The sequence below is a fragment of the Euprymna scolopes genome, chromosome 18 (assembly GCF_053919585.1).
Source record: "Euprymna scolopes isolate OS-2025 chromosome 18, ASM5391958v1, whole genome shotgun sequence".
In the NCBI taxonomy this organism is placed as follows: Eukaryota; Metazoa; Mollusca; class Cephalopoda; order Sepiida; family Sepiolidae; genus Euprymna; species Euprymna scolopes.
The window spans coordinates 31,402,508-31,474,596 of NC_136499.1; the positions used below are offsets into that span (position 1 = coordinate 31,402,508).

The 72,089-nt window shown below is 34.8% G+C and overlaps 1 protein-coding gene across 1 annotated transcript; it reads left to right on the plus strand.

Moving 5' to 3' along the window:
• Window positions 1-18,804: 18,804 nt before the first annotated feature.
• Window positions 18,805-36,586, plus strand: LOC145297562 (NADH dehydrogenase [ubiquinone] 1 beta subcomplex subunit 9-like). The gene is made up of 4 exons (XM_080143569.1): window positions 18,805-18,962; window positions 23,136-23,278; window positions 34,377-34,432; window positions 36,094-36,586. Exons 1-4 carry the CDS (start codon window positions 18,862-18,864, stop codon window positions 36,220-36,222), a joined length of 429 nt encoding a protein of 142 aa, XP_079999695.1. The 5' UTR covers window positions 18,805-18,861; the 3' UTR covers window positions 36,223-36,586.
• The last annotated feature ends 35,503 nt before the right edge of the window (window positions 36,587-72,089 follow it).

The window sequence follows — 72,089 nt, forward strand, 5'->3', positions numbered from 1 at the left end:
AAGTCTCCTGTGCATCATGAGTAACTTGTTGGAATCTGTGTTAAATACAGAAGTAATCAACCATCTCAACAAAAATAACCTTCTTAGTGACACTCAATATGGTTTCCGTTCTGCTAGATCTACAGCAGATGTGCTTACAGTTATATCTCATAGGATTAGCAAATCTCTCGACGGAAGGCAACCTTTCTAGGGCGGTTGCTCTTGACATATCTAAGGCCTTTGATAGGGTATGGCATAAAGGTTTACTTCACAAGATCTCTAGCTATGGTATAGCTGGAAATGTCTTCTCAATTATGAAATCATTTCTTTCTGATAGGTTCATAAGAATAGTAGTTGAGGGGCAAAAATCAGAAGCTCACAGTATTAATGCTGGTGTCCCTCAGGGGTCCATTCTGGGCTCAACTCTTTTCCTGATCTACATTAATGATCTTCCAGATCACATCCTTACATCATTTGTAGACATTTATGCTGACGACACTACCATTTATGGTAGCACATCTAAGACAGTAAACGACCAAGTTCTCTCCGATTCTCTCTCCTCTGATCTTGAGCACGTAGTACAATGGGGAAAGGAGTGGCTGGTTACTTTTGGTGCATCTGGGGCCGGGCTTCTCTCTTTACATCATAAACATTCTGATTCACATCTGGCATCAATTGAAATGAATGGCCCTCGTCTTCAGGAGGCCTCAAGTTTTGACAAGCTTCTGGGCTTGACCATTACTCCTGATCTTAAATGGAACACGTACATCAAATCTATTGCCAAGGCCACTGGAAAAATGGTGGGATCTTTCTATCGATCCGGTAGATATCTCACTGCTGATGCAATTCTCTATCTATATAAGAGCCAGGTACGTCCAAGGATGGAATACTGTTGCCACATCTGGGCAGAAGCTGCTAGAAAGGACTTGTCCTGCCTTGATAGAGTTCAAAATAGACTTCGTAGCCTCGTAGGAAATGTCCTTTTCTCTTTCCTGCAACCTCTATCTCACAGAAGAGATGTTGTGAGTTTTCTCTATGTATCGTTATTTTCATGGAAAGTGTTCGACTGAGCTTCAATCTATGGTCCCTCCTCGCCAAACTTTCACAAGAAACACCCGTCTAGCTGAAAACACTATCAATAATTCCCCCACTCTTTATCTGTGCCTAAACCTAAACGTAGATTCCATGAACAAAGCTTCTTTCTTAGAACTGCACGCCTGTGGAATTGTCTTCCGTTTTCCTGCTTTCCGGCTGACTACAATATGGTTGTGTTCAAGTCTAACGTAAATAAGTTCTTGATTAGCCATTCCATATAAGTTATCAAATTTACCGAATTTTCATTACTAATGATTACTATATTGTCCAATTTCTACTGTACACTCTTTAACCCTTATCCTTGAGTGGCCTCTTGGCCTTGATAATGTGGTGATGCCTGTGTAAAAAAAAAAAAAGAAAAGTTAGACCAGAAAAAACAAAAAATCTCAGAATCCACAGGAATGCTACTAAAAGCAATAAATATGTTTATGAATATTTTTATAGTTATATATTGAATATTTATATTTAAATTAGTTGTTTTTAACTCAACGGGGTTAAATTACATTTATTTGTAAGGAAAACACGTTAAAATAAGTTAAAACAAAAAAAATATTGTTGACGTTGTGTATACTTTGAATAGCAGCAGTGGCTTTTAATATCAGGCTTAAGACAGGACGGCCATGAAATAGGAAAGCAGACAAATTTTTTGAAACCGGAAGTCACAAACCAGATAGGCAAGCTGATTTGAGTTTTATAATTATATAGATTTAATTTATTCAAATTTGTCACTTAATTAATGGTATAAGTTCATAGAATTTCTGTTATATAGAAAACTGCTGGGGGATGCCAAGTAACCTAAACGATTATTATGTGGATTGTTGTTGATGTTAAGAAAATAGAATTTTAGAAAATACGTATTGGGAATGCTGACGGAGAATGTTAAAACAAACAAGAATGTTAGAAAATAAACAATGGAGATGATTTTAGTAATGGCATCAGGTGATCGTGATGAGATAGTTTAAAAGAAACATGTGCAGTTGAGTTTAGAGTTGGAAGTCAAACTGGGGAAGTCGGATGAGTTAACATGAAGGATATCGTCTTTGCGTTTCAGAAACTTTTTTTTAATTCAATTTTCATCCTAAACAAGGCACAATGCCACTTTGAAGTAGAGAGCTACTATCGGGGGACATAAGTTGCGAGTAATTTATATCGTAAAAGTTAGCAGGGAATATTATGAAGGGAGATGAGCAGCAACATTACACTTGAACTTCTGCATGTCAGTACAATTGGGGAAGCAGGAGCTGCTAGAAAGGACTTATCCTGCCTTGATAGAGTTCAAAATAGACTTTGTAGCCTTGTAGGGGATGTCCTTTTCTCTTCCCTGCAACCTCTTTCTCACAGAAGAGATGTTGCGAGTTTGTCTCTGCTTTATCGTTATTTTCATGGCAAGTGCTCGGCTGAGCTCCAATTTATGGTCCCCCCTCGCCAAACTTTCACAAGAAACACCAGTCTAGCAGAAAACACTATCACTAATTTCCCCCAACCTTTATCTGTGCCTAAACCTAAATGAAGATTCCATGAGCAAAGCTTCTTTCTTAGAACTGCACGCCTATGGAATTGTCTTCTGTTTTCCTGCTTTCCAGCTGACTACAATATGGTTGTCTTCAAGTCTAATGTAAACAAGTTTTTAATGAGCCATTCCATATAAGTTTACAAATTTACCGAATTTCCATTACTGACAATTACTATAGTGTCCAATTTCTACTGTACACTCTTTAACTCTTATCCTCGAGTGGCCTCTTGGCCTTGATAAGTGATGATGCCTATGTAAAAAAAAAAAAAACAGAAAAAAAAAGGGAACCCGGAAGGGAATTCCAAAGTCTAGCAGTTCTAGGGAAGAAACTATTAGGGTAGAAGGCTTTCTTACACCTGGGGATCTCAACTGTATAGGGGTGTGATTTTGCTGCTTGTCGGGTTTGTCAGGGGTATTTATGTCACGGGGGTACAAGTGCTTGAAGTTCGTCAGAGCTTTACCATTAAAATACTTATAGAACAGGCAGAGGGATGCAACATTTCGTCGATGGGAGAAACACAATTTTAGCATAATGTAGAAATTACTATGTCTCCCAGCTCCAATGGAAAATAATGACCCGTAAATAAAGTTATATAAAAATATAACTTGGATTTGGTGTTTTCTTCTAGGAAAAAAAAAACCCTTCAATTACAGACCAACCGAGAAGAAGGAGATATGTGTCCCAGTGTATGTTATGTATTTCCACATAGGAAATGAACGGTCTTTATATGTGTAACCAATTTCCTGCAGCCAGCCACTTAATCAAAAAGAACATTACAATAATATTAACTGAATGTATATACACTAGAAAATAACAAAGACATTTATAAATATGTAAGCGCATACATTGTATACGTAAATATATATACTCACATAAACGGCAAGACAACACTTCTGCTATTATTAACCACCAGAGCAAGACCATTTTTTCTTATATATCTATCTATTGTTCTAACATACTCCTCTGCCAATTTTGGGTCTAAACACTTGAAATTTTAGATATAGGTTACTTGTACATGGATCAAACTTTTTAATTTCATTTGAGCCCAAAACAATAGATGTTAGGGGGTTAAAATTTGGGTAAAGGTTTTAAAAATTTGACCTCTGCGGTCTCTACCAAATTACTCAGCCAATTTTCGGTTTAAACATTTGAAATTTTACATAAAGTGTATTCAGACATAGGGCAAGCTTTTTAATTGGTTTTTGGCCGAAAATTTGGCTGCCAAGGGGGTCAAAGATTTTACCTTTGCGGTCTCTAGCAAAATATTCAGCAAATTTTGGGTCTAAACATTTGAAATTTGACATAAAGGGTATTCAGACATGCGTCAAGATTTTTAATCAGTTTTTGGGCGAAAACTTGGCTGCCAAGAGGTCAAAGTTGAAAGAGTCTACCTTTGCAGATTCTACCAAACTCCTCCACCAATTTTTGGTCTAAACACTTGAAATTTTAGATGTAGGTTACCTGAACATGAGTCAAACCTTTTTATATATATATATGCACATAAAGTTATGAACAGTACATAGGGCTGAACTGCTAGTAATCTATGTTTCTGTAACATGTTTATTTATTTTTTTTATTATTGATGGATTAAATTCAGGGAACTTCTGCCATCACTAACCAGTAGAGTGTTACCCTTGTTGACAAAGGGAAGGGCTTATTGGGCATACATTTAAAGTGTGATGATGTATGAAAGTGAAACCTGATCATTGAGGGTTGAAGACATGCATTGCATGAATAGAAATGATATGAGAATGATATAATGGATGTGTAATGTGAGTCTTAAAGATAAGCTTAGTTCTGATGATTTCAAGGGAAGATTTGATTTGGACAGTATAGGAAAATGTGTGCAGAACAGGAGACTTCGATTATATGACCACATTGAAAGAATGGATGAGAGTTCTTGGGTTAGTAGATGAAGAACAATTGGGGTAGCAAGTTCAAATCACAGAGTAAGGTCAAGAAAAATTTTGGGGGAAAAAATTAGAAAGAAGGAAGGATAAATAAAAACTTGGCCAGAGATAGGTTAGTTTGGAAGTCAACTTCTAAAAACCGCCCAACACATGCCAGCATGTAAAATAAATATCTAAACCGAATATGATGATGAAAGAATGGATGAGAATTGTTGGTTTAGTAAATTTAGAACAGTTGAAGTAGCAAGGACAGTCAGCAGAAGAATGTCAAAGAAAAAATGAGAGAAAATTTAAGAAAAAGAGGGATAAATAAAGACATGGCCAGAAATAGGTTAGTTTAGGAGTCAATTTCTAAAAGTTGTCAAACACATGCCAGCATGAGTATAAAACAGATGTTAAATCGATGATGATGAAGAAGAAGAAGAAGAAGAAGAAGAAGAAGAAGAAGAAGAAGAAGAAATTATTGTATTTTTTCCTAATTAAAATCCTAGTGCCTTTTTCTTTTATCGAGACGCAAGTGAAAAATGGCAGTTAACAATAAAATAACGGGAAAACTTATGGATGTACTTATCGCTGAAAAATATTTGTGCCCATCAAAAATTATGGAACATTAGCAAGTAGAATTTGAATGAAAAATTAAATTAATTTACTATTCAGAACCAACAAATTACGAAAGACAAGCCAGTGTGTCGTCTCCATAAGGGAGATAATCTTTTATCTTGACGACGCAAATGTCGTTTGGAGTTTGTGAACTCCGAATAATTAATTTACTTTATTTTTTTATGAAAATTCTGCTCGCTAATTTTCCATAATTTTTGGTGTACGCTTATATTTTTCACTGATAAGTAAGTATAGTTTGAAGTTTTCCTGTTATTTTATTTTCAACTGCTTTATTAAAAATAAAAATAAAGCACTAAAATTCCCATTTCTAGATGCTAAGGAGACTTTTCAAGTATGATCAAAAGCTCAACAATTTTGAACTTCAAACAGAATTATCTCCCTTGCATTGGCAGCAGTAACGTTTAATTAAATTTTACAATTCTTAATGATTCACTAACCAAATAAAAATAATAATTGCCTATTATTATTATTATTATTATTATTATTATTCACTCGGAGTTTTCGCACAAATCAACATAAGAGATTACTCCCTGATAATAACTGATGATATCCCCAGATTTCCAGTACTTTCTACCGCTTTTAATAACCTTTACAAATGACTTGTGTTATCATTTACCACCAGCAAGACCATTGGTTTTCTCTGGAATTTTGGTAGCAATAAGCCTCCATAAGATCCCTGTACTCTTTGCACTCATCCAATGGAAGTTTGCTTAATGTTCTCACTCCTTGATCCTTCCATACTCCCTAACCCTTCACAACTATGTTGTGTGATATTAGCTGAGGTCAATGCCCCTTTTTTAAAGGAGTGCATAATTTATAAGATTTTTTGTAATTTCGGTTCCCTTGGGCTCATTTCTATCTTTTTTTGTTTTACTTCTATTAGTTTCTATATGGCTGTAGTTTATGTGGATTGATTTCTGTATTCAAGGATTTTCCTTAAAATTTCAGCTGTTTTCATCATTGCTCAGTTTTCCTCTTGATTCCAATTTCTCCTTGCTGTTTTTATAATGTTTTGGGGACTGTTCCTAGTACTCCTACAATTATTGGTATTATATTGACTGCCTTCATTTTCCAGTTTCCTTTCAGTTTTCTATCAAGCTCTGTGTATTTTTCTGTCTCTTTGATCTTCATCCTATGTTCTGCTGAAATGGGAAAGTCTTCAATTTGGCAGTTTCTTACCTTCTTGTGAATTATTATGACATTCGGTCTCCTTGCTTAGATAAGTTTATGTTTGTATTTCCATGTCCCAAAGGATTTTTTCATTTTCATTTTCCTGTACTGTCTCCAATTTGTATGCGTACTACTTGTCTGCATGCAGTCCTTTGTATAACTCTCTTCTCATTTTTCTTTTCCTTTTTTTTTTCTTTTGTAGTTTTGCTGCCTCCTGTATTCTTCATTTTTAAACTGTCTCTTCCTGCAGTGGTCAGTCCTTCTGTGTTTCAAGTTATGTATTTTTCAAGTCTTTCTTTTTGTGTCTTTCACACAGGTTTCTATTCTTACAAGTCCTCTACCACCTTCATTCCATTTTTTGTAGACTTGGTCAGTATCATCTTTTGGATGTCGTGCATTGTGCATGGTCATCAGTTTCCTCATATTCTGATCAAGATACCTTTTTCGGTTCAGCCTACAAATGGTCCAGAACATCTTATTTGTGATACTACTCAGATGTTTATTCCTTTAACTAGATTTCTACTATATAGTTTTGTTTCTAAGAGTTTCCTTGTTCTTCTCAGGTATTCTTTTCCAATCTTTTCTTTCATTTCTGTATATTTGACGGTGTCTGCTTCAAAAATTCTAAATATTTGTGGGTACTATATTTGCTGAGTGTCTTAATCTCTTCTTGGTCAAGCAGTATTATGCCCTTTCATGTCTCTAATTTTCCTCTTTTTATTTTTAGCAGGGCACACTTTTTCATTCTGAATTCCATTTAAATATCCTGGCTGGTTGTGTTTATTATCTTTTCCATTCCATTTTGATTTTTACTAAGAGCTTCATATCATCCATATACATGAGGTTACTACTACTACTACTACTACTACTACTACTACTACTACTATAGTTATTAAACTGAATATGATCATGATGATTAACTTAAGAAAAAGATGTGTGATCTATAAATCCAAAATTAATGTTTTAATTTTGTTTACATGGTCTGTATTACTTAGGTTCAATTTCTTAGAATAGTTTGATCCTAAGCAGCAGCAGCAGCAGCAGCAGCACCCCCTTCAAATTAACATCATGGTAGCATCAGAGCTATGCCATTTGGACATCCAGTTCCTGGCAGGGCCATCCACGCTGGACAAATTTGGCATGGAGTGGTGTTAGGGTTACAACTCAGTTAGCAGGATTCTAATATCCAGAAGTCAACACACGGATCCATCATTCTCTTATTATTTCTACTTCTACATGCGACAAACAATGCAATGACATGTCACATGCAGGACTGCAAAATCAATGGATTGAGGGTGGCAATTTTGCTTTCGAATATGAGCAACCTATATCCATTTGTGCTTTAACCCAAAAGTTCTTCTTCTTCTTCTTCTTCTTCTTCTTCTTCTTCTTCTTCTTCTTCTTCTTCTTCTTATGTTCAATGCCTGTTTTACATGTGTTAAGCTAACGAATTCTTATATCATCGTGTTTACTTTTATATCAACCACATGTTCAGAGGTATCTGTTTCTTCAATACAAGACCACTATTTTGTGCATCGAAAGAAAGAGAAAAAGGACTAAAGTGAAGAAACAGTTGGATTTACATACATGAGCATTTCTTCTCATATAAACAACTTGTCGAACAAAAACATCAAATATATAAGTTGGTGCTTAATATAATGTAATATGATATACAAAGGAAGAACAACAGATAATAATACCAAGGAAAGAATACATTACTGTCCCAGTACTAAGGAAAGACGCATGTGTTGCCAGGGTTGTAGAGAATATATGTCAACAATGTATAAGTAAATATGATTTAGATTTATGTTTTGGGAGTCTAGGCTGCTGCTACTCAGAAAGACACCTGCAAGATGCAACAATAGGGTTCATAAAAACCACACAAAGACGGCAGCTGATCAAACCACATCTGTCTTGAAAGACCACCCAGAAGAGAGAGAGAGAGAGAGAGAGAGAGAGAGAGAGAGAGAGAGAGAGAGAGAGAGAGAGAGAGAGAGAGACTCATTCTGAATTCTGCACATGTATGCAATGTGTTTTCTTAACTTCTGTTTAGAAAATGCATTTCTCGAGCAAAATAATTCAAGGGAGATCACTCGGATATCAGTCCAAGGGAGATGACTCAAATAATTCTATGGCAACAATCTTAAAATGCATCTGGTATTGAGGCCCTAATTTGACAACTTTGAAGTCACTTCTAAACTAGCATTGCTCCTAAGTCCAATCTGATTAGGCATGGAAGTATCTACTAGGGCTCTATCTATATTATTGAATAGAATTTGTCTTGAGTACAACATTAAATAGCATCTGACATCCTGAGGTAAGTTGTTTGACTATATGTACAAGTTCTGAACTTTATAATTTTAGCAGGCAAAGAGCAAAAGATTCAATATTTTTATGGAGCTATTCAGGCTTCTGAATATTGGTTGCTAGCAAAACGTGGCTTCATTTGATTCATAAGTTCCTATCACCAGTGTCTATAAGTAGGACGTTCCAACTTTTGGTGATTATACTCTCCTCATTATATCAAAAATATTGCAACAATCTGTCAAAAGAGACAAGTAAAAATAAAGTTGAAATCAAAGGTGAACATATTCTGTAAATCTTTGTCTATTGATCATGTAAAAATGCCAGTATATCGTCCAAGATTGAATGGACAGGCGGGAAAATTTGGGGGCACATTTAAATGAGCCTAGAAGAAAAATCAAAGCATGGACACAAATGAAAGAAATATTCAGAAATTTTTGGCAGTATATATAATCACGGCAAACCTGAATATGACGTATTGCTCACAGAATTAATGTTTGCAAGAAAAATATGCTGTTTGTTTGATAAGCTGTTGCCTTTCCTAGCAAAGAAACCTAAAAAAAAAACAAAAAAAAAAAACAGAAAAAGAAAAAGAGATGGCTAAAGTGTATAAGTCAAAGGACAAAACTTTTTATCAAAAATTTTACGGTTAGAAAAATGTATTGGAAAGAACGAATAATAACCAAAAGAATTGGACAGGTCATATCTCTACAATTATATAAATGCAACTTTGTCTATGTGTGTGTGTGTGTGTGTGTGTGTGTGTGTGTGTGTGTGTGTGTGTGTGTGTGTGTGTGTGTGTGTGTGTGTGTTCCTTATAGACTCTGAAACGCCTAACAGATTTTCTTTAAAATTTACAGAACTTTAGTGCATAAATCTGGGAGTGATCTTAGTTAAGTTTTGTCTCAGAATACCCCGCTAATTACCAATAATTGATAATCGAAACTGTTATTTTAATTTATCTATCATCAGTAAAGCCAGTTTTTCCATGTCATTGCTTAGCAACAATGATAGAACAATGGGCCATGAAAATTTTACTGTGGGTAAGTTGATAGCATGTTTTTTATTTATTTTTTTATTTTTTTGCATGACGTGGTCTGTAGTTTCAAACTCTGCACGTAAATTTCTTAATTTTATTTTTATTAACTGCAAAGAATTTTATAAGACTTGAAAATTTATGTGTGTGTTTTTTTTTTAATTTTTGCCTGACGGGGTCTGTAGGTTCAATACCCACACATAAATTTCTTAATGTTTTTTTTTTTTTAACTGGAAAGAAATTTATATAAAATAATTTTATAAAAGAAACAGTAGGTTCTCTAGAGTGCAATGTAGAATAACATATATTTTGGACTAAGTTATTTTATGGAGGCATGTGAAGCTTCTTCTTAAGCGATTTCATGGATTTTGATGAGAATAAAAATATAAAAGTGTGAAATATTCGTTAATCATCATTCAATCCTGGGTAACATCGAATCTCCCTGCTAGTATAACATAAAAAGGAAAAAAAATTCTATGCAAAAGACATTGGACTCAGACAGGAAATACCGAAGAAATTCCAATGGTAGTCCTGTATGATGCATTTGAAATTTCCATGTCTGTAATTCAACTTTTGCCAATAGAGATATCCCAAAACTCTAGTGTTATCAGTAAGTCAAACGACACCACTGTAAGGCGGATTGAGAAAAAAAAGAATTAGAAAAAAAATTAATCGATTATGTCCAGATCCTAAAAAGAGAAAATACTGAAGTTAAATTTCACAGAAAAATTTTACTCCAGGAATGGTGATATAATCAATATGTGTACATCTGGTACAGCTAGTTAAGACTAATAGAGCCACTTAGGAGAGACATTGAAAATTATGCCGAAGGGCTCATGTTAGGAATATACCAGCTTTGACCATGAACACTAGTTCATTAAGGTGAATTACTTGATTATTACTCTAATAATGTAACCAAGACCAATCAGGTACTTCAAACGAATATATTCCTTTTGCAGGGCATATCACGCATAACAGTAGGTTGGATGCAATTCATCTGAAAGACATTGAAAGAAGTAGAAAGTGGATCTTGGGTTTACTTTTGGTAACCACATGACTCTTACTTCCCTTATTGTATTCTTTAGTCCTCACATGCATGCGCAATGTTTCTGACAAAAAGGTCAGAATCTATTCTGTCTACCAATTACTGTGAACAAATTTTTGACCTTAGTGTTTTTTTAACTCCTTACATCAAGTGGCTTCATGCCTTGTCTGGAGCGATTTCCATAAAAAATATAGATGAATCTTTCTTCTTTAGACTTTGGTTTAGAGACGGAGTTTGAATGTTGAGAGCTGTGAAAAAATAAAACCACAATAGAGCAGAGAGATCCTGAAACATTGTTCCTGACGATTTGCTCCTGGATTTTTGTTTGAAAGAGAAATAATATATTATGGATGGGCTGTATAAAATGTCTGAGACAATTTAAAAATAGCAGATGTGAACATGTCAGTCTAAATCACAAGCAAAACTTTGTTAACCTGGATGACAACAGCATCCGCATGCAATTGATTGAAGATTTATTTAATAATTTACTGAATGTTTTTACATTTTCGATTATTATATTACTGCGATAGAATATATATAAATAAGAGGAGAAGGTAGGTTGTTTGAAGCCTGGCAGGTAAATAAATGTGGAGATGTATAAGAAAGCTATATCAATGCATCGAACCGAGTGTAAAAATGATGTAACGTATGGACAAAAATGGACAAATGGAAGAGGGTAGAGTTTGTTGTAGAGTTTGTTTTTTTACATCATCATATATCCATTTATTTTCCAGATTAATCACAAATGCAAATCAGTAAAATTAACTTACTGTTAAAGATAACCGGGGAGGTGGAAGTATTTGATATTTTGAGAACATAATCTCTTTTTCAAAAAAAAAATGGGAACAAAAAACGTGTTTAAAAAAAATGGAAAATGTCATAAAAACGGAACCAGAAATAGGTAGGTAGTTGAGCTGTCAAGTAGAAATAGGACTTATTCGAATTGCAATTGATCTGGAAATAAAATGGATATATGATGATATATAAAAAAGAAGACTCTCTCGTTTGTTTGGCCATTTTTGCCCATACATCACATCATTTCAACACCCGATTCCCTGTATTGCTATAGTCTTCTTTTACTCCTCCACATTTATTATATATAAAAATAATTAACATTGAAATTCATATGTTTTTAATTCTTAAAGAGTAATTATGAAAAATAGAAATTTAGGTTTATAGGAGACAGAACGATGCAAGGGTTTAATGGTAGACAGAAACTGAAGCAACTTAAGATGTAATGGCAAAAACTCTTTTGTTCCACCATTATATCTTAAGTTACTTCAATTTGTGTCTATCCATTAAATCCCTGCATTGTTCTGCTCCTATAAACCTAAATTTCTTTTATATACACATTAAACAATGCTTCAAGCAAACTACACTAACCTCTTATGACAAATAGATTTATGATTACATCAAATGAAGGAAAACAGTTTTTTTCATTTTTAAATGGAGGTCTGCAGTCATATGCGAAATGAAAGTTGAGGAAATTGTTGTGGACGAAATATGCTGATTTCCACCTGAAGCTAATGAATTTTTTGTGACATTATGGTTAACGGGGAGAAAGTATTCTCTCGCATAATTATATACATAAGAGAACAGCATGTTATTTGAATTATTTTGTTAAAGTTTTTTGTTAATCATTAACGATTGTTTACGATCTAATCTCCGACAACTTTATGCTGGCATCTTCCAGAAGGTTACGTAAGCATCCAGAAGATGCTGAAACAAAGACTGCCAAATGAGTAATTCAAAATGCAGCATTCTCCCATTCCCCATGTAAAGAATGGCTTTCTACATAGAAAGCCATTCTTTACATTGGGGAAGGAGGGAATTTCATGTTGACATATTGTCTTGAAAGCTATTTTTGGTTTAAAAAACCTTTTCTGGATTTAAAGAATTTCATACTTTCATCGAAACTTAGCTTTTGATAGCTGATTGGATAACCACTTTGGGACCTTTCAGCTGTTTATGTAACCTACTGGGAGATGCTGACACAAAGTTGCCAGAAATTAGGCCATAAACTGGATAAGTATCATTAATGATGCTGACCTGGATTTTTATTAGAGTGCTGCTGAGTTGTGTCCCTAATAGTGTTGGGACGATTATGTGGAATCGGAATTGGGAATCAGAGAAATCAGAACTTTTTGGGGGTATTGGAATTAGTATTTGAATTGGAAAATTGGTGCCTATTTCCCAATGCCGAACGATTCTTTTTTATTTGATTTGAATTGGAATCAGAATAAGTAATTGTATTGGAATTGGAAATTTAGTATAGAATCAGTAATCGTATCAGAATCATGAAAAGTATTGGCATCGACCCATTAGTAGTCCTTAACACTACTTTGTGGCAAACCTATCCCTCATAGGTAATTGTGCCAGAAACTAGAGTTCCAGACAGTATAACTCTGAAACTATCATGTTACAACTGCCCCTACCACGGTAAGAAAGTGTTGAATTTTAGGAGAAGGGTGCTGGTCAAGATCAAGTGTTTTCTTTTTTGTTAATTTTTGTTAGCATAACATTTCACACATTGTCGCAACATTCTGCATGCAATAGTCCAGTTGCCATTATAATGGTGAACATTAAAGCTCACTCCAGACAGACAAAATTTCTTGGCAAAAATCAAGGAATGAAAAACAAAACAAGCAGAAATGAGAAAAAGCTTACTTTTCCTCTTGTAGCACAGCGTAGTCGTCCCTCAGTGAGGACAAATTGGTTTGGTTGAGTGCTTAGTCCTAATAGATCGCAATTTGGTGGATACTGTACTAAATATGACACCCTGAACCTGATGCCAAGTGATCTATGAGCGATTCCTGGTTTCGTGCTCCACAGGGGCTTTAAAGCAGAATGGCAATAGCAAAATCATGCTGATCATACATGTCAAGTCAGTGAGCCTGTTCACATACACTGCCATGTAAACAGCAAAGACAGCAGCAGCATGCTGGATTCTGTTTTGCAATGATAGGAAGAATCGACATCAAAGGATCAAAATGCAATGATGCTATGAATGCTTGGCTTCACAAGTCAGTTATCCCTGTGGTAACTTTTCTGAAACCTTTCAGTGTAACAGAGTTCTCCACTCAGAAAGGATCAATGTGATCACTTTTTTGCCTTTTACTATACATAAAGTTTCCATCTTTGCTAAGGTCGAGCACAGAATCTGAAAATCTGAGAACTTGACCTTGTAGTGCTACCAAGAGGGCCACTGAGTAACCTATCCCCCTTTTCACTGGGTGAACAAGAAAACGATGTAAGTGATAGTATTTCAGGTTTGATGTTGCTGAACGATGCTGGTACAACAACGACCTATACTTCACCTCCCATATCTTCTCACAGAGTCAGACTTAAGTCATGCTCAACAGGATCTTCTTTTTCCACCAATCGTTCCAAGCATCTTTCTTTGATTATGGTCCTGTTAGATATTAGGTATTAACAGTGAGAATCTTATTGATCCGTTCATGCATGCCATTAATTAAATCACAAAGCATTTGGCTACTTTAAAAACAATCGTTATTCTGGGATGAATCGCAGCAGTAACTTCCAAAGCATAAGCATAGTTACACACCACTTAAAACATATAGTACTCCAGATGCTTGGCTGTTCAGTCAGGAATTTACTTATCTCCTTACCTGTGTAGACTGCTTTACATGCAGTCCCTAAATGACATTTTGGCTGAATCTGTAGTGCGAAACCTAATAGATATTTCATTTGCATAACTATTACCACTGACTGTGGTGAACAGTTCGCATCTCACCTTTTTCAGGAACTTTCCAAGATATAAAGATTAAAGGTATTTATTCCAAGGCGATAGCATGTCTCATTTATCAGCTATAACTGGGTAGAAGCTCTAAGTAATTTGCATTTCAGATCCATGATGCAGTGGATAGAGTACTTGGTAAAATTTAGTTGTAAAAGTTACTCTTTTGGAGGTTGAAGGTTCAATCCTTGGTATGGACGACACCCAAAATACAATTGTGAGTTCTACTCAGTCATGGCTGATGAAACAAGAACATGCTACCCCTATGGATTAAATAAATTTCAAAATTCAAAATTCCATGCTAATTCTCAATTTTAAAATTCTGTGCAAATTCTTAGTTCAGCAGAAAGATTCCCGAGTTTGACAAAATACACTTGAAGAAGGTCAGAGGTTACAGTGACCAAAACATTGCGTGAATAAAACTCAAGATGAGAGCAATAGTCCAAAGAATCCAAATAATATGATTAAATAAATAGCTTTTGTTGTTCTTTATAAAAAGATTTTTCCTTTTGTTTGACACCCATGTTGCTGCAAAACTATTACAGGAGTTTATTTTACTATGAATGTGAAGACAAACTTTAAAACAAAAATGAATACAAAAAATTTAAGTATAAAAAAAAAATTACTTGCACACTAAATGTGATGAAGATAAACTATTCCTACCCCTCCCCTCCAAAAAATAAACTGATGTTCACTTGCACACTATGCATGTGATCATTTTATACTCTGTAGTAGTGTAGTTTCAAAATATAATTTGCATATGAGAGGAATGGTTGTGATAAGAAGAATGGATTGTGGAGCAGAAGGCGCCAAATGTTTAGCAACAAAGAGAACACATGAAAGTGATGGAGTCATGCTAATAAATCAAATGCTGTGGGAATGTTGCCAATTTCTCTTCTTTTTTTTCAATTTAGATTAAAAGCTATTTTCAGCAAGAAAAGTAAAGATGATGCAACTATGTTGAGAATCGGACTAGTTGAGAGAATCAACATGTTATGGAGAAGTTTTAATTTCAAAACAAGAATCAGATTTTTTACAGTTGGCGTCAGCATGTTTTGGAGAATTGTTTATACACTTGAAGAGTCAAACTTTTTGAAAGTTATCATTGTGTTATGGAAAATTTTAAATAAGGATTTGAGAATCAGAGTTTTTGAAAATTGTAGATATGGAGAATTTTAAATTATAATTTGTGTCATATTTTTTTATGTGTCTGAAAATCGTATATGGAGGGTTAGCTGTGTACGATGAGCTAGTTGTGTCTAGTCATGTACTGAGGGCTAGTTGTGTCTAGTCATGTACTGAGGGCTAGTTGTGTCTAGTCATGTACTGAGAGCTAGTTGTGTCTAGTCATGTACTGAGGGCTAGTTGTGTCTAGTCATGTACTGAGGGCTAGTTGTGTCTAGCTGTGTATTGAGAACTAGCTGTATCTGACCATAGCCAGCCTTCGATACACAGCCAGACACTAGCGTGTCTCGAAGACTGGCTATGTCTCGTTATATATTAAGGGCTAGTGTTTTATCATGTATCGAGGTCTGTGTGTCTGGCTGTGTATTGAGAGCTATCTGTATTTGTCCAGGTATTGAGGGTAAGCTGTCTGACCATGTAGTGAGAGCTAGTTTAGTTTGGCCGTGCAGTGAGGGTTAGTTTAGTTTGGTTGTATAGTGAGGGTTACTTTAATCTTGCCATGTAGCGAGGACTAGTTTAGTCTAGCCGTGTACTGAGGGCTAGTTTAGTTTGGTCGTGTATGAAGCACTGGAGATCTAAAGTTTGTATGGAGTGAAATGATCTTTAAAGATCATGTGATCTCAAAATATAATTTGCATATGAGAGGAGTGGCTATGATAAGGACAAATTGTGAAGAAGAATGTATCAAGTGAAGACCGAAGAAGAAGAATGTATCAAGTGAAGACCGAAGAAGTCGTACTATTAAACATGAATGTCATGGGAATGCTGTTAATTTTTTTTTTTCAATTTAGATTACAGAAATTGATCCTCTATTCTAAAATATTGGTTACAAACAAAAGAAAATCGAATTCTAAAGCAACATATTCGATAAGTGTTGTTATATTACAAAACTGAGTGTATGGAAACAAGAAAGTGACAAATGAAAAGGTTGAGTTTGAACGTTTTGTTTAAAGTTTAAACGATCGTGAAACAAACTGTTTGGTGTGTCCAGATAATTTGGCAGTGGCAGCGGGGTGTCGGTAGGAATGCTGGTCGGGTGTTGATATGAACTTGGCGACAATCTAAGTTATTGTCAGGCTGAAGTGGGGGAGGCAATGGCAGGAACGTGGCTTGCGTGTTCTAGCATCTGGAATACGTGTGTGGTGGCAGCAATGACAGGAATGCGGCTTAGCGTTCTGGTGTCTGGGATACAGGTGCGGTGATGGCTGGGTAGGAGTAATTTTGATAGCATGTGTCACTGTGGAGAGTTGGTGACAGTGGCCCCTGCTATTGATGGGCAAACCTCACTGGCTAGTGAGCTGTGGTGACCTAACGGTGACGTGGCAGAGGAGTGGTGATCTTCAAGGCTTGCTGTTCAGTATCATGAGTGAGATGGCAGTGGTGGTGCGGTGGCTGTGGCGCAGTAATCTCAGTAGCTAGTGTTGCTGGCAGAGGGTTAACTGTTGCTGGCTGCTGATGGAGCGAGATTCATGGCTGACACGCAGGGGCCGATCTGCTTGCTTATCGAAAAGGCTGTTATTTTTATACTCGTGATGTGGATGTAGTAGTAGACAAAAGGTGGCTTTAATCATTTGGTCATCGTTTTCGCTTTTTATTTGTGTTAATTTTTTGTGTTTTAATGTGTTGTAGGGAGTCGTCTGTTTGGTGTTTGTATAAATGTGTTATATCGATTTAAAGCTAAGAAAGTTGTGAATGTGTTCTAGTAGGTGTTGTTACAAGATGAGATCTTGCCCTGATGCGAGAAACGGAAGTTTTTGTCATATCGAGTGCGGAGAAAAGGGGATTTTGAACATCTGCGGGGTAGTCCGGGCAGCACATCTGGGAAAAAGAAAAAAGGAAAGGGATTAGAAAAAAAGGCAACACGTGGCCGGACAGAAAAAATATCACAGCCACTGCGGGATCTTCTATTCACAAGTGAAAGGTATTTTATTGTGTGCTTTTGTGTTTATTCGATAGTTGCCGTATCACGCGTCATCTCCACGTCACAATCAGACAAGCCGTGCCTATACCCCACGTCACGGAACAGCCACATTATAACAGACGAGCCGTCTCTAAACTCTCCGCTCGCCTCTAGATGACCCTTACAACTTAACAAGACTTTACTGTGGCTATTATAGGTGCCGGGAAGGATTCAACAATACCACATCTGATTTGTGGTAAATAAATATATTTCAATCTACTCAGTTATCGTATTCTCATTTTTGCAACTATCGTATTCTTGTTTTGCAACCATACGCATTTCCTGCCCACAATACATAGAATATAACACTGGTGTCAGAAGTGGGATGCTTAGTGGAGTCAAGGACCTGGGGACGAGTCATCACAGTGTTGTAATGTTGCGGTGTTTTGTGAAATAATTATTCGTGTTTATATGGTTCCGGAGTTGCGTCTGCTGTGATATTTGTGTCTTGTATTTTGATTTTTCTTTTGATGTGTGGCTTCCTCTGGCGGTTTTCTTTGTTGAAGTGAGTTCAGAGTTATTCCGTTGATGTGTGTACATATAAAAAAATGGGCTTTGATGTTGTCGTGTGTGTTTAGTGTGTTCGTTTGTGTTATATCGGCGAACAGGTTTTGTCTTAGCGTCGCCATTATTGTCACTGTCGCTGCTCCTGCTAGTTTCTGGTTTATTCATGTAAATATGGAAGGATATGCGATATAACAGTGTACAATATACAAAGAAAAAAAAAAATTGGCCAATTAATGATGTTTAGTTATAATGTGGGTGATTATTTTACGTTATAGGAAAAATGATTTCCAATCTAAAATCTCAAATATTTTATAGAATAAAAATTAAAAAGATTAATTCTAATTACCTGATCGATAATGACAAAAAAAAAAAAAGAAGAATTTGTCGATAAAAAATATTCAAAAAGCGCCAAAAATTTGGCTAAGTGCTCTTAAAATTAGAATAGCTCGAAAAGCGGGATCATTTTACGTTAAATTTATATACGAAATTGATCCCCTACTCTAAATTCTATAGGCATTGCTTTCGTTTTTTTTTTTTTCATGGTGTTCACACGTAATCACCTAAAAAAGAAGGAATTTTTCAAGTGGGGGTGGGGGGGGGAGAGATGATTCAGCCAAAAGAGTTAATCTAGAAATTAGAAAAAAAAAACAAAAAAAAACTGAAGAATAAATACTCATAAGTAAATCTTACCCCCCCCCCCAAAAAAAACAATATAGAACGGAGGTAATCGACGGGAAGTGACGTAACGGAAGTTAGGCTATCAGACTGATCAACAATCATGGCGTATCTGCAAACCAGCGCCTTGTCTCACGCTCAAAAAGTAAGAAAGCTCTACAAAGATGGCCTTCGGTTAATTCAGTCGTACTACGGTCTCAATAGGTAAATTCTTGAAAATAATATCTTTGTATTTCAGTTCGTTTTAGCGCACAATATACTCAAATTGTTTCGGATCTTCGACATTTACTTACTATCACAAGCCGGACAAGGTCACTCTTTAATAACCTTGTTTACTTTTTGTCTGAATGAAGTGATATAGCTTAAGATTTCTCATAAATATATTTCCAATGTGTAGCTATTTCTCCACTTTGGCCAGAGTGCGATCCAAATTTAAATTTAATAATATGCGTACAAATTCATTTTTACAACTTTTATACGTCAATGTATACTGTATATTAACGCGTTGTTATTGTTTTGTGTGACTTGTGTGTTTTTGGTACCTCTGCGGCTGCGTCTGCGTGCTATTTTATCATTTTTTTAAAATAGTATTTTCAATTTAAATTCAAGTTTCATAACAATTACAATACACAAAGGTACAAAACGTTGTCAAAAAACAACAAAAAAAACAAAAAACAACAACAAATATATAACAAATAAATGTTACCAAAGGCAAGGTAAGTTACTTTTCTACCTAACTGGATAATGTTTTGTTTTTATTTAATATAAAATGTTTATTCGGTTCGAAAAACGAGTAATGTTGAACGCTGTAGGGGAACAAGAAAAGATTGACCACGATGTCTGTGAAGACTCGATAATCACTTCAAAATAAGAAATAAAACAAAACGGTGGTAAACCCACCCAATAAATGTTACGAAAACATTTATTGGGTTGGTTTCTACCACTATTTTGTTTCATTTCTTATTTTGAAGTGATTATCAAGTCTTCAAAGACATTGCGATCATCTTTTCTTGTTCTTCGACAGGTTCAACATTACTCGTTTTTTCAAACCGAATAAACATTTTACATCAAATAAAAACACAATTATCTGTTGTATATTTGTTTTTTGACAATTTTTTTCGTACCTCTGTGTATAGTAATACAAACCTCGCGGCGGAGCTATCATCTGCAAAGTGAAACGAGTTTATTTTTTTTTTTTTTTTATAATAAGCAAACGAACAAAAAGGTGTGTACAATGCACACGCACACCTTCCTTATATATTTTTTCTTTTCGTTTTCTTTTTGCAATTTTTTCAGCGGATTATTATCGATTGGATACTAATCTACCAGATTATCAAAAACAAAAAAGTCAATATTTAGTCATTTGAAAGGGGTGCTCGGTTTTTAATTACAACGTTTTAGTAAATCGATCCCCCATATTGGAAACGTGTGTGTGTGTGTGGAGAATGGGAGTACAGGCAGCCGTCATTCCCGCGTGCCCCACAAATTAAATTATAAATGAGAGCAAAAGAAGGCAGATATGCCTCCCCTCCCCCTTAAAAAAAAAAAAAAGCAAGAAATAAAAAATAACCCCCCCCCATCTAGTATGGTACAATCTCTTCATATGTACCCCATTTCTTCTTTTTTTTATTTGCTCTTTATGAAAGTAGGTTGCAGTTACATATACATTAATACTTGTTTTTAAATTCATATTCTAATTTTTATCATTTATCTTTTTTAAAGAGAGCGTATTGAATTATATCCAAATCTAAAAAAATGTGTGGAATCTGGGTTTAATCTTCTATGGTTTCCTTTCGCCTGTTGTACCTCATTGCCAAATTTAACCCATAACGGAAAATCTGTAAGAAATTCTGCAGAAATAAGCAGGCTCTTTAATGGATAGTTTGTCCGCCCACAGATTTGTTTGAACCAATCAGATTACATGTTATTACTAACAGCTGAGGATGTCTTTGCCGCCAAAATTATCCTTTCAAATCGCCAGAATTCAAAAAGATGCAGGCTGAAATGGACATCGAATTCTCACTCAAAGCTCAAAATATTGAAATTACTTTGTTACTTTGAGACGTTTTAATGCCCTTATGTTGGGTGAATTATTTTTACATGCTTTGTGCTCTGTGAATCTATTGACTTTCTTCATTATAAATTAATGTCTGCCAAAGACAAAATTAAGCTCTACTATTTGACCTGCCTTGTCCACCATTGGACTGTATCAACAGAGGACTCCTCGAGGCACCACCCGACTTGCAGTATCCATCTTGGAAGATATTTCAACTCTTCAACCTGTGCGCAGTTCTTCGTCGGCAGAAGTGTTCTATCCAGCTTTTATCGAAGATGAACTATTATCCCTTTGGGGATGTTACTGGCCCATTGTAGCAGATAGCTGAAGATGACAAATCTTTTGCAACATGGATCTTTTTGCTTTAATAAAATTTACGTTGAAGTTTAAAAGGTGAGCCTGTTGTAATTTCTGATTGGTTTTCTTCCATTCTGCCAAGGGCAAAACCTATGTGAGGATTTTTTTCACAAATCTTGGGTATGTGCAATTTAAGGGCAGAAACTGATAGAGGAACATTGTTTTGAAAGCCGGCTTATAATTTTTTTTGTAGGTTTCCAATTACTTTGTGTTTGAAAGATTAAAGCCTAAATGTAATCTCTAAAAGGAAAAAATATATTCTTACACGTAAAAACAAAAGTTATAGTGAAAAATGTTTTCACGGCGATGGCAGAAACTGACAAGTTCAGCTAAATAAATTCATTGTAAAAATCTCTTGAAAGATAAATATTAGTTTAGTAGAGACCATTCTGGAGTAAATCCTTCTTAAGAGAAAAATCCAAGTTGTCCCCGATAGTAGCCTCCTACTTCAAAGTGGGACTGTGCCTTGTTTGGGGTGAAAATTGAATAATAAAAAAAAAAAAGACAGATTTACTCTAAATTATGCACAATGTAGAAAATACGCATAAATAGAACTATGCGTCGTAGTGAAATAAAACTAATCATTCAATAAGAAAACGGGGAGAAAAAAAGCAAATAATGAATTAATAAAAGTTCGTTTTTAAAAGAATATGCAAATTAGTTATCCTTTTTGAAGTTGCTGGTATATTCATGACTAAGTTAAAGTTGTATTCATTTCAAAATAGAAAAGAGTTTTAATATCAATGTCAGTATGATAAATAACTCAACAGTTTATATATATTATTTAATTGGAATTCATTATGGAGATGAGTATTATTTATTAATTTATTTATTGCGGACTATTATCCTCATCTTTATTAGTTGTTGTTTCACAGCGTTTCGACCAACTATTCCTCTGGCCTTCGTCAGGTGGTAACTGCGACAGGATAGGAACTCTGAATCTCTCTATATTCTCAGCAATTACTGCCATCCATAGTTGTCGTCTCACCATGTTTTTGGCCAAGTAAGTCTTTGGCCGGCTTTGGGTAGGATTGAAACCGCTTTCTTCAGACAATTCTCACCTGGAACCGTAGAGATTCAACGTCTCTATCCACTACTGCGCCCTGAAGGAGTCCGTGGTACAGTAGATAGAGATGTTGAATCTCTACGGTTCCAGGTGAGAATTGTCTGAAGATAGCGGTTTCAATCCTACCCAAAGCCGGCCAGAGGTTTAGTTGGTCAAAAACGTGGTGAGACAACAACTATGGAAGGCAGTAATTGCTGAGAATGCAGTTGGGAAATTCGAAGTTTCTATCCCGTCGCGGTTACCACCTGACGAAGGCCAGAGGAATAGTTGTCCAAAACATCGTGAAACAACAACTAAGAAAGATGATAATAGTCCGCAATAAATAAATCAACAATTCATGTATAAAATATATATAAATGATCTTGCATTTGTGTGCGGTATAGTCTCTACCAAACTACGGTCAATTTTTGGTCTACAGACTTGAAACTTGATATAAAGAGGATTTGGACTTGTGGAATAAATTTGATTTGGTTTATAGCTGGTAAAAGTAGCTGCTAAGGGGTTAAAACTAAAAATTGGAACTTGGTAGGCGTAAATTGACTTAATGTGTATCCTCCATGCATGCACAAATATACATTTATGTTTAAGTTAGTTAATTAATTAAGCTTTCATATGCATCTTGTTTTAGCTCAGAGGGTAGGGAATAACATTGGAGACCGAGCTGATGGCACCTAAGTTATATATATTTTTTCTTTTCAACTTTTTAAATTGCTAATATATATTGAGTACAATATAATCAATATAGAATTGGCTCTATAATATTAAATATGAAATATGCATAAAAAATATCATATTTAAGCATATTTTATGACCAGGTAAACACTGGGTAGTGTGATTTCATTGTTTCTTATATTTTATTGTTTTCGTTAAATTGCGTTTTCCTGTATTTATTTTCCAGAATTACTCTGAGATATGAAAGTGTATTACTCAGAGCCAAGTTTGATGCAAACAAAGATGAGATTGATATGACAAAAGCTAAAAAACTTCTTAATGATGGAAACCACCTCCTCTGGAAATACCAGCATCCTCAACCATTCAAATGTAAGAAATTTCACTTTACTGTATTTTTGTCTTTAGTTTATGCATATTTGATCAAACACTTTAAACATTGAACCCTTTTAAATTGTACCAATTGTACTGGGGCTGCTGTATTGCCATTTGGTGAATGGATTCTGGACCATGCAGTAGTCTCTGGTGGGGCCTCTCGATGCTATACTAGTGGGTAATTGTTACGGTTTTACCTTATGTGCTACAAAAAAAATTTCCTGTCTTTTTTTCTTACTTTCCCTTTCTAACTTGCTCTAACCAAGTCTGTCGACCTGTTCCACAAATCCCAAAACCTCAACATGAATTATCTCCAGAAAAAAAAAAAACACGAAAAAATCTAGAATCCCATCCTCCAACGTAGACCCTTACTACCATGTCTCCTTTGCTAACATAAGGGGTCTACGTTCCAACCTTCCAGAGGTTGAAACACAATTACAGGAGATGAAACCGGACATATTTTTCCTAAGCGAAACTGGCATAGGGCTGACCACTTCCTTAGATGAGTTCATAATTAATGGATACTCTAACTTAACATCTAAATCTGACTCCCAAGATCGCCTTGGGCATGGAATATGTGCCTACATTAAAGATGGCTTTCCGTGTGGTAGGGATATCTCCAGAGAAGACCCTAATTTACCTTATATGTGCGTCCGGGTTGCACTTGCTTACACCACTGCATTTATATTTGCCCTCTATCACCCCCACAACAGTGGAGTTACTATCTTTAAGCGCATATCTGAGAAAATTGACCATACCCTGTCTGCTCATCCTTCGACTAACATTCACATCTGTGGTGACTTCGATGTCCACAATGTGGAATGGCTGACCCATTCAAACAAGACAGATGATGAGGGGAGGTTCTGTCCTGGTTTCTCCATTGCCTATGACCTCACTCAGATTGTTCATGAACTCACCCGTGTGCCCGATACTACCGATCAGTATGCAAGCCTTCTAGATCTTTTTCTCACAACTTCCCCTGAGCTATGTTCATGTTCAGTTCTATCTCCTTTGGGATCTTCCGACCACTCGGTCGTATCAGTTAAGATAAAAATGAAATGCAACAAGTCTTCAGGCGTACCTCTCCAACGTACAGTATATCAATACTATATGGCTGACTGGGATAGCTTCCATACATTTACATCTGATCTACCTCTGCATTCCATGTTTAAAAAGGATGTGTCCTCTATAGTATCAGACCTTACTGAATGGTTAATTGTAGGTATAAACCGATTGATACCATCTAAAAAATTCCAACAAAAACTTAACAGCCAGCCATGATTCTCCCCAGAATGTGCTGCTGTCATCGCACACAGAAATCACTTTTTCCGTAGCTACCAATATAATAGATGTACTGAGACTAAAGCTGCTTTCAGGACTGCCAGCACCCACTGTAAAAGAGTAATAAAAAATGCAAGAGAGCTATATGCTCAGTCTGTTAAATCCAAAGTAGCTGAGCAGCGGCTTGGTTCTCACCAGTTGTAGCAAATAACAAACAGGATCCTGAACAGAAAGAAGCATGTGTTCTATCCCAACCATCATCAATGGACCTGAGATCATTTCGTCAGCATCAGACAAAGCCAAACTATTTGCCATGAACTTTGCAGCTAATTATACCCTACATGATGAAGGCCATCAACTCCCAGTATTTCCTCCTATAACAGACAACACGCTATGCAACATACAAATATCTGTGCGATTCCAGTAAAGCAACTGGCCCTGACGGCATTCCAATTATAGTGTTGAAAAAGCTTCAACCAGAACTTGCCCCCATACTTACAAAACTGTTTAAGCGTTGTCTTAAGGAGAAGTGCTTTCCAACACCCTGGAAAACCTCATCAGTATGCCCTGTATTTAAGAATTCAGGTGACAGGTTATCTCCTCTCAGTACAGACCAATAAGTCTCCTGTGTGTCATAAGTAAATTGCTGGAATCCATATTAAATAAAGAAGTAGTAAACCACCTTAGCAGAAATAACCTTCTTAGTGACATGCAATATGGTTTCCGTTCTGCTAGATCTACAGCAGATATGCTAACGGTTATATCTCATTGGATTAGTGAATCTCTCGACAAAGGCTTCCTTTCTAGGGCAATTGCTCTTGACATATCAAAGGTATGGCATAAAGGCCTACTTCACAAGATTTCCAGCTACAGTATAACTGGAAATGTTTTCTCAATTATTAAATCATTTCTCTCTGATAGGCTCATAAGAGTAGTGGTTGATAGGCAGAAATCAGAAGCCCACAGTATTAATGCTGGTGCTCTTCAAGAGTCCATCCTGGGCCCAACTCTCTTCCTGATCTACATCAATGATCTCCCAAAACACATACTCAAATCATTTGTTGACATCTATGCTGATGACACGGCCATCTATGGTAACACATCAAAGGGCGTAAATGACAAATTTCTCTCTCCTCTGATCTTGAGCACGTGGTACAATGGGGGAAGAGGTAGCTGGTTACTTTTAATGTATCCAAAACCAAGCTTCTATCTTTGCATCATTAACACCCAGATCCCCATCTGGCATCAATTGAAATGGATGGCTCTCGTCTTTGGGAGGCTCCATGTTTTGATAAGCTTCTGGGATTGACCTTTACTCCTGATCTGAAATGGAACATGTACATCAAATCTGTTGCCAAGGTCGCTGGAAAATGGTGAGATCCTTCTACCGCTCCAGTAGATATCTCACTGCTGATGCAATTCTTTATCTATATAAAAGTACGTCCAAGGATGGAGTACTGCTACCATATCTGGGCAGGAGCTGCTAAAAACAGCCTATCCTGCCTTGACAGAGTACAAAATAGACTTTGTAGCCTAGTGGAGGATGCTCTTTGCTCTTCCCTGTAACCTCTCTCCCACAGAGACGTTGCAAGCCTGTGGTTGTTTTATCGTTATTTCCATGGTAAGTGCTCGTCTGAGCTCCAATCTCTGGTCCTCCTTCGCCAATCTTTCACGAAAAACTCCCTTCTAGCTGAAGCCGCTGTCAGTAATTTTCCCCACTCTTTTTCTGTGCCTAAATCAAAACGTAAATTCCATGAACAAAGCTTCTTTCTTAGAAGTGCACGCCTGTGGAACTCTGTTGCATCTCCCTGTTTCCCACTTGACTATAACTTGGATGTTTTCAAGTCCAACATAAACAAGTTCCTGATGAACGGTCCTCTTAAGTAAGACACTTTATCAGATCTCCATTACTAGCGATTACTACGATATTATCCCATTGATCACTAGACATGCAATAACCCTTATCCCCGAGTGGCCTCCAGGCCTTGATAAGTGGTGACTTGTAAAAAAAAAAAAAAAATTATATTGCAGTTTCCATTTTCCAAGTATTAACTATTAGATAAAATATGCTTCGCAAGTGTTCACACTGATATTCATATAAAGTAACGTTTGAATCAGTAAAATTAAATGAAAAAAATAAAGAAAAGTGTTATGAACACTGGCAAAGCATAATTATTTTTTATGAAGTGTGTAAGCTCATAAAATATATTGCATATATTTTTAGTATTTATTCTAACCGTACTTAAGTGATTATAACTTTGAGCAATTAGACTGATTTTCCCCAGACTGAAACATAAATAATTCTGTGTAGCTAATGATTCCTTATGGGAATGAAATGTGGAACTCTCTGAGTAACTTAATTGTGATATTTATATTTTCATAACTTATATATGTATTGCTGCCAAAAAGAAAGTTCGTACTTGTAATTTTTCAAAACCACAAATTTATGCTAAATTGAATGCAACTTTTTAAACGACCTATACCTCATTTGATTCGTTTTTTATTCCTCTATAATTTTCCCTGTTCGTATTTGACTTTTAATTGAAGTATTCTAGTGTTAAGGTCAGTTTAAAAAAATAACTTCAAATCGAGAAGGCAAAAAGAAACTCTGCACAATAGAAAATTGTTATTTAAATGTAACTTTAGAACATCAATGCAACAGGAACACAATGAACTAATTATTTAGTAGCATAACCCTTCTGCAATTTGACAGTATGCAAATTTTGGGGCATTCTTTTGAATTAGCCTGCGGCAGTACTTCAGTGAAAGGACATCCCACTTCTCTTTTATTTTTGTCCAAATTTCCTCCAAATTTGAAATTTTATCATTGTGTAGCTGTTTCTTGATGTAATGCTATATCTTTTCGATAGGATTGATGTCTGGAGATTGTGCAGGCCAACTCAAACACGGAATATCATGCTCTTCAAGAAACCTCTTGATATTGCTAGCTATGTAAATGGGAGCATTATCCTGCATGAAGATGGGATTATCATCCAAATTTCGGCCAAAGTAGGGTAGAAAATGCTCAGTCAACATATTAATGTACTTGGTCAAATTAATTTGACCTTGCAAGCGACCTATAGGCATTGGTACTAATAATGCCCCATGCCAAAATTGAACCTCTACTACCTTGCAGCATTGAAACTGTACACCTAGGATTAAATTCCTTCCTTCAACAGACATACTGCCTACCATCACTGCCTAGCCTATTGAACTTTCTTTCATTGCTAAAAATCACTTTTGACCAATATGAAGAGTCATGATCTTCATTGCATCTGACGAAGTCCAGACAGTGCTTTCTGTTCTTTACGGAAATCATTGGCTTGCGTCTTGGAACACAACCACACAAATTGACTTCCTTAAATCTGTTCTTAACTGTAGAAACAGAGCACCTTTTGACAAGATTACACTGTTGGATTTGGGGAGCTGTTTCAAAACTGTTTCTGAGACTGCAGATCTTGATGGCATTGTCTTCCCTATAAGAAGTAACTCTAGAACGACCAGATTTAGGAGCATCATGAACACTGCTGGTGTTTAGGTCCTATTGCACATTCATTTGTACTGTTTTCTCATCACATTTTCATCTGCGACCAATTTCTTGATTGGATAAACCAGAAAAGGGGAGATTTATGAGCTCCTGACGATCACTAAGAGAGACTCTGGGTATATGGACTAAATGTTACGTTGGATAACCTAGAACAACAACAAATACGATTAGAGATGCTAAAAGGTGGATATTTTAAGCTAGTTTTAAGCTCATCTGTTGCTACGGAGTTTCTTTTTGTCTTCTTGATTTGAAACTAATTTTTTAAATTGACGTGGACACTAGGATACTTCAATTAAAGTCAAATATGTACAAGTAAAATTATAAAGGAATAAAAGGCGAATCAAATGAGGTATAGGTTGTTTCAAAAGTTATTCAATTTAGCTTAAATTTGCGGTTTTTGAAAAAATTACAAGTGCAGACTTTCTTTTTGGCGGCACTAATATATATATATCCAGGCTTGAGATGTTCAAAAGTAGGGACTAATGAACACGAGATTGTTAGATAGTGCTCAATAACAAGAGCCAAATATTTTATTATTTATTCGAAGGTAAACAGTTACATTTGGTTGCTAAAAACAGCCATCTGTTTCAGTCAATGAGTTAGTTCAGATGACCCTGAACCATTCGATGCTATAGAAAAAAGGCCTTTTTTTCTATAGCATCGAATGGTTCAGGGTCGCCTGACAGTCTCATTGATAGAAACAGATAACTGTTTACCGTCAAATAAATAATTAAAAAAAACTGAATCGGAAAAGTCTGAGTCGCACGATGATGTTTGCTCTACACAGGTCTGAGCGCTTCTTTCTTAGAATTGCCTGCCTATGGAACACTGTTCTGCTGGCTTGCTACAATATCGTTGCCTTCAAGTCCAATGTAAACAAGTTCAGAAAAGTATGACGATGTTCACCCTACACAAGTCTGAACGCTTATGCCCACTCCCCCCAGCGACCTGCTTTTATGGTGCCCAGGCGCACCTCAAAATCATGACGCGATTTTTCAAGAACTGTTTGAGACCATGGGCATTAAAAGACCACGATCGCCATCTTGGATCTTTTCGTTTTTCCTTCTCAGCCCACACGACAGACAGACACGAGCACGTTTTTGTGGTAAGCCTTCTCTATTTTATTCACAAAAACACATATATATATATATATATATATATATATATATATATATATATATAATGAAAATATATCGCAAGTCATGCAAAGGTTTCCACACATACACATACACATATATATATATATATAATGAAAAAGGAAAAATAATAAAAAATAAAATTGAATACATTGCAATATTTTTTAATTCATCTAAAATTCAAAGAATTATAATAAAGAAATTGTTTATAAATTTCCCTATAATTTTGGATATTATGATACTTTGTGGACCATCGTTTTATTTGAGTTGGCTTTTTGGATTTCATCATATCTCAATCACTCCTCAAATTACAGAATTGATAATTTTAGAACCTTATAGAGTATAATTTCTTCAGACTTGTTAACTTTTTGGATTTTATGATAATTGCTTCACATTGCAGATATTATTGAATATTGCAAAATACATTTGAATGTAGTTGGGTGGTCCTCGATGATGATTGCTGTCTTCATTGTCGATTTTGGGGTTCTTGCTCATCAGATGAGCTCATACAGCCACCCCCGACCTGTTATCTGATCCTACTTGTAAAGATTTGTGCTATTGTTCTCTTTGCAGATTTTATAATTCCCCCTCTTCTTCCCATTTGCGAGTCGGCCAATGAAAAGGAAGCATGTCCCCCCCCCCCCAAAAAAAAAATTAAATCTAATAAATTACTATGTTCTTATCAAGTTGATTCATTTATTGGGTCGTTTAATCTAACCAAATTAATTTAAAAAAAAATTATTAACACTATTGTATGGGCTGACGGATTTTAACTTGGTTAAACTATAACAATACTATCATAAATAATGGATGGAGTTTCAAATTACTAAAGTTAAAATACATAACCAAAACTTTCGGATGCCATGCTGGTTATAAATGTGGTCATATATTACAACTGTACTTGAATTATTCACACTTGGATTCCAAATTCTTTCTTTGGCTTCAGATTACTATTTCATTACAGTTATATAATTCAATACCGATTGTAGGAAAACTTGAAACGTATATGAATATTAAAAATATTTATTAAATAATAATTGTGTGTGTGTGTGTGTGCGCGTAAGAGAGAAATTTGAATTTGTGACTAGACATTAAATAAATGTTGCTGATAATCATTAATTTTGTATGAATCAGCTGATTATTGTTGACATCCATTTCTCTGATATCTTTCTAGTTAGAATTCTTTTCTAGAAAGACATTGTGTAAGATCACGTAAAGGTTTGGCAATATCCCAAATGAAAATGTTTCTTTGGAATGAACTGGGGTTGAATCTGGCATATCCAGGTTGTCAGTCTGCATTGTTAACCACTGTCACCTCCCTGATGCTGAATGTTAAAAACATCCAAAATGTTTGAAGATAGAAAAAAACCTATAAATCTATATAGAATGCAGAAAAGGAAAAGAAATATCTCCTGGAAATAGTAAAGATGCAGTTATGTCTGACTTCCCTCCCCTTTTTTACTTGCTAACTTTCGTGTGATGGAACAGATGATGTGAAGTCCGAGCAGGAAATCTAACCCCAGCAGATCTTCATTCATGACCAGTATCTCTACTACTATGGAAATCCTCTTATCCACCTGTAGATCGACCTTAGCTGCGCTCCTGCTGGTTATGCTCTTTCCGTCAATGATTATCACCTCTGCCTTGCATCCATTTGGTGGACCACAAACCGAACGCTTCATAAGAGACTGTTCAAACTGAGTCAATCAATGCAACACGCATCACTCCATTGACACACACACAGCACTGGCAGGTTGGTTTTCATTTTACCTGGAACGAGAGTGGCACTTGCATCTCACTTCTGTCTCTGTTTATTGGATATTTTTATGTGATTTGGTTCTCCTTTTGGCATTTGTAACATTGGAGTGTTGGCTTACAATGTTGTGTCAGTCATTCAAATTGGCAATGCTTAGCCAGATGTTTGAGCCTGAAGCAAGTAAAACAATGCAGCGAGTTCTCTGTGGGCTTGGGTAGAGGGACTTTTTCTGTGACTGATTGGTTGATAGTGGCAGCAGCTCTTTCATTGTTGTGACAACCCTTGTTCGGCTGAGCAAGCTTTCTGTGTGGATGTGGTCTATATCAGCAGAAGTCCGTAACAACTCCTGAGTATGGGCAAAGAATTAGGGCATAAAAGCATACTTCAGTGTCTAGCTGGGGACTCCTCCGAACAGGTTGGAGAATTTCGTCAGTAGCTCGTAAAACTCATCTACATTCATCCGAACGTAAGATGTTTCTCTAAAACTGCTTGTACGCCTAGCAGGAGTCAAAAGCAAATGTTCTGCACAGCACATCTTTTCCCCGAGTCACGTTGATCTTATCTAAATCTGACAGTTGCTGGTAGGTGTTGAAGGTCCCTCCGGTGAGTTGTATGGACTTTTTTTCCCCCCAAAGAGTTTGCAAATCGAGTCCACATTTTCCAATCAGTCTACAATAGATGTTGCTCTGTTATGTTCTAGTACAAATTTTAGGTTGAACCTTCCCTCAGTCATAATACTGGAGCATCTTTTGTTGGGTTTTTTGTTTCGTCTTCTACTTCTTCATCCTCTAATTTTTCTACATTGGCTGTCGGCACTAAAATGGACATGTGGGGATCTGCTGACTCAGAAACGAAAACTCTTCACACTCAGAAATTCTGAGATCCATGCTTATGCAAATGATCCATGCTTATGCAAATGAGTATGCCTCGTCACACATTGTCTACAAATATATAAGAAAAAAGATGTAGAGAAACAAACATTAACTCTGTGTAATATCAGAAAAAAATGATTATTCCAATACATTTCTGTAAATTTAGTTATATATATATATATATATATATATACACACACACACACGGGAGACAATTCTAATATACAAATTACCTCCCTTTTTTTTATTTATAGTTTACAATATACTTTAAAATAAAAAATAACTTGTTCTTGAAAAGAATATACTTAGAATTAAATGTAAGGAAAGGATAACTATTTTCTGTGAATTTCTTTGATACCCACTGTTAATTGCAGGTTAATATAAAATGTTAAAATAAATCAAATGAGACCTTCATTATCACATCAAGTTAAATAAGAGAATACCGAATGAAGATATTTAGGGAATTATCAAGCAATTTACAAATTTCTGGGTCCTGGATATGACCTTAAACTATCTGATGGTGAGGCCCTAGCTTGCAAGCTTTGGGGAGTGTGGAGCCACCCTTTAATTGCCATTGCTTCCCAGGTCCACTCTGACCCAGAGTGGTGGTACCTGTTAGGGTCCCAACTATGGGTTAAATAGAAACCGACTTGAAAACAAATAACAATTAGTTATAAGTAGATTAGTGAATCTAAAATTTTGGAAATTTTGAAGATCAAATATATCTTCTCTGTTCATTATTTTATTCAACTCATTTATTGCAAATATCTGCATTTTATCATGAAAAGATAATTCTCAAAAGGTATCTAAAATGAAAAACAGACTGAAACCTGAACATTTAAAATTTTTAAATTTAAATGAAAAATTGGTAATTTTACATTTTATCATAAAAAACACTGATTTATTCAGTACTAAATTAGTTTTTTAAATTTTAAAGATAAAGCGAGTTCTTTAATTTATACATATCTTTAAACATTTTGTAAGTAAACCAGTTTTAATTGTAAAATGTAATTTAAGTTCAGCTATATTTACAAAAACTTTTACAATTTAACAATTAGTTATCTCCCTTGAACAAATGTAAACGTAGCCACGACCGACATATGAATGTATATTTTTGTCAATCATGACTTATCTCGATATTATGCTTGTATTTTTTAGCAAGACATTTGTTAACATTAAACACTAGAAGGATTGACTTAGAAATTACAAGCATTAGCCAATAAGAATGTAAGCAGACGTGTATATTTTTTTTTTGAATATAAATTGGAAGAAAATTAAACTATTTAGAAAGCCCCCCCCCCCCCCAAGAAAGAAATAGAGGAAGACAATGTTACTAATTTATTGTTGTTGGAAAGAAAGGAAATATTTCCTGGCTTGTAAAGATTCCTTCCTTAACCATTAAACAGTAACACAAAAAAAAAGCTTTCTTTACAACTTTTCTTCCATTTTTTAAAAAAATCTTTTCATAAACACACAAAAAAATTACAGAAAAACTTTCTTAAGTTTTATTAAAAAACTTTTAGTCCAAACTAAACAAAAAAAAACATTGAAATAAAACAATATTTATCCAAAAAAAATTTATTCTTACAAGCAGAAAATAAATATTTCTTCATTAGACTTATAGTAGGTTCATGTTATCTTTTTTTGTATTTATTGTATTTCCATGTTTTTCTGTTTACCATTTTATCATTTGCTTGTAGTGGTTTAACAGTTAAGGAAAGCTTGACCGGCTGTTTCTGGTTTTTTCCATCATCTGCCAAGCACACCAAAAAAAAAAGAAAAAAAGAAACTGTTTTCTTAAGTTTCATAAAAGTTAAATATATTCTCAACTATGATTTCGCTCGTATGAAATATGAGTCTATGGTCTCCTGTATATTTTTCAATAAGATTTTTGGTGCAGTTGATTAATCAATTGCAGTAATAGTGTTGCAGAGTTTGAGGTTTTTGAAAGAATCAGTCTGACCTGTATGAATGCTAAGAATCGGTCAGATATTTTAATCTTTGAAGAGTCAACAAACTTTCTGAATATTGAAAGACTTTAAAGAGTTTGAAGTATGAATTGGTTTTAATGGCAACATGTTTTGTTTGCTAATAATTAAAACAAACAAATAAATAGCATGTTTTAAGTAGAAATCAAATAAATGTTTTGGAAGTTAGGCAAAAGAGAAACTATGGAAAATGGTGGAATGCCTAAAAGTTTTCTGATAATCAGAATCAAGAGATAAACTGATGTTGCATAATTTGTGCTGTCTGTTTTCTCTTTCACAAAAAAAAGGTAATTGCTTGTTGAGTCAGTGTTTATGAGCAAGTGATCTCAACTTTCGATAAAATTTGAAGTTCATGCTTCCGAGAAAAGAAAAGGCAAATGATTGAATAACAATTGAATAAATCCATTACATTACATCGTCTTTATTGGTTCTTGTGCTTTTATACTTTTTTACATTTTTTTCATTCATGTATTGATATAAAGTTGCAAAAAAATAAATTTTCTTTGCTTTTTTAGATGCTCATTCTCCTGGTGGAATCTGTTACGGTCGAGAACCTCATATGCCTGATTGGGTGAGATACTTTTTCCTTAGTGTTTTATTTCTCATACCTCTTATTTTCTACATATTTCTCATTCATTCTATGCCTCATTAAAGTGCATTAACAAAGTAAAGTTAAATAGTGAAATAGTTTCTGAACATTTCTGATTTTCAATTAGTTACAGTGAAATTGTTTGTGGCAGTGTTTCTGCTTCTGAACAACTTAGTTTTACCTATGTTTTAGTCACAAAATAAAAATATTAAATTAAAACAAACAAAAAAATAACATGAAATACGATAATTATACCCACAAAACGAGACAACTGGAAAGAAAACTTGGCCAATGTATGAATAAGGAAGATAACTCCAACTTCTATCCTCTTTTTTGATTACTTTCAAATTATTGCAACTTGGTCTTTAATATAAAAATGTGGTAAAACTTGAAGTTACCGCCCTTGAATTATTTATGTACCCTGCCACGTTTCCTTGCTCAATCGTTTTGTTTTGTCTGTGTTTTGTTTGGACCATTAACTACCTGCTATAACACTTTTTTTTTTTTTTTTTTTTTTAGCAGCCAAAGCACGATCTGTAACTCTGTAATTGAATTATAGAGGTCCCTAAATAGTGGAAGGCCTTCTTTTCTAATAGTTTCTTCCCATGGACAGCTAGATGTTGGAATTTGGAATTCCCTCCCAGTTTCTTGCTTCCCTGACTTTACTGACATGCAGAAGTTTAAATGTAATATAAACTGAAATCTTGCTCATCTCCTCTAGACATGATCCCAATTAGTAGCCCGTTGCATTGTTTGGAGTGAATGTGAGTAAAAAAAAAAAGAAAAAAGTTTATAAAGAAGAGATTAAATTTTGTTTACATTCAAATTTTATCAAAACCCTCCAAAAAAAGTTATCACAAGTTGAAATTTTTATCCATTTTCACACAAACTGATGTGTGATTAATTGTAATCGATTCACATCCGATTTTTTAAAGTTTAATAAAACCACACCTTATAGAGATTGGAAAGAAAGCTAGACAACGCATACACCCATATGCTACAAACAGTGTTAAATATATCTTGGCAAGATCATCCCACGAAGCAACAACTTTATGGCAACCTACCTGCCATATCTACTACCATCAGGGAACGAGTGATTTGCCGGTCACTTTCAGAGAAGCAAGCAAGAACTGGTGAGAAATGTATTGCTGTGGTCTTCATGGCACAGATGCACGAACTTAGGTTGATCTAGATCCACATACATCCAGCAAATTGCACATAATGCCAACTGTGATGCTGAAGATTTGAGACAGCTGGTGGAAGACAGAGAAATCTGGAGAGAGAGAGAGGGAGAGTTACATTGGTCCAGGCAAGGAGCCCGACCAGAAAACCACACAATAGCAAGTTATACATGCTAAGTTATACTATAAAACGATTAAGAATACTGCGTCTTTAATTTCGTTTAAAAGATCTTGAAAGAAAGGCATCATAAAAACTCCAGGACAATGTTTTAATAGGGTACAGCCACTTGGCATACACTTTCTTTTTGTTTTTTCTATTTGCTATTCTTGATACTGCAGTTTTTCATTCATGACTTCTTTCCATAAGTGGCTATAGAAGTAGAACAAAGCTTCTTATTTGCTTTCAAAATATGATTCTCCTTTTTTGTTCATATTCTAATTCTTCAATATGTTTATTTTCAGATATTGGACACGTGGTCACCTGAAGAAAAAGCCCGCTATCCCGAATATTTTGCCCGTCGAGATATTCGTAAAGAAGAATATATACAAACATGGGAAAAGAAGTACGGCAAACCAGAACTAGAGCATTGATTGTTTAAAAACTTTAGAAAATGGACATTTGCATTGGTGATTGGTTTCGTTGAATTTAGTGACAGTTATCAAATTTGAAATGATGCTGAAAATAAAACAAAAAAAAAAAAATTTATATTCTTTTGTTCTTTTTCTTGAGATTGTTGTTTTTATACTTGTTAAAATCTTACTTGATTTGGCATTCTTGAATGAATTTCTATCAATAGCGTCTGAAACGAATGTACACCTTTTGTAAAAAAAAACAATGAGAGAAAAAAAATTATGCTTCACCAGTGTTCTTATATAAAATAATATATCAATCGGTGAAGTTTAAAAGATTTTTTTTTTTAAGTTGGAAAGTTTTAAAAAGATAAAGAAAAGAAAATATGTATAAGTCTATATAGAAAGGACAGGAAAAAAACTAACACAAAAAAGGAAGAAACCGTCTTCATGCAAATAGATTGGAGGGGTTGCCTGAATTCCTGGAAATTGCTTCCTCAATTTCCATAAATGCTTGAAATGGATCGGTTTTGCAAATGTTTTACTTTGACGTGTATGAATACTTGTTGCTATTTATTTACAAGTGAAAGATTCTTAAATATTTTTTTTTATATTACTTGACCTCCATCTCACCCTACTAGCAACTTTGTCATTCTTTTTAGTTTCTTGTTTTCTTATTCAAGATTTTTTTTTTTTTCACGAACAATTGTTAATGAAAAGGGAGGCAACTTTTCATTATTTGGTGCTTGTTAAGCTATAGGTGACGAATCGAATTTTTAAATACTTCGTTTTAAGCCAAAAAAATATTACACACTTAATTGCCATGTCGAAAATAGTAATATATTCAAAAATTACGAAAATTCGAGTAGAACAAATTCTGTTGTAGTTTTAGTAAAAATAAAGTCTATCGCTATAGACAATAAATATTGCAGCTATGAAACGAGTAATCTAAAATATTTCTTTCGGAGTTATATCCCCTGCTTTTAATACTGCCTATTTTATAACTTGTGAGAAAAATGCAATTTTACCCAATTTTCCGTAAAAATTACTTTCAACTAGAAATAAATTTTTACTCAATTATTTTTTCGTAATTTTTGGATATACTACGATTTTTGGTATGACAATTAAGTACGTAATGTTTTTTTTTGCTTAAAGCAACATAATTAAAAATATCTATCAGTCGACTATATCTTCATAAGCACCCGTTATTTTAATGTTACCATTGTGCTGTTAGAGAACAATATTCAACCTTGTTAGTTGCCGTGTTGGTGTATCATCTTTTTTAGGTGAGTATAATTTTTGTCCGTATATTTAGGTTTATCAAAAAGAATTTAGAATGGCATGCATGATCTGCTCATTACTGATCGGAACTTGAAACTTTATTACAAAAATTATCTTTCTTATTTATCTGTTCTTTTAAAACTTTAACCAACAAGGGTGCTTATGCAGAATACAAATTGTGCTGAAATAATATTTAGAAAACCATTCTTAACATTGGGAGGGCGTTTTGCAACTATTCTGTACTTTTCATCTTGCAGTAAACAAAATGTACCATAAAAATTGAATTAAATTTGAAAATCCTATCTAAAAAAAAATTTAAAAAATAGCATCCTCTCTGTTTTGCATAAACATTTTAACAAGATTTAATAAGGAATTAAAAAAAAAAAACTGTCAGATAGTAAATGCCTTGTGACCCGTTGGGTCAATCTTCGTATATTGCCTAAATCAAAACGTAGATTCCATGAACAAAGCTTCTTTCTTAGAACTGCACGCCTGTGGAACTCTGTTCCGCTTGCCTGTTTCCCTCCCGACTTCAACCTGGATGTCTTCAAGTCCAACACAAACAAATTCCTGATGAACCGCCCCCCCCCTAAGTAATGACACCTTATCAATTCTCCAATACTATTGCTACACTATCCCATTGATTATACAATAACCCTTATCCCCGAGTGGCTATTGGGCCTTGGTAAGTGGTGAACTCCATGTAAAAAAAAAAAATAAAAAAAATAAAAAATAAAAATTGCACATTAAATAAATTGATGCCCCCATTCAGTCTCAAAAGATAATAGACACCCCCTGTAAGGATAGCTGCACATGTAATTGTGAGGCAAGCGTTGTGCAATCCCTAACCACACGTCTCCTGAATTGGCACTGATGGAGTCCAGTGGCAAGGAAAAGTTCCAGACGACTGGAAACGATGCTGAGATAAATGGAGAGCACATACAACACCTGGAATTTCCAATTGGTCACCCATTTTAGTACTCACCAGGCTCAATGTTGCTTAACTTCGGTGATCTAAAGGGAATCGGTGCGTCAACATGATTATTCCGTAAAGATTAGTCAAATAGATGAGAAAAATAAAAGCTTACACAGGTTTAACATATCAATAGAGAAAACGTCCACTTTTCAAAATCCAAGGATTATTATTTCTTTTTCTTTTGCATCTACTACTGCATGTTGACAGGTGGTACTGTAATGTTACCCAACACATTGTAGCCTCAGTCACAAAGTAGATAAAGAATAGGAAAGAACTTCAACTCACTTTTTCCTATTGTAACAACAAAATTTATTTCCTAATTCTCTAATCACGCATGACTTCTTACGGCTGTGATGTCACTCACGTTAACGTGCTCTCGAACATCATCCACATCTGTGTGGTTATCTTCTAATGTGTTCTCTCTGCTTTTTATAGTTGTTACTTTTACCAGTGACATCATTTTGTATGTATTCGCATATACGTGTCCATGCTGTTACAGTATAAAGTTATTTTTGGTTTCCTGACAAAACAAGGGTGGAACTGTGAATTCACCCTTGTCCGTTCGTCTGTCTGTGCTTTTCTCAATAACTACACACCTTGGAATTTTTTTCAATTTTGCACAAACATTAAATAAGATACGAGTAAAAATGTAACAGAATGGATATTCTGGGAAAACTCTGGTTGCCCACTCCCACTCCACTGGATGCCTTTCGGGTTAAAATGGCTAAAATTGACACTTTTGTGCTTATTAAAAAAAAAAAAAAAAAATTGATGCTTTGGATTTTTATAAAACTTTCTGAAAAGTTGTAACTAACTGATTTCTATATAATTTTGTTTGTCTATACTTCCCGATAACTCCATTTTTGGAACTATTTTACCATATTTGTCCAACATTTTCTGTGTATGTCTATTTAGCAGTTTTGCATGGTGCTGAACTCAAATTTAAATATGTTAAGGCCCTGGGGATTTGTGGGGTTAAATGGGGACTTAGTCATTTCTTTTTTTTTTTTTTGCATGTTGTTCATTTTCACCAAGATTTGACGTCTTCTGAGAACTTTTGGGGCTAAATGGGAGGGGGGGGGCAAATGCTGAACTCAGTTATTTTTTTTATACCTCGTTCACTGTGCACTCATGGGGGACCATGTATGCTTCACTTGCTTACATGTTGATTTTGATGTGCTATTGTTTGAGGTTTTCTTTGACTAAGTCATTTCAAATGTTTCTCATCCTGCCTTTTCCGCACTTACTCTCAATTAAGATGTGTGTAATAGTGTTGAACCAATTAATTGGAACCAGAAAAATCAGAACTTTTTATGGTATTGGAATTGGTTTCAAAATCTGAAAAAAATTTGTCTACGTTCTTATAGAGAAAATGATTTTTTTTATTGATTAATTTTTTTTTTTTTTTTTTTTTTTTTTTCACTTAATTTTCCATTGCTGGTACTAATGATAAATATTTATTAATTTTTATACTACCAGTAAAATTAAAATCATCTCCTCATCAATGTTTTCATTTATCTCTTCTCTATTATTTTGTCTCTGTATGTGAGTTTGTTCCTTATGGACTCCCAAATGGCTGGGCTGGTTTTTATGAAATTTCAAACAAATGTACTTTATGTATCTGGCAGTATTCTTAGATAGGCTTTGTATCAGAATGTCTTCGATAAGTATCGATAATTGAAAAAATCTGATGAAAGAAGGAACAGGTGATGGTGACTAAAGTTAACGCCTTATACAACCTAACATTACTAGTGCATTTGAGAAGTTTTATTGCCGCACAAGCAGAAAGATCTGGCATATAAAATTAATGGTAGGTTCTTTGATATGATAGGTTCTTCATATGACAGTGACGCATTCAAAATGAATGTTCCTATTTAGAGCACAGTTGAACCATGATACTTGACTTTTGCATTTTAAACTTAAATTCAAGCTGTAGAGAACCTACTGTTGATTTTATAAAATTATTTTTACATATAATTGTAAAAATGATTTTATAAAAAACAGTAGATGATCTACAGTGCAATGTAAACTACATGAATGAAGCTTCTTCCTGTTGCACCATTTAGTTTTTAAATGTGAAAGTACTTCAAATGAATGGAGAGGGTACACCGTGTTCTCTAAATATGCCTCATCTCCTGAATAAACTTGCTGTCTTGGATACACCTGTGGTTGCCTTCTCTAAGAACGTCAATAACATAAATATAAAAAATGTTTTTTATTCAATTTCGTCTGTCTGGTAAAATAATTGGCAGATGCTGTGCACAAATGGAGGAGATGAACCTATTTCGTACAATCTTTAAAATATGCTCTTGTTAAAAAGATTAATATTAACAATAAAAATAAAAATTAATGATGATGAAAAAAGCACACCTGAATATCTGAGCTGTCTTATTTTGCTCAACTAAATATTCTAAACGGGTTGCAATAAAGGAAGTCGTAGAAACTAGTATTAATTGCATTTCTTATGTACATACTTCCGAGGAAATCTTTGGCTTTATTATGTCTCCTTTCTTGTTCTTTAACAATGATGAGTTGTGATACAATGAAACGGTATTATATATATATATATATATATATATATACACACATTATTTCTCTTAATAGAGAGCTCAACCCACAGGCAGGGAGTATATATATATATATATATATATATATATATATGTATGCTCCCTGTCTGTGGGTTGAATTCTCTATTAGAAGAAATAATGGTATTTGTTCTGCTTAGAGTGAAGTAATACTCTTCTATAAGGAGTAGAGTTTTTGGAGGGTTCAATTTTGGGGAGTCATCAATTTTGGAGGGTCTCTTTTAGGGATTTCTATTTGAGTGAAGTATTTGTGGGATTAACCGCTTTTAAGGAGACATTTTCAGTAATATTGTTTTTATAGGTTTATAATAAAATGTGAAAATGCAAGAGATATATTATACGATAAACACAAGCAAAATAACGAGTTCAGAGGCATCAATTCACAAGAGATATTTTGTATATGTTAAAAATGGAAGTTTACAGCAATAGAGAAAACAAAATTTTACACTCCTTGTGAAACAAGGAGGAACCTTTAACTGAGAAGAAGTCATGTAGCATAACAGTTGATACTGTGTTATTAGTGGCAACCATATGCAAATGATTAAGCCAGGTGTGCAAAGTGACGTCACAGCAGAGTTAAAAGGATGTGTGGGCAGAGAAAGGGTGTTTGGAGAAAGGTGTTCAAGATGTGCCGAGAGAAGCACGTGTTCCAGATATGTGGGGGCATCAGAGCAGAGACAAATAGTCACACGCGGCCAGAGAAGGAGAAATGAACTGTTTAAATATTTAGAAAAAAGAAAATGTGTTGTTTGAAATACCAAATATAAAGGCCTTTGTTTAAAAAAAAAAAAAAAAAAAAAAGTCAATTATGCTTTTTCCTTTCTTCTGTTTCTTTGTGATGGAGTCAACAACATGTTGGACCTGTTAAAATGTAATGACTCCGTTAAAAAAAATGTACAATGTTACAGTTAGAATCAATAGTTCAAGGCCTATGTGTTACACAGGTCTGAAAATCATAATCAAAACTTTACTCAATAATACAAATTATATTTCATTATAAGTTATTAATGTTCATTTGTTTTCATATAAAAACAAAGTTCAATGAGAAAGGTTGGAAATATTTCAACAAGGAAGTTTATCCACATTTGGCAGATGAAAATGAAAGAGGTGAATGTTGTGTATCCGTGTGTCTGACTGTTCGTTATGCATGAGCTAATACAGAGCAGCAGGCACAAGGCCTAAAAGAGGGGCGACGTCAATCCATGAACTTTGGCTCAACTGGTTATTGAAGAAAAATCTGGCTTCAGAAAAATGCATCTGATTGACTTAGAATGCTTTTAGTTTGTTTTAATTAAGGCAAGTGTATGTGTAGAAAGAGGAAAAAATATGAAATGAAAAAAGGTATTAGTAAAACCCTACAACCTTTCTAAATGATAGACCGCCCACTGTTTTCCAACTTGTTTGAACCGAAAACAAGCAGGCCAATCTCTAATCAGGATAAAATCTAGATGAGAGAGGAAAAAAGAAAGAATAGGGTGGAGGAGTTAGAAAGTAAATGACATCCTTCCAAGACGAATGCAATTTGAAGATCAGGGATGGAAAGGAAAAAAGGAGAGTATGCATCTAGGAGGTTTCCTATTGGGATGTGGGGATCATTCATTCAACTAGTTAAGAAACTTACCTTAGACAGAGTTTGGGTCGCATGTGACATGCTCAAGCATGGAACACGTACTCAAACTTGATTCCTCTGCATACATACAAGCTTGCTACTTTTATCCATCTTCTTTGCAAACATTGTGGAATGTAATCTTTTCCTATCACATCCGATCTTGATCTTCGGTTGGTGTTTAAAGAACGCAATCAGATCCTGATCAGCAAAAGATTCAACTCCTTGGTTCTCATTCAGATGCAACATCCACACCACCACACTTGCTATGGTCATGATCGTAAGAAACACTAGGCGTTTTTCCGTCCCATGGCGGCCTGACATTGTGGACAATGTAGGATACATTCAGTTGGCAAGAATGCTCAGGATCGATATGAGCCTTTAACTCGTTGAAATACCCTCAATACCATCATAATTTGCTGCATTGGAAGGAAGCATCTTCCGGCGTTTCTTCTGCTGGAGTCCCACACGGGCAACTCCAACAATCTAGAACTGTGTTGTATGGTGTTAGGGGGTAATGCATTCCAGATCAATCGCCAGGTCAAGGAAGAGTTTTTGAGATGACTCAAATCAACTCCACTGGGAGCAGATCTCCTCTTCCAACAGCCTCAAACACTTGACAAATAGGTCATCGGTGGCCCTTCTCAATAATCCTCTATGAAGTTCCTTCCTAGAAGTCAGAAAAAAGTTGCTGGACCTTAGAAGCTTCTTGGGAGTGGCTTGGCACTCTCTGAAGAACTGCATATCACCCCTCAACCTACGACGACCCTCAACTGAATTATCAAGAATGAGGCTGGGAAAGGCGCTATCAAATGCGGAATTCCATACAGATTTCTCCATCAATGTTTAACTCACGAAAGCCAGTCTCTCAGCGTCTCGATGACACAAATCAAGCATTGCCAAGTTTCCCTCACACGGACATTGAACACAGACCTGTGTGTGAACACAATACCTCAAAGATGGCATCCCAATTCCACATTAAAAGTACACATTTTGGACATGCGATGAACCTGTCAAGATTCTTAAAAAAAAGAAGACCCTCTCTTTAGCGGTGCTAGGCACATGGAGAACGATGACCAGAAACATGCATTGTTTGATGGCAATATCGGCCACGGCCAACTTACTTGCCTCGTTCCTGTATACAATGTTGACTGCTATGGACAGGGTGCATTTCATAAGTAAGGAGATTCCCTTGTACAGGGATTCTCGTATGCTGAAAAGACATCATAGTTTCTGGCCAACACCTGTCAATCCCAAGATGAAACGAAGTGCGTCTCTGGGATCACAGCAACACCTATTCTCAGGGATAAGAGCTGTCCGGTTTGAACACCTCAAACAATCTAAGTTAAGAGATATGAGATTTACCTTCAGGAGTATTACACCTGGTTCCAAAGTTCTCTGGCAAGAGGACACCAAGGCTATGCGCCATACTCAATGTTGTCATCTTTTTTACATCTTGGCTACTGCATACAATTCCGTTGTCGTCCAGGGCGAAGGTTTATTTGAACACCCTGTACAATGAAGGATGTACCAGTACTATCATCCTTCCCTTGCATTCTTTTCGACATTGTACATAGCATTTGGAACTGCATTTAGAGTATAATATGCTTAAACATGATATTTTAATTTATGCGGATTGCATATGTATTATTATAGAATCAATCCTCTATTGAATTTTATATATTAGGAGGAATAATTTGTCCGGTGGACTAATTCGTAAAAAGAAATAAAAACAAAAAATAAATGAATAATAACGATAATGTCGTTCATCAAAATCTGTCTGTTTGTTTCATCAGCTGATATTTATGCTTGATGAATGCCCTGGAAAAATAACTTCTGATTAATGTTTACTTTTAAAATATGCAAATAGAGAAGTGATTTGCGGCGATTTTAAATGGTACCTCTTCTTTTATTGTAAATTGAAATCATTAATAAAAAAAAAAATTAAATAAAATGTCGAGGTATGTCTGGGCTTTTTATCTATAAGACAGAAAAGCTTTTTAAAGATCGGATTTTTTCGATTTTCGATAGTTATCAGCTGAATTTCTGTACAAAATATATGCATGAACACTGCCAGACATATGAATTAACTTTGTGTGAAATTTGCAAAAGATAGGCTCAGCCGTTTCGGAACCTATGGGAAAAGAACACCCACACACAAAGTGACTATATATATATATATATATATATATATATATATATATATATATATATATATATATATATATATATATATAAAAGAGAAAGAACATCTGTAGCCAATTTAGAAAATTCTTAACGTTTCGTCTCCACTTTCGGGGGACTTCCTTAGGAGAATGATAAGAATGACTGAGGAAAATAAAATATACCAAAGATGAGAGGAGAATCCTATGAAAAATAAAATATTTATATATTTTTTATGTACATATAGGGAACGCGATTAAAAATGTAAATGGGGAAGGCGTATGAAAAACGTAAGTGAGGAAACGTAAGTAAAAAATTAAAAATTGTTAACATAAGTGGGGAAATGTGCTTAAGACGAAACTGATCATGTTTCAAATCTATATACCATTGGGGAAAGTGGTTAAAAATGTATGTGAAACGAAACTAATCAGGTTTCGAACATACATAGTATGAAATGAAGATAAAAAGATGAAGAGAATCCTATGAAAAAGTTAGATATTTACATATTTTATGTCCATATGACGAAAGTGATTAAAATGTAAGTGGAGAAATGTAAGTAAAAAATTAAAAACTAACATAAGTTAATTTAATTAAAAATAACATAAGTTAATTTAATTAAAAATTAAAATAAGTTAATTTATTTAAAAATTAAAATAAGTTAATTTAATTAAAAATTAAAATAAGTTAATTTGATTAAAAAATAACATAAGTTAATTTAATTAAAAAATAACATAATTTAATTAAAAATTACCATAAGTTAATTTAATTAAAAAATAACATAAGTTAATTTAATTAAAATATAACACAAGTTAATTTAATTAAAAATTAACATAAGTTAATTTTTAATTAAAAAATAACATAAGTTAATTTAATTAAAAATAGCATGTTAATTTATTTAAAAATTAAAATAAGTTAATTTAATTAAAAATTAAAATAAGTTAATTTGATTAAAAAATAACATAAGTTAATTTAATTAAAAAATAACATAATTTAATTAAAAATTACCATAAGTTAATTTAATTAAAAAATAACATAAGTTAATTTGATTAAAAAATAACACAAGTTAATTTAATTAAAAATTAACATAAATCAATTTTTAATTAAAAAATAACATAAGTTAATTTAATTAAAAATAGCATAAGTTAATTAAATTAAAAATTAACATGAGTTAATTTAATTAAAAAATAACATAAGTTAATTTAATTAAAAATTAACATAAGTTAATTTTTAGTTAAAAAATAACATAAGTTAATTTTTAATTAAAAAATAACATAAGTTAATTTAATTAAAAATAGCATAAGTTAATTTAATTAAAAATTACCAGAAGTTAATTTAATTAAAAAATAACATAAGTTGGGAAATGTGTTGAGGACGAAAGTAATCAGGTTTTAGATGTATGTACCAATGGGGGAAGTGATTAAAAATATATGTGAACAAAACTAATCAGGTTTCGAATCCATGTATAAAATAGGCAAAGTGATCAAAAATGTGCGTAAATGTAATAAATAAGGTTTCAAATTGTGCTCCTTGATTATTAAATTACTTATGATGAGTGCTAGATTGTAGAACCCATCTTTCTTTTTTTGCTTTATTTTTTTGGAATATATAATTAGTATCGACTCATGGAGTCTTCCTAAAGATTTATCATGTGCGAATTTAACTATTCTAGCCTTTGTAAAACTAAAGGAGTGGTTGTGATATGAAACATGGGTAAAAAGTGCGTTCAAGGAATTGCCATTTTTTAAAAATCTCTTTTATGTCCTGTAAGTCTTTTATTTAATTCTCGCTGGGTTTCTTCTACATATATTTGATGGCAAAGTCAAGAGTAAGACTCCAAAGTCTACATTTATTACTTTTAATCACTTTAGTTACAAAGACCCTGAACCCTTCCCCAATTTCTTGTAGGGCCTTGTGCCTAATTTTGTTGTTTGAAAATCTTTTGTTTTTTTTACTTAATTGTATTTACAAAATTTTAAAAGCAATAAAATATATAAACAAGATCAAAGTGTAGTATCTGTTTCGGCAGATACTGCAAGCAGGGACCATATGTGGGGGCAACCCCACATATAAGTTATTGGTCAATGTAGGGGCAACCTTTCATACCGATTGTCACTATCCAGCTTCCCTGCTCCCCGGGGAGTTGGTCCCCATTTCCCCCTTCACTCCTCACATTAAAAATCGGCCTTGTGCCTAATTTGCTCGGTGGGGGAGCAAATAAATACCATCTGTTCCGGCAGATACTGCAAGCAAAGACCAGATGTGGGGGCAACCCCACATACCTGACCTTTAACCAGCTCCCATTTCCCACCTCTCGGGAGCTGGTCCCCTTTTTCCTTTCCCCCTCCCTTCACTCCTCACATTAAAAATTGGCCTTGTGCCTAATTTGCTCGGTGGGGGAGCAAATAAATACCTACTGCAAGCAAAGGCCATATATGGGGGAAACTCCACATATAAGACTTTGTCACTATCCAGCTCCCCTACTCCCCGGGGAGTTGGTCCCCATTTTCCCCTTTACTCCTCACTTTAAAAATCGGCCTTGTGCCTAATTTGCTCATTGGGGGAGCAAATAAATACCGCAAAGTGTAGTATCTGTTCTTCAGATGCTGCACTTCCATTTCTTGTTCTCTGTCAGTGGAGGAGCAGTCCTTTACGACTGAGACAATTTTTTATTTTTGTACCTTTTCTCCACGTTAAAAAACGACCCTGGTGTCTAACTCTGTCCCGTGGGGAGGCATAGTAAATAGGTACATATTGTAGTGTTTTCGGCGTGGGTGGGCGCGAGGAGATGTCTATCTAACAGGGGAGTTTCTGGTATGTTATGTTTTTTGTAATATAGTTTAGTTCTTCATTTTCTGGTGTGTTATGTTTTTGCCTGTTTGTGTTGGAGAATATTTTACTGCTTTTTTCTTTGGCATTTAGAATAAAGTAAGTGGGATATTTCAAAGTTTTTAGTAAATTTGTGATATAGTTTAGTTCTTCATCGAGATATTTAGGGATACAACTTTTGAAATCCCGTAAGATTCACCTCTCATCTTTGGTATATTTTATTTTTCTCAATCATCCTTATCATTCTGCTGAGGAAGTCCCTCGAAAATGGGGACGAAACGTTGAAATTTTCTAAAAAGGGCACAGGTTTCTTTTCCATAGTGTTATAATATCATACCTGCTTTTATTTTCATATATATATATATATATATATATATATATATATATATATATATATATATATATATATATATATATATATATATATATATATATATATGTGTGTGTGTGTGTGTGTATGTGTGTGTAGCAATTTCCTTGCTTGTGCATTTTGAGTAAAGTTATTTCATATATTACGATAAATTTTCATTGAAAAAAAAAGATTCTTTCATTTTCGCTCTAACATTCAAGGTGGACAACGAATCTTCATTTAAAAAAAAGTTCTCACAGTTACATTGAGGATTGAGCAAATATCTGACTCCTGGCATTTTTGTTTAAATGAACCATTTTCAATATTGCATGTGACCATAAAATAAAATATTTCTTCACCTTCTAACATAATAATAATATTAATATTTTAAATAGATATTTACTCCGTTCTTTTTGAATATTAAAATGTAAATTTCTGGACTGCAAAATTTAAATTAAATATGCAATCAATTTGCCATTATTTATCCTTTAGATGAACAAACTTTAAATTCGTTCACTTTTTTTAATTCGTTTGTCGTTTTGACTAAACAGAAAATATTTTAGATTCTGCGGTATTTTCTATAAATTTAGTGCTTTATTCGGATAGAAGTTTTCCAAGCATAACCTAACACAGAAATAATGACATGTTGTCAAACGTTTTTTTCTTCACAAAGCAGTAATTAATATTTGGGATTTCGAAATATAACTTTAAATAACGTCTTCCCAATCACACATATTTCTTAATTCTCGGACCATTAAAAAAAAATAAATAAATAAAAAAGAAAGAAAAAATTAAATTGTCATCAATTTCACGGAGGAAATGTCCACATTACCAAATTGTCTCTATCGGTCGATAAATTAAATTCACATCAAAGCTAAGAAAGAAATATCTTAAGCCTCTTAAAGTATATCTTAAAATTACAGGCACAAACACTGTAATAACGAAATTCGAAAAACAAAATCGATAAAAAACAAACAAACAATGGTATCTACTGACATTTTGTGTCAATTTCAACTAAAAAAAGCAATTATGTTTACTTAATTGCATGTCAGAAGTACTTAAATATTACTGACTGAGGAAAATAAAATATACCAAAGATGAGAGGAGAATCCTATGAAAAATAAAATATTTATATATTTTTTATGTACATATAGGGAACGCGATTAAAAATGTAAATGGGGAAGGCGTATGAAAAACGTAAGTGAGGAAACGTAAGTAAAAAATTAAAAATTGTTAACATAAGTGGGGAAATGTGCTTAAGACGAAACTGATCATGTTTCAAATCTATATACCATTGGGGAAAGTGGTTAAAAATGTATGTGAAACGAAACTAATCAGGTTTCGAACATACATAGTATGAAATGAAGATAAAAAGATGAAGAGAATCCTATGAAAAAGTTAGATATTTACATATTTTATGTCCATATGACGAAAGTGATTAAAATGTAAGTGGAGAAATGTAAGTAAAAAATTAAAAACTAACATAAGTTAATTTAATTAAAAATAACATAAGTTAATTTAATTAAAAATTAAAATAAGTTAATTTATTTAAAAATTAAAATAAGTTAATTTAATTAAAAATTAAAATAAGTTAATTTGATTAAAAAATAACATAAGTTAATTTAATTAAAAAATAACATAATTTAATTAAAAATTACCATAAGTTAATTTAATTAAAAAATAACATAAGTTAATTTAATTAAAATATAACACAAGTTAATTTAATTAAAAATTAACATAAGTTAATTTTTAATTAAAAAATAACATAAGTTAATTTAATTAAAAATAGCATGTTAATTTATTTAAAAATTAAAATAAGTTAATTTAATTAAAAATTAAAATAAGTTAATTTGATTAAAAAATAACATAAGTTAATTTAATTAAAAAATAACATAATTTAATTAAAAATTACCATAAGTTAATTTAATTAAAAAATAACATAAGTTAATTTGATTAAAAAATAACACAAGTTAATTTAATTAAAAATTAACATAAATCAATTTTTAATTAAAAAATAACATAAGTTAATTTAATTAAAAATAGCATAAGTTAATTAAATTAAAAATTAACATGAGTTAATTTAATTAAAAAATAACATAAGTTAATTTAATTAAAAATTAACATAAGTTAATTTTTAGTTAAAAAATAACATAAGTTAATTTTTAATTAAAAAATAACATAAGTTAATTTAATTAAAAATAGCATAAGTTAATTTAATTAAAAATTACCAGAAGTTAATTTAATTAAAAAATAACATAAGTTGGGAAATGTGTTGAGGACGAAAGTAATCAGGTTTTAGATGTATGTACCAATGGGGGAAGTGATTAAAAATATATGTGAACAAAACTAATCAGGTTTCGAATCCATGTATAAAATAGGCAAAGTGATCAAAAATGTGCGTAAATGTAATAAATAAGGTTTCAAATTGTGCTCCTTGATTATTAAATTACTTATGATGAGTGCTAGATTGTAGAACCCATCTTTCTTTTTTTGCTTTATTTTTTTGGAATATATAATTAGTATCGACTCATGGAGTCTTCCTAAAGATTTATCATGTGCGAATTTAACTATTCTAGCCTTTGTAAAACTAAAGGAGTGGTTGTGATATGAAACATGGGTAAAAAGTGCGTTCAAGGAATTGCCATTTTTTAAAAATCTCTTTTATGTCCTGTAAGTCTTTTATTTAATTCTCGCTGGGTTTCTTCTACATATATTTGATGGCAAAGTCAAGAGTAAGACTCCAAAGTCTACATTTATTACTTTTAATCACTTTAGTTACAAAGACCCTGAACCCTTCCCCAATTTCTTGTAGGGCCTTGTGCCTAATTTTGTTGTTTGAAAATCTTTTGTTTTTTTTACTTAATTGTATTTACAAAATTTTAAAAGCAATAAAATATATAAACAAGATCAAAGTGTAGTATCTGTTTCGGCAGATACTGCAAGCAGGGACCATATGTGGGGGCAACCCCACATATAAGTTATTGGTCAATGTAGGGGCAACCTTTCATACCGATTGTCACTATCCAGCTTCCCTGCTCCCCGGGGAGTTGGTCCCCATTTCCCCCTTCACTCCTCACATTAAAAATCGGCCTTGTGCCTAATTTGCTCGGTGGGGGAGCAAATAAATACCATCTGTTCCGGCAGATACTGCAAGCAAAGACCAGATGTGGGGGCAACCCCACATACCTGACCTTTAACCAGCTCCCATTTCCCACCTCTCGGGAGCTGGTCCCCTTTTTCCTTTCCCCCTCCCTTCACTCCTCACATTAAAAATTGGCCTTGTGCCTAATTTGCTCGGTGGGGGAGCAAATAAATACCTACTGCAAGCAAAGGCCATATATGGGGGAAACTCCACATATAAGACTTTGTCACTATCCAGCTCCCCTACTCCCCGGGGAGTTGGTCCCCATTTTCCCCTTTACTCCTCACTTTAAAAATCGGCCTTGTGCCTAATTTGCTCATTGGGGGAGCAAATAAATACCGCAAAGTGTAGTATCTGTTCTTCAGATGCTGCACTTCCATTTCTTGTTCTCTGTCAGTGGAGGAGCAGTCCTTTACGACTGAGACAATTTTTTATTTTTGTACCTTTTCTCCACGTTAAAAAACGACCCTGGTGTCTAACTCTGTCCCGTGGGGAGGCATAGTAAATAGGTACATATTGTAGTGTTTTCGGCGTGGGTGGGCGCGAGGAGATGTCTATCTAACAGGGGAGTTTCTGGTATGTTATGTTTTTTGTAATATAGTTTAGTTCTTCATTTTCTGGTGTGTTATGTTTTTGCCTGTTTGTGTTGGAGAATATTTTACTGCTTTTTTCTTTGGCATTTAGAATAAAGTAAGTGGGATATTTCAAAGTTTTTAGTAAATTTGTGATATAGTTTAGTTCTTCATCGAGATATTTAGGGATACAACTTTTGAAATCCCGTAAGATTCACCTCTCATCTTTGGTATATTTTATTTTTCTCAATCATCCTTATCATTCTGCTGAGGAAGTCCCTCGAAAATGGGGACGAAACGTTGAAATTTTCTAAAAAGGGCACAGGTTTCTTTTCCATAGTGTTATAATATCATACCTGCTTTTATTTTCATATATATATATATATATATATATATATATATATATATATATATATATATATATATATATATATATATATATATATATATGTGTGTGTGTGTGTGTGTGTATGTGTGTGTAGCAATTTCCTTGCTTGTGCATTTTGAGTAAAGTTATTTCATATATTACGATAAATTTTCATTGAAAAAAAAAGATTCTTTCATTTTCGCTCTAACATTCAAGGTGGACAACGAATCTTCATTTAAAAAAAAGTTCTCACAGTTACATTGAGGATTGAGCAAATATCTGACTCCTGGCATTTTTGTTTAAATGAACCATTTTCAATATTGCATGTGACCATAAAATAAAATATTTCTTCACCTTCTAACATAATAATAATATTAATATTTTAAATAGATATTTACTCCGTTCTTTTTGAATATTAAAATGTAAATTTCTGGACTGCAAAATTTAAATTAAATATGCAATCAATTTGCCATTATTTATCCTTTAGATGAACAAACTTTAAATTCGTTCACTTTTTTTAATTCGTTTGTCGTTTTGACTAAACAGAAAATATTTTAGATTCTGCGGTATTTTCTATAAATTTAGTGCTTTATTCGGATAGAAGTTTTCCAAGCATAACCTAACACAGAAATAATGACATGTTGTCAAACGTTTTTTTCTTCACAAAGCAGTAATTAATATTTGGGATTTCGAAATATAACTTTAAATAACGTCTTCCCAATCACACATATTTCTTAATTCTCGGACCATTAAAAAAAAATAAATAAATAAAAAAGAAAGAAAAAATTAAATTGTCATCAATTTCACGGAGGAAATGTCCACATTACCAAATTGTCTCTATCGGTCGATAAATTAAATTCACATCAAAGCTAAGAAAGAAATATCTTAAGCCTCTTAAAGTATATCTTAAAATTACAGGCACAAACACTGTAATAACGAAATTCGAAAAACAAAATCGATAAAAAACAAACAAACAATGGTATCTACTGACATTTTGTGTCAATTTCAACTAAAAAAAGCAATTATGTTTACTTAATTGCATGTCAGAAGTACTTAAATATTACCGCATTATTTAAAAAAAACATGAGTTTTCTCTCTTTATTGCACTCCCCCCCCCAAAAAAAACAAACCAAAAACAAAACCTCACTATATTTTTGGGGGGTGAGGGTGGGGGGACCGTGCAACATAAGGGAAGTATCTCAGTTATGCTAAAAAAAAAAAAAAAAAAAAAAAGGCAAGCAGCTCAGATTTATAATTGTTAATGAACAATTTATTTAAAACTAGCAAGACCTGTTTACCGGCGTTGCTCGGTAGAAGTATGCCTCTCACCCCACCTGGAAAAAAATAAAAATAAATAAAAAAATTAAGTAGAGTTGTTAGTTGGATCCACTGCCCGTCCATTGTAATTGCAGGCACACTTTGGTAGTTTGTGCATTAATTTTAGTATGTATTTTAGTTCGGGTATGCCGTTACCCCAAAAGATGCCCATGTTATTTTTTTAGTAAGAACGAATTACTATTTTGGTCAATGTGCAGTGGTTGTCCAACCTGCAGAGTGTGTTTATTCTGAAAGCCGTTCTTAACGGCCATCGGAGTAAACACCGTTTGCCGTCTTGACAACCAGTGAACAATGGACGAAAAAGTAATTCCTTCTTAATAAAATAACAGGGAAATTCCTCTTTTCTAGTAAATGCGTATGTGTAATAAAAAAATATAAAAATAAAACCAGCAGCACCCTTCATCCTACATATAAAAATCTGACATCCATTTCAAGTGTTGTGGTATTATAACAAGAAAGATAACGGAATGTTAACTCGATTCTTAATAAAATAATAACATGGTAAAGTAGGTACGCCACGATAACAGAATTAGCAGATATGCATGAACAATTGATTGAGATTGCCGGACTGACTTCCTCATCTTGGTTGTTATCATCACAACGTTTCGGCCGTTTTGCCCTCCGGCCTTCATCAGGTGTTTTGTATCGAACTGGGGGACCGTTTGTTAGGAGTCTCGAACTCAACCCTTTATTATTATTACGGGGGTACCGTGTTCGGACTCCAGCTAGGACATAGTTGCTGATTCTCTGTTTTGAATGTTGCTTTTTACTGCCTTCGTTCAGGATTGAACTCAGAACCTTTGGGTAACTGTACACTTTGATACAACGTCTAGGACCACTCGGCCATATGTCACTAGGACAAAAATACAGACAATGAACAAAATAAAAGAATTAACAATGTTAGTTTATTAAGAAAGGTAACGAAATAGTAATACGTTATTATCTGGTAAATGCGTACCTTAAATAAAATAATAGTATAAAAAAGTAAGTGCAGCAAGAAAGGACAAAAAAAAAAAAAAAAATAAAAAATAAATATGTGACTTATATGCTTTGTTTGGTTAGCGTTTTCTTGCCGGCATTTATTTAAAAGTAATGTAATCTAATAAATATGTGACCTAATGGTTTTTGTTGGAGAAAACTGTTCCTGTGTGCAATTTTTTTTTAACTATGCAAATCTGTCCCAATACGCTATCTTCGCTGCTTGTTGCCTTCCTAGAACAAATCACAACTGACGTACAGGAGTGAGGCCCCCATTACGAAATACGCACCGGCTACAATGTTGTATGCAGCGCGTTACAGGGAGCGTTTATTAAAAAAAAGAATGCACGCTCGCGCGTGTGTGTGTATGGCCCATTTTACTTACGTTTTTGATCTGCAAAAAAAAAAAAAAAGGAAAGAATTGTGGCCTGTCTGACCTTTTTTTTTTTTTAATTTGGCTTTAACTTTTGCGCTTTTCGGATTATTTTGTTATTTTTTATTTTTATTTTTTTGGCTGGATAAGTTTTTTGGCTGGAGATTATAGCTATAGGTAATTCATGACCAGATTAGCACTTGTGGTGATAAAAAAAAACAAAAAAACAAAAATAAAGAAAAACCTTTATCGTGTACCTACCTGAAACCGAATGAAGATAGCTGTAAACCCGAGTTTTAATTTCAATGTCACCCAAACATTAAAAAACAATTAGAAACGCTTCAAACATTGGAGGAGGCACGTAAACCATAGAAAAATCACGGTAACATAAGTGCATAAGCACCGAAGTTTTTTTGTTTTTTGTTTTCATTTTGTGTGTTTGTTAAGTCCGGAGCAAAAAACAAACAAACAAACAAACAAATAATCACAAAATAAACGAAAATCGTGAAGTTCAAGCCAAAATAAAATTATTTTTATTTTTGAATAAAAAATATATATTTAAACAAAAGCAGTCGTGTTCTCGTCGTCGAGTAGGGTTTTTTTCTTTTGGCGCTTATACAGTTTAGTCAAGGCATTAAAAAAAATGAAAATATTGAAAAAAAAGTTATATTGTACGTATTCGTTATAGTCTGAAGTTCTCTGAAAAAAAATTCACTTAATTTCAGCTTTTTATTTTACAGCGAAAAAACAATTTATTATGATACCGAGCAAAAGGTTCGATTTTTAGGAAGAAAAGCTAGTAATAAAGATAGGAAGGGGGTGTCGGCGCTTTACATGGAGTTATCTCCCTTTTCCTCGTGTTCAACAAATTTCGTAATGGCTGACTTCAATGCGCTCTCATAAAAACGTGTTTTTCTGCTGTAAAATACGAACTACTCGATCCAATTAAATGAATTGTTTTTTTTTCGGAGATCTTCAGTCCAAAACAGATACATACAATATAACCTTTTTTTTTTTTTTTTTCGATATTTTCATTTTTTAATGTCTTCACTAAACTGTACAAGTACCTTTTTTTTATCCAAGAAAACTAAAATGTCACTCTTTTTCGATATGAGAAAAAAAAAACAAAAAACAAAAAAAACAAAAAAAAAAACGACGACAACGTAAGTATAATGGAATCGTGCACACACGCATCCTGTTGTTTAAGGAACACTAAACACATGTAAATATTGCTGTAAAGAAGTACTAATTCTGGAAACCGATCGTGTTCTTGTTGTTATAATTTGTAAAAATTAATTTAATCTATACAAATTTGTGCAAATAAGTTTAGTTCACTGCTTTATTCATTCGTTAAAGAATGAAACCGAAAGGCGCATCCGCATCACGTAAGTTGTATTAATCATAAGAAACGAAGTTTGTTTATGTGTAGTAATGAGGACGCGTCAGTAAGAACGGTTAACGAATTATTAAACATGCGTACCGGAAGTATAATGAATTTTATAAAGTAAGCGCGGATTAAAGTAAATTAATTAATAAAGAAATAAAATATGTGACCTCATAGCTTAGAAGCCCTTTTTTGTTTGTATCGTGGGCATTTACTGGGCAAGTCCCCTAAAGAAATCCCGATAAGGTAAGTTTGTTTATGCATTTGACGAACTCTTCACGCAGGCGTAGTGGTGTACAAATGTGTAAGCAAACCTACATAAAGTAATGCAACGAACTCCAAGAAAGTGTGCACGGCTATATATTATAGCGTAATTGTGTTTTTCAATTTATGGGTGAGACTGTCGGCATTTAACACTTATACAGAACGTTCGTTTATAAAAGGAGCAGAATTGTTAATCCAACATATGGGACTAGTAAGAGTTCAGCCAATCGAAGGAAGTGGAATTATGATGGGGAGAATTCATTAAATAGGTAGTGTGTAAAAGAAAAACTGTTATCTATATGTATGTAAGAACCAGTTAATGGCGGTCGAAGCTCAGCAGGATAGAAAATGTATAATTGGCCCCGGTGTAAACTGGTAGCGGCGAGAGCAGTAAGTAATGAGAGAGAAAAATAGGAACTTCTTCCTCTATAGATGTAGCAATTGTGATGGTGATTCTCAGCAGATATAATGTAACATTTTATTAGTACGACTCACGTTTTCTCTTTTAATAACCTTCGTTTATTTCCTGGATTTTTTCCATTACAGCTGTTTCGTTAGTGGGAAGGCAATTTTACGATTTATGTGTCCATAAAATATTCTGTCCCCACCAACTTCTTCAGATGTTTTTCCATTAGATTTTTACAACAAAATGTATATTTTTAATATGCTGAACATCGTATTCGGGCAAAAAGACTTCCAAATCCATGCTTCCTCAATCCGCCATCTTTTGGTGTTATGTGAAGATAGTTTTCCGTTTTAACCCGTAATTTCGTATTTTTATTTATTTTTTATTTATTATTTATTTTTGTTTTAATTTCCCCTTCTTTTTCCCTATTTGTTTTTTCCAATTATCTTATAATTTTATTTCTACATTTACGCGTGTTTATTTTAATATTGCTTTTTTGCCTGGTGTTTGAATTCGTATTTTCACCTGATCTCTCTGTTTAAAGGGGAGGTCACTCTCATGGTATCAGTTTTTATATCTAGGATTACCTCTCTTGCACCTTTTATCTTTCCTTATATTATACATTTAGGTTTTACTATATATATATATATATATATATATATATATATATATATATATATATATATATATATATATATATATATATAAGTAAGGTAGATAGAAGAAGAGTAGATAGATAGATAGATAGATAGATAAATAGATAGATAGATAGATAGATAGATAGATAGATAGATGGATAGATATTGGCAATAGTTATACGCTATTTTTCTTCCCTTGGAACTATCTGGTGTTTTTTAGTCAAACATTTTATTTTCGCTAATTTTCGTAAAAAAAAGTTTTCTTTAATGATTTTTCCTACCTTATCGATTTTCGTAATAATTTGATATATTCATTGCTGTAATATGACAATTAAGTAGAGAGCATTGGTTTGCCTTGAAATTTAATAAAAAAATTTTGAATTTCACTATTAAAGAGTAGTTGCATCAAATTATATTAAAATCTACTTTCGACATCATAATATTGGCTTTCCATATAAAAAAGTCAAATGAAATTAACGTACACACTATTCTCATAAGATATGAAAACTGTATCCGTGGAGAGATGAGAAAGAGAAGAAAAGAAAAGATTTTGATGAGTCAACACTAATTTCCCATCTGAAGATAAATATTTTTGAAGTTTTAAAACCGTCGTATTTTCAAACTGTCACGTGACACAAATCAACCAAGCAAAAGTGTACACGAAGACAACATTTTTAAACTAAAAAAAAAAAAAAAAAAAAAAAAAAAAATCGTCCATCCAAAACAACATTCCAAGCACGATTCCATACAAATTTAAATCTGTTAAATGAGGAATCTTATGAACTCTTATTTTCGCTGAACCTTTTAATTAAATATGAAATATGGTCGTAAAAACATCCAAATATAATATTTGTAATATTAGCTGCAATTAAGTAGATCATTTTATGATTGCTTAACATGTACAAATTGTAAAGTGGAGTTATAAAGTCTACCGAGTCTGAGACTAGCGCTCAATTTATAACACCGCATGACGACCAGTGTACTACTTTTTTCCGACCTATCTCATCGGTCGTCCCCATTCTCTACATGCTCCCCCCACCTTATGACCGCAAAACCGGTGTTTTGTAGTCACTTGTTGGGGAAGTTTTATGTAGTTGTGAGTTGGTCTTCGCATTTGTTGAGATATTGGTCTTCGTGGTCGTGTTACTCTCATGCTGCGTCGTAGTATCGAACTCGTTGGTTTGTGCCTAATCGAGTCTTGGTTATCCACCTCCATATCTGCGTCAGATGTATCATCTGACATCACTACGTCATCATCCATCTTTTCCACGTTCATCATCTCGTGTATGTTACCACGGCCACCGAGAGTAAGAAGAAGGTCTGTTAACTGAAAAATGCCTGCAGGCAATGTAGGTAAGATTTGTCAGACTGTCAGTACTATATGAGGGCCATTTGAAAAAGAGCAATAAAACATTTTTAAAAAGAAAAAAGAACACAGTTCGATTAATACTAAAACTGAACTTTATTCAATATAAAATATAAATATTATCTATGTAAAATTAGTAATTTTAAAGCAATATACAATGTAATACTGATAAAACTGAATTATAAATTTAGGAAACAAACAATAAAAAAAAAAAAAAATTAAACACCAACGATGAATAATTTTAAAAGTGAAAACCATCGATAAATAATTTTAAGAATGAAAACAAACGATAAAATACGAAAAATTGAAATCAAACAATGATTTAAATACAAACAAACAATAAAGGTTACTGGTGCAGAAATATTTTTAAAAATTTAATTTAGAGAAAAATCACATGGGTTGAATCTTATTTTTTGGAACTTTAGAGACGAGGATTGATAATATAAATATTATCTATGTAAAATTAAGTGATTTTAAAGCAATATACAATTTAATACTGATAAAACTGAATTATGAATTTAGGAAACAAAGAATTAAAAAACATTAAACACCGACGATGAATAATTTTAAAAGTGAAAACAAGCAATAAGTAATTTTAAGAATGAAAACAAACGATATTTGTTTTCATTCTACTTGATACCACTTTTGTTTGGAAATAAAGAAAAACGTAAGTTAAAACACAGTTGGAACATTAGTAACTTATCTTGTCTTTGGTAACATTTATCTTCGGCACAGGATCACAGTGTAGTATCTGTTCTGATGCTACACTTCATTTGTTCTGTCCTCAGTCAGAAGAGAAATCCTTCATGACCGAGACAATTTTTATTTTATTTTATTTTTGTTCCCATCCAGAGTGCCCTTTTGTGGGGAGCTAGATTTTCTCACATTAAAAACCGACCTTGTGTCTAACTGTACCCTCGTGGGGAGGCAAGTAAATAAATAAAAAATTAAATACTTTTGACAAATATTCTCATGTAAAAATTATTTGTCTATAATTCTAAAAAGAAACAAATCAATTTTAATATATAACGTTCAGTCATCAATGTTAATATATAACGTCCAGTCACCGCTAATTTTCTTCATAGCTGAATGGTGAATAATTTTCAAACCGACTTTAGAGAAAAAATAGAACTTTAAAATATTTGGAAATACTCAATGAAAGGTTTTATTTATTATTAAAAAGACAGCTTAACAATTATTCTCATGTAAAAATTATTTGTTTATAATTTTAAAAACTGAAACAAAATTAAATTAAATTTTCAACCTTCCTGATAGACTTTTTAGCCTTATAAGAATAAACAGTTAAAAATATCAATATAATATTTGCTGTATTAGCAATATTGTTTCTTTAATTTATATTAACAATGTTATCAAACGTTATGAAAGTACTTGAATGCAGATCTAATTAAATACACGTTTAATTATTAACAAATAACATTACTATATTTGGTTGGAAAAAAATTTTCCCTTCTAATGGCACGTATCCAAATTGAGACCTGCTCCTTCTCTTTAGGAAAAGAAAATATATGTATTTTGGGGCCTTTTGGATAATTTCCCTGGTAATTTGAAACAACGCAAGAATAAACCATGTTAGATAGCAAACTGAAAACTAGACGAAACTGCTGCTGACAAAGGACCGTTAGCCTAGACCATATACCTACAAGTCGATCTGATAATGACGTCACGCTATTATGTGCATCGGCCTTCTTTACTCTCGGTAGCCACAATGTTACAGGCGAATACGCTGTCCTCCATTTTTTTGGCCTTTGGGGACGTCGTTGAGGGAGCGGTTGCATGGGCGAATAATCTGGTGTTCCCATGACAGGTTGGATATTTCGAAGAAAACGACGATTGCGTAGTGTGATCCTGCCGCTTTTATCCAACCATATTCGGTATTGTTTCTTACCCATGGTCTCGACAACTTTCCCTGTTTTTGCCATCATTGCGGATATGGTCCCTCCTGATTCTGCACATGAATGGATTCGCCGGCCTGAAGCTGTTGGAGTGGATGACTGTGCATGTTATACTGTTCTTTGTTTAGCATATGCTTTTTTCCCATCGCCCTTTCTCTCAATTCTTTGGTTTCTGTCCAGCGATCGTGAATGCGGAAGTATAGGGAGGTGATCGCTTATTGTTCGACCATATATTTCAGCTGGTGATAATCCGATGTGTTATCATCGTTTGTGTTGCCCGACCGTGGCATAGGTAGTCGTAGCCATCAATGCAGTCAATGAGCATTCTTTTGGCTATTTTTCCGGACAGTTCAGCTCGGCCATTACTTTAGGGATAATGTGTGGATGATATACGTCTCTTTACACCCCAGTCTCCCAGGAACGATTTATACTCGAATAGTGCATCCCCCACCATCGGACGATATCTTTTCTGGTGCACCATATGTGCAGAACCAACCCCTCAATGCATAGAATGCCGCTGCAGCTTCCCCAATGATAGCAGGACAATTCCAATCCAGCTGGTGTATCGGTCCGCATATACCATGCAACTCTTCCCATGCATATCCAGTAGGTCCGTGACAGTCTTTTGGAATGGGAACTCTGGGTTTGAAGGTGGCATTAGTGGTTATCTCGGTTGAGATGGGGCGATCAAATTGCATTTTCGACATTGTGCCCTCGTTTGTCGGATACTAGCGTCTAGACTGGGCCCAAACAATCGTTGTCTAGTTTTAGCCAACATTTTATTCACTCCTTAATGGACAAAGTGCAGTGCCTGTAGAACTTCAGCTCTAAGCTGCTTTGGTATCAGAATTTTATCTCCTTTTATGGGTACCCCTTCCAAAGAATTGCCGGACTTTTGGTTGCAATTTGTGTCGTAACTTCGGGAACCCGTCTCGTATATATATTGCTAACATTTGGATTCTTTGTCATTGGTTGCAGCTGCCACAATTCTATTCCAGATTATAGCTTGAAATTTGGGGTCATGCGTGTACGCAGCTGTAATTAATGCTTACATGGCACCTTCAATCTACTGAGTAGTATCGGTGGTCTTTAATCTGCTATTTCTTGATGGTGCCAAGTATCGAGAGGTGCAGTCCAGTATGGCGTTAAATTTTCCAGGAATGTGCTTAATCCAGAACCTGTACATTAACAACCATTCTTTGAAAGAAAACAAGCAAGGCCTCTTTATGTTTTCCAGGACCTGATGTGAGAATATTTTCCCAGTGGCTGGGAGGGGGGAGGGTCCACCGTAGCCAATAAATCTGAGCACCCCAAAACAAACATCCTAAAAGACTCCAATCCGTACATCCATATGCTAGAACTTCTCCCACTATGGAGGAAGCGCAAGATTCTGCATCCTTAGTAAAACGGAACTGACCAAAATCATTTCCAGTGGTCCTTACCACAGTTAGGTCATAATTCCATTGCCCATTGGCAGTGTTTTTGAAACAGAAAATACCCGATGCCAACCTTGCCATAATCCATTGGAAGGCAAATTGTTCTGTTCATATCGAATATTTTAACCCCTCCTCGATTTTGCGTACAATGTTTATTTTTGACTCTTCGAAAAGCTCATTTTTGGTAGCATCCCAATAGAATTTGTGGTCATTTGTACACAACAATTCTCGAAAGGGGGCATGAAATCGGCATGTGAAAGTGCGTACGATGCCTGGTTAACCAACCCAAACGATGACCTGACGCCGGTGTTGTTCATTAGCATCAGGAAATTGAGAATGGTTTCAGCCATTTTTTTAATTGGCTTTATGCCGTTAGCTGACAAATTCGACTTCGTTGCCTGCAAATTGAAACTTATCGAGATTGAAGACGATTCCATTTCTGCCGCAATGGGTAATATAGTCCACCATGTGCCAGAAAGCAGATTCCTCATTTTTATCCCAGAGAAGAATATCATCAATGCAATGAGTCCTTCGGGGCATGTCTACTGTAATGTTGTCGAACCGGCGAGTGTAGCCGTCTTGTGGAAAACTTGGAGTGCTCTAAGGTACCGATAACAGTCCCACTCTGTTATGAATATGGTTGCGTCTTGGGCCGGTGGGGGGGGGGCGCAGTAAACTTTGATATCTGTTCCATGCATCTAAAACTGTTTTCTTGGTTTGTGCGGATGCAACAGACATTTGGTTAAATGGGGATGGAGTATTATGGGGTTCCCTTCTCGTTGCGACATTCAATTTTTGTAGGTCCACAGTCCTTTTTGGTGATCTGCCCTTCTTTGATACAACCACCATCCTTGAACACCAGACTGTAGGCATACTTGCTGGTACTGGCTCGATGATGCCTAATGCAACATCCTTATCTAAATCTTCTTTCACCTTCTTTTTCCAATGATGAGGGACAAAAATGGGTGTGTGCACAGCTGATGGTTTCGTTTCCGGTGCGAACGTTATATCGGGTGGTCTCCCTGACGTCAGTTGTAACGGTTGATAGGGCAGGTATTAAATGCACTTGATTTAAAGTGCTCCTGTAACCATTGTTCCAAACATTCCCGATTATTTCTAATAGGGGCAAACAGGATTCTTGTATATTTGTTCGGAATCGTTTCTCTTTGGGGACATGGTGCTATCCCGTTATTTGAGGTTGACATGTTAGTTTTCGATATCTGGTGTGGGAAGTTGCGAGGGATTAACTACAAGTCTTTCAGTGCCAACTCGGATAAGTAAAATCCCGATGTGTTTTCTGATACTAAACGACTGGTCTAGTTTCTTTAAGGCTACTTCAATATGTGTAAAAATGGTTCCCTTAATGTGTAGTAGGTCGCCCGTGATTCCATGTATCCTATGGGTAGTTGGTATTAGTATGTCGCTAGTGCATCCCAATACTTCCAGTATTTCACTGCCACTCAAACGTTTGAGCACTAGTATTCGCTGTATTCAATAGCAAGTTCCCTTATCTAAGGTGCTCCCAAATTCAGAATGGGACTCCGATATCAAAAATACTTGAACTTTTATGAAGGGTGGCTGTTCGGAGGGGGGATTCTTTTGAATCTACCTCTGTTCCATACAAGATATAGTATTGCCGCTAATTTCTGTTTTCATTCACAAAACGCTTCCCTTTCTCCTCCTCTGCTGCTTAAATTTTTTGACTGGTGTTGTCGTGTTGAATCACTCATTGACTCCATTGTCGACCTCTCTGGTTTTCGACACACTTTTCGTAAGTGTCCAGTAATTCCACAATTATGGAATCTGAGTTCCCTCGCCGGACAGTTATTGCGTCCTGTTTTTTAACTCGTTGGGGTGTAATGTCCTCTCACACCCTTCGCACGGTTTATTTCGAGGGGTTCTGGGTTCCTCCCCCCCCCCCGAGACGGTTTCTTCTCAGACCTCATTAAGCCAAACTTCGAATGCTCATTTAGGCTGCTTTGCAAGTGGGGAGTCAACGTATTTCTTGTCTTAAGACTAACCTATCTGAAATTTCTGTTCCACAGTTGTAAAAATATTGGCTTCGGTCAATAGCTTGCACTGGCATTCTGTATTTGCAAGTCCAGCTATGAGTTGGCCAGCCGTTATGTCCTCTGAATAGCTTATCATCTGTTGGCAGCTCTTGTTAGGACACTGGACAGTAAAATTGCAAAACCTCGCTTGGGATCGAAAATTTGCTAAAACTGTGCGAAACTCTCCCCTTCTTGCTGCTTCGTATTGTGGAATCTATGTCTAGATGCAGACCTTTCACCACAATGAATCGTACATGACATAGGAGTTGTTCTTCTGTGGCTATATTGAGAACTTCAGACCCAGCTAGTTCGAACAAAAATCTGTTTACCTCGTTCGAACAAGCCATTCTTAACTCGTTGCGTATTTCCATGGGGTCGGTTAAACCATACATTTGTTTGTACAGGGTCCATGTGTCGATAAATAATGCCCAGTCCCTGTTAGTATAACCATCCTCGATCACAGGTCTGTCCAGTTTTTTTAGAGTGGCGCATTTTCTCTGTCAGCGCGAAGCTCGTTGTTTTCTTTCTGTAAGTTTATCAACTGATGAACTAGTTGCAAGTAATGTCCATCATCGCGTTGTCCTGGCGCCGTTACTATTCGAATTTCAGTAAGAAAATAATCCGATAAAAATAAATCTTGTTCGTAGCACCATGTAAAATGGACTTAAAAAGTCTACCAAGTCCGAGACTAGCGCTCAATTTATAACATTGCATAACGACCGGTGTTCCACATTTTTCAACCCGTCTCATCGTTCGCACCCATTCTCTGCACAAATGTGGGTGCATATTTAGATTGGCATTTATGGCAGCAATTAAAATAAAGAAAATACAGAAAAGTCTGCATGATGTACGTACTCGTTACAGAACGATGTCGTATTTCCCAAATAACGTAAATCGATCAAGTACTTCCATTTAAAACGAAGAAAATAGAAATTTACAATTTTTAACGATTTTACAACTAAACTGCATTGAACGTAAGACTGAGTTTTCACCTCTCCCCTTTGATTTAAGCTGTCTCTTCTTTTTTTTTATTTCATCGGATTTAATCATTGCCGGACGAAAACACTGCTACTTTTACTTCGTCGTAAAACTTAATTTTCTTGAAAAAAAAAAAAAAAAAAACAGAAAAAAAAAACTATTTGATCAAATTACGTGCTTTTTGGAATATTTCATCTTCGTTCCGTGACTGGTACGCACATCATGCAGACATTTCTGTATTTTCTTTACTTTAGTTATCACCATAATTGCCAACCTGAATAAATGCCCAAATGTGAATAACTTCTTTTATTGCCATTAAGCAACATAATTAGTACATTGCAGTAAGTAACTCCATTTATTGTTGTTTAAAATGCAGAAACAATGTAATAATGAACATTTAAGTAATCTCTTTTATTGTCTCCTACAATGTACAGCGTGAGGATTAGCATCTTCGTAACTGTTTTATAGCAAACATAAACTATGTGACGATTAGCACTTGAATAGCTCATTTTATTATTTAAAATACATGAACTATATGATAAATATTTAAGTAGATTTTTTTAAAATTGTTAATTAACATACATAACTTAACACTAGCCGAATTACTCGCACGTTGTTGCGGATATATTTTTTGTATCGACAATAATAATAGTCTTTTTAAAATAATATATTACGCTTTTTTAAAGCTTAAACAATAATAATTCCTCTTATAAATATATTAGCCTGGGTACCTGGCGTTGCCCGGGTGTTTGGACATGTGTGTTGGGCAAGAAAAAAAAGTGGTAGTAGGCAGGCAGGCCCGAACCCGTACCACGAACGAAGAAAAGAACGTGAAAAAAAAAAAAAAAATAGCAAAAACAAAACAAAACAAAACAAAAAGAAAAACAAACAAAAAAGGCGACGTCTTTGCTTTTGCGCCCATCGGAAGTGACGTAGGTTTAAATTAAGGCTAAACAATCGAAAAGAGGGGATAACTTTCGAAAATATCGGCGAAAAAAAGCGACCCTCACTGTAAAAAAGTGTCCAGTTGAGGGTGAAGGAATTAATGTTTTTGGCTAATTTTTTGATATTTGTCGTCCGAATGGTCGAGCTTCAAAACGATACCGATCTCGTGAAAATCCGTCGCCTTTTTTTTTGCACGGGGGGTGGCGTGTCACCACTTATCAAGGCCCGAAGGTCACTAGAGGATAAGGATTATTGAGTGTACAGTAGTCATTGGGATAATATAGTAATCGTTAGTAACGGAAATTTGGTAAATTGGATTACTTAAAGGTATGGCTCATCAAGAATTTGTTTATGTTGGACTTGAAGACAACCAGATTGTAGTCACCTGGGAAACAGGCAAACGGAAGAAAGTTCCACAGGTGTGCAGTTCTAAGAAGAAAGCTTTGTTCATGGAATCTATGTATTGGCTTAGGCACAGATAAAGAGTGAGGAAAATTATTGACAACGGTTTCAGATAGACGAGTGTTTTTCGTGAAAGATGGGCGAGGAAAAACCAGAGACTGGAGCTCAGACGAGCACTTGCCATTGAAATAACGATAAAACAAAGAGGCTAGCAACGTCTCTTCTGTGAGAAAGAGGTTGTAGGGAAGAGAAAAGGGTATCCTCCACTAAGCTACGAAGTCTATTTTGAACTTACAGGAGAAGCTGCTTCTAGCAGTTGGCCCAGGATGGACCCCTGAGAGATTCCAGCATTAATACTGTGAGCTTCCGATTTCTGCCCATCAACCACTACTCTTATGAGCCTATCAAAGAGAAATGATTTAATAATTGAGAAGACGTTTCCAGCAATACCGTAGTTGGAAATCTTGTGAAGTAGGCCTTTATGCCATACCCTATCAAAGGCCTTTGATATGTCAAGAGGGATTGTCTGAGAAAGGAAACCTTTGTCGAGAGATTCACTTATTCTATGAGATATAACCGTTAGCACACCTGTTGTAGATCACTACGAAGGTTATTTCTGCTGAGGTGGTTGACTACTTCTTTAATATGGATTCCAGCAACTTACTTATGATGCACAGGAGACTTACTGGTCTGTACTGAGAGGAAGATGACCTATCACCTGAATGCTTAAATACAGGGCATACTGATGAGGTTTTACAGGGTGTTGGGAAGCAATTCTCCTTAAGACAGCGCTTAAACAGTTTTGTAAGTATGGGAGCGAGCTATGGTTGAAGCCTTTTCAACACTATAATTGGAATGCCGTCAGGGCCAGTTGCTTTACTGAAATCAATGTTCTTGATTAGCTTGGCGACCTCACACACAGATATTTGTATGTTGCATAGCGTGTTGTCTATTATAGGAGAAAATACGGGGGGGCTTGATGGCCTTGGTCTCATAGGGTAGAATTAGCTGCAAAGTTCTTGGCAAATAGTTTGGCTTTGTCTGATGCTGATGAGATGACCTCACGTCCATTGATGATGATCCTGTTTGCTCTATGCCAAAACTGGTGGGAACTCTCTCGCATTCTTCATTACTTATTTACAGTGGTTACTGGCAGTCCTGAAAACGGCTTTAGTCTCAGTACATCTATTACGTTGGTGGCTATAGAAAAAGTGATTTCTGTGCGCAATAGCAGCACATTCTGAGGAGAACCATGGCTGGCTGTTAGGCTTTTGCCAGAATTTTTTGGAGGGTATGAATCTGTCTATACCTACTATTTACCATTCCGTCATGTCTGATACTATAGAGGACACATCCTTTTTAAACATGGAATGCAGAGGTAGATCAGATGTAAATGTATGGAAGCTATCCCAGTCAGCCATAGTGTATCGATATACTGTACGATGGAGAGTTACGTCTGGGGACTTATTACATTTTGTTTTATCTTAACTGATACAACCGAGTGGTCGGAAGATCCCAGTGGAGACAGAAGATGAGCATAGCTCAGGACAAGTTGTAAGAAAAAAGGTCTAGAAGGCTCGCATACTGACCGTGACGAGTGGGTTCGTGAACAATCTGAGATAGGTCATAAGCAATAGAAAAATCATGACAGAACCTTCCCTTATCATCTGTCTTGTTGGAATAGGTCAGCAATTTCATATTATGGACATTGAAATCACCACCATGTTAGCCGAAGAATGAGCAGACAGGAAGTAGTCAATTTTCTCAGATATGCTCTTAAAGTAACTCCACTGTTGTGGGGGCGATAGAAAGCAAATATAAACGCGGTGGTGTAAGCACATATAGGGTAAGTTAGAATCTTCTCTGGATGGAAAGCCATCTTTAATGTAGGCACATATTCCATGCTCATGGCGATCTTGGCGGTACCAAAGTTTTAGGCTGACATACAAACATATATACATACATTTAAACAGACAGGTGAAATTTATTTATATATTTCCCGGGTGTTTGGAGGTGTGTGTTGAGTAAAAAAAAAAAAAGTGGTACTAGGCAGACAGGCTTGAACCTGTACCGTGAAGAAGAAAAAGAATGTGAAAAAAAGTGACATCTTTGCTATTGTGCCCATTGCAAAACCGGAAGTGACGTAGGTTTAAATAAAGGCTAGATGATCAAAAACAGGGGATGGCGTTCGAAAATATCAGCGAAAAAAAAAGCGACCCATCCCTGTAGAAAAGTGCCCAGTTGAGAGTGAAGGAATAATTGTTTGGAGCCAATTTTTCGATATTTGTCGTCCGAAGGGTCAAGCTTCAAAATTATACCAATCTCGTGAACATCCGTCGCCTCTGTCGAAAGTTTAAGGCAGAGTACGTACATACATACATACATACATACATACATACATACATACATTTAAACAGACAGGCAAGATTTATATTATAGATTAAAAACAACTTTAAATGATATTCCTAAGCATATATATATATATATATATATATATATATGACCTTGTAACGGGTGTTGTTCATATGATGTACATTGCACAGCAGCCCAGCGGTTGAAGACAGAGGACCTCCGGACAGAAAGGTATGAAGCTTCTTCCATATTCCTCCCTTAGATCATATATACCCGCTTTAAACACCCACAATATAACATGTAAGCATTCCTTTGATTCTGTGTTAAGTTTTGATATTGTTCATTAACCCGAGATGCCCTCTTACTGTGGTTTATATCGCGTCTGTATTCACAACAAAGTTGATCATTATCAATATGAGATAGTGTTGGTAATCCATATGTTATCAACACATCTCCTCCCATCATCAGGACTTTGTTTTCCAAATAGCACAAAGCTTGATTAAAAAATAAAATTAGAGACTGGGACATCTGGATCATTCATACATGTGTAGTTTTAAATAATAATCTGATAATGCTTCTTAGAAGGTCTCCCAAACCTATGCTGGCTTACTTGGTGAACATGCCGTCAAAATTACTACAAACAGGTATCTAATGTTTGCAGGTGATTGCATGACTGTAAATGATGTAAATGGTTATCATTCTCCATAAGCCCTCTGGCAAGAAAAACTTCTCTGAATGTGGAGCATAGATTAAAATCAACAACTTTTAAATCTTGGAATGAAGTTGGTCTTCTCACTTCGTTTAGAAGTCGCAAAAAAAAAAAAAATAGCACGCTCCAACGCTTAGGCCTATTGTGTAAATCCTGCCAATAGTCTAAGCTTTTGAAACCATGCCATACCCATTAACGACATTCATTAAAATGCGGCGTCTCTTGCAACGATTCCATTCAGGTGATAAGCCATCTCCCTCTCAGTACAGACCAATAAGTCTCCTGTGTGTCATGAGTAAGTTGCTGGAATCCATATTAAATAGAGAAATAGTCAACCACCTCAGCAGAAATTACCTTCTAATGACACGCAATATGGTTTCCGTTCTGCAAGATCTACTGCAGATGTGCTAATGCTTATATCTCATAGGATTAGTGAATCTCTTGACAAAGGCTTCCTTTCCAGTGCAATTGCTCTTGACATATCAAAGGCCTTCGACAAGATATGGCATAAAGGCCTACTTCACAAGATCTCCAGCTACGGTATAACTGGAAACATTCTCTATCATTAAATCATTTCTCTCTGATAGGCTCATAAGAGTAGTGGTTGATGGACAAAAATCAGAGGCCTGCAGTATTAATGCTGGAGTCCCTCAAGGGTCCATCCTGGGCCCAACTCTCTTCCTGATCTACATCAATGATCTCCCTAAACACATACTTAAATCATTCGTTGACATCTATGCTGATGAAACGACCATCTACAGCAACACATCAAAGGCTGTAAATGACAAAGCTCTCTCTGATTTTACTCTCCTCTGATCTCGAACGAGTGGTTCAGTGGGGGAAGATGTGACTGGTTACCTTTAATGCATCTAAAACCAAACTCCTATCCTTACATCATCAACGCTCTGATCCCCATCTGGCATCAATTGAAATGGATGGCTCTCGTCTAGGAGAAGCCCCATGTTTTGACAAGCTTCTGGGCTTGACCTTTACTCCTGACCTGAAATGGAACACGTACATCAAGTCTGTTGCCAAGGTCGCTAGAAAGATAGCGGGATCCTTCTACCGCCCCAGAAGATATATCACTACTGATGCAATTCTCTATCTATATAAAAGCCAAGTACGTCCAAGGATTGAATACTGCTGCCATATCTGGGCAAGAGCTGCTAAAAACAGCCTTTCCTGCCTTGACAGAGTACAAAATAGACTTCGTGGCTTAGTGAGGGATGCCCTTTTCTCTTCCCTGCAATCTCTCTCCCACCGAAGAGACGTTGCAAGCCTGTCTTTGTTTTATCGTTATTTCCATGGCAGGTGCTCGTCTGAACTCCAATCTCTGGTCCCCCCCACCAATCTTTTACAAAAAACACCTGTCTAGCTGAATCCACTGTCAAAAACTTTCCCCACTCTTTTTCTATGCCTAAATCAAAACGTAGATTCCATGAACAAAGCTTTTTTCTTAGAACTGCATGCCTGTGGAACTCTGTTCCGTCTGCCTGCTTCCCTCCTGACTACAACTTGGATGTCTTCAAATCCAACGTAAACAAATTCCTGATGAACCGCCCCCTTAAGTAGACACTTTAAATATCCACACTAACGTACTGTACTTACAATAACCCTTATCCCTGTGGCTTCCGGGCCTTGATAAGTGGTGACTACCTTGTAAAAAAAAAAAAAAATTTCTTTGTACTTTTATTTCTAATATAATATTGTGGTAATTCAGCATACTTCAATGCCTTTGCAAGGTCATCATCTTTACTTCTGGTACTCAATGATATACAGTATAAAAAAATTTCCCTTTTTCATTTCTCAATTATTAAATCATTTCTTTCTGATAGGTTCATAAGAGTAGTAGTTGAGGGGCAAAAATCAGAAGCTCACAGTATTAATGCCGGTGTCCCTCAGGAGTCCATCCTGGGCCCAACTCTTTTCCTGATCTACAAGCCAAGAAGTTTGTCAAAACTTGAGACCTCCTGAAGACGAGAGCCATTCATTTCAATTGATGCCAGATGTGGATCAGAATGTTGATGATGTAAAGAGAGAAGCTTGGTTTTAGATGCATTAAAAGTAACCAGCCACTCCTTACCCCATTGTACTACGTGCTCAAGATCAGAGGAGAGAGAATTGGAGAGAACTTGGTCGTTTACTGTCTTAGATGTGCTACCATAAATGGTAGTGTCGTCAGCATAAATGTCTACGAATGATGTAAGGATGTGATTTGGAAGATCATTAATGTAGATCAGGAAAAGAGTTGGGCCCAGGATAGACCCCTGAGGGACACCGGCATTAATACTGTGAGCTTCTGATTTTTGCTCCTCAACTACTACTCTTATGAACCTATCAGAAAGAAATGATTTAATAATTGAGAAGACATTTCCAGCAATATCATAGCTAGAGATCTTATGAAGTAAACCTTTATGCCATACCCTATCAAAGGCCTTAGATATGTCAAGAGCAATTGCCCTAGAAAGGTTGCCTCCGTCGAGAGATT

Coding starts and splice junctions, on each gene's coding strand:
- LOC145297562 (XM_080143569.1), top strand. CDS start 18,862: ATGGCGTATCTGCAAACCAGCGCCTTGTCTCACGCTCAAAAAGTAAGA. Junction 23,279..34,376: donor GCATCCTCAACCATTCAAAT/GTAAGAAATTTC, acceptor TTGCTTTTTTAG/ATGCTCATTCTCCTGGTGGA. Junction 34,433..36,093: donor AACCTCATATGCCTGATTGG/GTGAGATACTTT, acceptor GTTTATTTTCAG/ATATTGGACACGTGGTCACC.